At 44.9% G+C, this 72,089-nt stretch overlaps 1 protein-coding gene across 1 annotated transcript; it reads left to right on the top strand.

Moving 5' to 3' along the window:
* Nucleotides 1-18,693: 18,693 nt before the first annotated feature.
* On the top strand, nucleotides 18,694-63,412 carry LOC136612575 (hexokinase-2). Its single transcript, XM_066593018.1, has 18 exons — nucleotides 18,694-18,971; nucleotides 28,439-28,601; nucleotides 37,729-37,877; nucleotides 40,856-40,975; nucleotides 42,906-43,001; nucleotides 43,973-44,072; nucleotides 44,155-44,338; nucleotides 45,558-45,713; nucleotides 47,388-47,621; nucleotides 47,795-48,099; nucleotides 48,851-48,999; nucleotides 49,130-49,249; nucleotides 50,418-50,513; nucleotides 53,918-54,017; nucleotides 57,123-57,306; nucleotides 59,289-59,444; nucleotides 59,528-59,761; nucleotides 60,722-63,412. The coding sequence occupies exons 1-18, from the start codon at nucleotides 18,840-18,842 to the stop codon at nucleotides 60,864-60,866; spliced, it is 2,823 nt and encodes a 940-aa protein (XP_066449115.1). The 5' UTR covers nucleotides 18,694-18,839; the 3' UTR covers nucleotides 60,867-63,412.
* The last annotated feature ends 8,677 nt before the right edge of the window (nucleotides 63,413-72,089 follow it).

Below are 72,089 nucleotides of genomic sequence, written 5' to 3'. Positions count from 1 at the left end.
CAATTCTAGTTAGCCTGCATGTCCAATGTGGGGACACAATTACTACTGGAGCCACCAATATAGGGGACAATATGGGGCTTACTATTACCATGGGGGTCACTATTTCTACTAGGGCCACTACGGGGGACCATATTACTACTGGGGCCACTTTGGGGATCACTATTACTACTTAGGCCACTATTATTACTTGGGTCACTATGATGGGTCATTACTACTACTGAGGCCACTAAAGGGGTTACAATTATTAGTGGGATCACTATGGGCATTACTATTATTACTAGGGGGTAATGGGGTAGCCTATTACTACTGGGACCATTATAGTGGTCACTGTTGCTACTGGGGTCACTATGGGGGGGTCACTATTATTACTGGGATCATTATAGTGGTCACTGTTACTACTGGGGTCACTATGGAAAGGGGGTCACTATTATTACTGGTATGTCCAGCATAAACAGAGAGAAACTTGCTCCTCGCGCTCAAAGTGGGTCCGCAAATAACTTCTTTATTGTAACGGGTTTCGGCAACAAACATGCCTCTTTCAAGCAATACATTAAACATACATTCAAACATTCCTTTAAATAAATAACTTACAATTTAAGCGTCTGTCTTTCATACCGCCCGGTAATTAGTGACGTCAGTGATAGGGAGGGAAATCCCTTCTCCTGCGTGAGTAAATCATGTGACCGAGGTTGTGGAACGCTACGTGCGTTCCATCATTGAAACAAACTTTTTTAAAACCCCTCTTAGCGGGGAATACTCACACTCCTCTGCGGCTAGAATGATTTAGTTATTCTAGTTCTATAGATGCTAATTTCAATCCATAAAATACCATTTATAACCTAAAACTGCCTAATAAATATATTAACCCTTTCCAATCCACTGTCTGACGTCTGAAGACATTCTGATTGAAGGTTGTACAGCTCTAAAGTTGCAAGATGTCCGGCAGGGTATTCGTACTGTATATTACTGGCTGCTCTGTTGTTGGAGGCCTCTCCAGCGTGTCCCATACCGCAGTGCTGGCTCTAGCCAGCAGATGGTGCCATTGTATAATGGCAGAAAGAGAAAGCCCCCTAGGAAACCCTGAATCCAAAATTGGATTGCAAAGGGTTAATAGATTAATATATATATGCATAAAAAAGATAATTATCACAGTTTCAAATTAATAAACAAAACCATGAATAAGTATCTGAATGGTAAAAGATAATTCATATGTCAGATAAGATCCATAAAATAATACAAGTAATTGCATCATTTCATGTTTGTATTATTTTATTGATCTTATCGTGGTTACTAAATTATCTCTAATGTTATAATAATAGTTATAGGAATTCATTACGCACTTATCAGAATGTTATAATATACATATTAGTGTTTACAAATATGCTTATCACCTTTTTTTAGAAAAAAAAAATGTTTGATAAACTCTAGGAACAAACTGAGGAGGGGTTTAAATCAAACTCTAGGAGGGGTTTAAATAAAGGTTGTTTCAATGATGGAACATACTGTTGCTAGCTTCTGGTAACCTGGATAGCTGTCACGCTGCCTCGGATGTCTCTCTGGATCGTGGACTATTAACCCTTTCCAATCCACTGTCTGACGTCTAAAGACATTCTGACTGAAGGCTGTACAGCTGCAATGTCAGAAGATGTTCGGTAGGGTATTCTTACTGTAGGTTACTAGACGCTCTGTTGTCCGGGGACCTCTCCAGCATGTCACATACGGCAGTACTGCCTCTAGCCAGCAGATGGCACCATTATATAATGGCAGAAAGAGAAAGCCCCGTAGGAAACCCTGAATCCAAAATTGGATTGCAAAGGGTTAAGGATACTACACGCAGACCTGGACTACGGGTACTGGTGGGATTTCTCTTCCCAGAGTTAACCCACCAAATACCAAGTAAGTAAAAATTCACTCTCCAGATTTTTTTTAGTTCATATACAAGGCGCATTTCTGAATGATCTTACTATTATTACTGGGTCATTATGGTGGTCACTATTACTTTACTATAGGAGGTGAACAGCGCCTCTTGTGTCCTGAGTAATTTCAATATATAGAATAGAAAACATGACATGCTAATTCGTCAATTGATATACTCCTCCAATGATGATGTCACTTGCGGATCAACTCGCTGTCCAACGTGACAACTCAGAGTGTGTGTATTACATTTCTATAAATGTTGGTTCTGTAGAGTGAAATGTTTATGCTTGAAAAAGGCGTTATCCATACGCCCAGACACGTTGCATCTAGTACAATAAAGTATGGCTTATTAACCTACTACCCTCTGAATTTTTCCTACCTGTGGAGCGCGGAGTATACATTTTTCTTTCATTTTGAACTATTACTATACAGTCTTACCATTACAATCGGCCCTTTGAAAGCAACCATAAAGCTGGTGTGTCCCTTGGTGAAAATGAGTTTGACACCCCTGCTTCATAGAGACAGCTAGCATATATGAACACAAACGAGCAACTTGGTTACAACCTTACTTTTTCTGCCCTTGAGAATTTGTATTAATTTGTTTCAATTTTTGCATGTTTCAAGTATGTTTGCATAAAATATGACAGCGTACCAACTGTTCTGGTATGAATCATGTGCAATGCTTCCACTCCGGCTTATCTTTTATATTTTTGTCAATGTCTGTCTGTTTGTTGGAGCATCATGCACAAACGGTACGACTGATTGACATGACACTGTATAATCTGGAACCGAAGAAGGTTATAGGCGAAAAAAAAATTCAGAAATGTTGTTGTCTTGGCAACCTTATTTGCATATTTTTGCCTTTGATTGAATTTTAATGCAGCAACCCCCAAATTTGCTTTCACCAATGGATTCTCTGTACTCGGTTTAGTATTCCTGGTTAATTCCAACAAGTAATTCCCACTAGAAGAGTCAGGCTGAGGTGTGTTCAGGACTGCTTTTTAGCCCCAGTCTAACCCTGATGGCCCATTTTGTCCTTCCTTATTCCGCCTTGGATAAATGCTGTGTCCCCAGACAGGAATACATGGGGCAAATTTATGAACACCGGCCCTCATTTATCCAAACTGTCTAACAGTAAGTCAACAAACAACAAAAAACAGTTGTTGGCGCCCATAGCAGCCAATCACAGAGCAGCTTTCGTTTTAGCTCAGCACTAAGAATTAAATACTGTTGCCCATAGCAACCATTCACAGAGCAGCTTTCATTTTATCTCAGCACTGAGGATTGAAAACTGTTGCCCATAGCAATCAATGACGGTGCAGCTTTTATTTTACCTCAGCAGAATAACAAATGAAAGCTGAGCTATGATTGGTTGCTAGTGGCAGCAAAAATTGTCAAATCTTACTCAAATCGGACCAGAACTGTGGATTTGTTTATGACACAAACAAACAGATTTAGTGTTTCAGATATAAGATGCCGAGCAAGCGAAGGGCTTCTTTGGGCAGAAGGACAACAGCTGCACTTAAAGTAGCAGCCACTCCAGTAGCTGCAGCGTTGGAGCAAACTAACGCCCAACTCGGGAATCAACGCACTCAACAAGCCACCGCTCGACCAGCTGAGACGCCAGAGCAAACTAATGCCTGACTCAAGAATCAACATAGCATTAATCAGCATCGGTGTCCTTCAACATATTTATGTGTACTTCTGATATCATCTTTTCTTACATAAAATGGCCCGCTTTATGCTCCAGGCGTTCTGCATCGGGTACTCGGGCTAGTTGAAGTTTATGGGAAATCAGACATTCCTTAATATACAATTCACAAATAAACCTTCTCACAATGTTCCTCCTGGTATTGGCAGTAAAATATATTAATGCGATAAACATGCTAAAATAAGGCGCTCCGTATACAGCAGGGGGCGACGAGGAGAATACTAAACATAGATGTATGATCCTATCTATTCTACATAATAGCAGTAGATCAGGGAAGCGCTGAGAATTGTTGATAAGGTGAAGTAAGTGTCACTTTAGGCTAGACTTTAGTTACATGACAGTCCTATAGCATTATAGTCATGTCAGCAGGGCCAAACACAGAAACGGTAGAGTCACATAGCAAAACTCAGAATAGGCTCCAATTCCAAAAGGATGGTAAGAAGAAAAATGTACTTGGTGACTAAAACTGGATATAAAATATATAATGTATGTCAATGTGTGTGTGCAGAATTTTTTTTAACACTTAACTGCTAGGGGGCGCTCACTGTGTATATGGACTTATGCCAGTCACATTAACCATTTCCAATCCCATTTGTATCCTGGTTTTCCTAGGGGGCTTACTCTTTTTCTGCTGTAATACAATGGCGCTATGTGCTGGCTAAAGCCAGTACTGCATGAGGTGACACGTTGGATAGGCTCCAACAGCAGAGAGGCTGGCAATATACAGTAAAAGAACCCCAACGGATGTCTTCCAACATCGGAGCTGTGCAGCCTTCAATCATAATGTCTTCAGAGGTCAGACAGTGGATTGATAAGGGTTAAACTCATTGCAAGATGACAAGAAAAGAGGAGAGCCGTTCACTACCACCCCTATCTCACTACTGGCATCACAGCAGCAGTGTGGCGGGCCTCTATGATAGAAAAAATCGCAGCAGGGTGTCCTTGTGTTGTGCAATGCAAATCACATCCGGGAATGTCAGGCGCAATTCTGTCGCCAGTGTAAATGTACGCTAAGGCCAGCTGCACACAAACGTAATTCACTGCATACCGCCCGCACTGACACTGTGTACTTACTGTGGGCTGCCGATTACCTTGGTGTGTAGACGTGCATAATACGCGCCAAGATAGAACGTGCTGCAAACTTTATTGCGCATGTAGTTTATAGAATATGTGTGATTGGCAACATGCGAGCCTATGGCCTCCTTCCCACGAACGGATTTCCGCCGCGTAATTCGCAGCGGAAATCCGCTGCGTTGCCCGCAGCTATTAGGTTCTATTGAACCTAATAGCTCAGTGCTCACAGTGCGGAATTCCACCGCGGAATTCCGCACCGTGAATTCACCCGTCCTCACCCGCGGCATGCTCTATTTGCCGCGGGTATACGCTCGGACGGCTTCCATTGCAGTCAATGGAAGTCGTCCGTTCACGCTATCTTCCACTGTAGCACAGCGGAAAATAGCGTGATAACGCTTCCCCGCCCACTGCCGCTGCGTCATATGACGCTGCCGGACGCGTCATGTGACACGGTGGGAGTGTCACATGACGCGGTGGAGGTGGGCGGGGAAGCGTCATGCGGGAGCGAGGACGCCGGATCCGCAGGTAAGTATGGGGTCTCCTGGGGGGCACCGTGATGGGCTCCGCCGCGGAATTTCGCGGCGGAGCCCATTACGGCCGTGTGCAGCCGGCCTATGGCAGATTGGTACAGCGTATTCCGTGCAAAAAACCTGTGTGTTAAATACGCTGTAACAACACGGTCGTGTGAAGGAGCTCTGAGGCTGCATTCGTGCAACTCATGTGAACTCCATCCTTTTAAATGGAGTTAATAAGGGAGATGGAACAATACCTCTGCAGCGCCACCTACTGGAAGGCAGCTTCCTGCACGTCGATGTTAGACTCTTTATACAAGCCTTGTAACAATGACTGGGAATTGAAAGCCAAGCCAGAACCCATACACAGACAGCTGTCTTGGGGTGTTTGGCCCTCATCAGTGTGCAGTAGGTTCCTGGCTTGGCTAGGGAGAGGCATTTATATGGATGATAAAAACATGCAAGTTTTTTGCATTTGCGAGATGTACAGAGATTGCATGCTCTAATTGCCCATTATTTACAAAGGGTGTATTTTTGTGAGCGATTTTCCTCTCATAGTGATGCTGCGGTATAGAAAAATCACAGCATGTCCTATTTTTTTCTCACAAAATGCATCGCAATCGCAGGGAAAATCAAGCGTGATATTGGTCCAACTTTCTTGGACTGCTATTGCGCTCTCCCATATAAATCCAATCCAAGAGATCTTTCACATGCAGCTTAATCTGCTACTGCGGATTTCTGCCCCATAACCCACATCTGTATACATGCAAATTTTGGCGCCAAATTTTATCTTTATGTTGTATCTTGCAGACATATTCCGCACGTTCCTATAACTGCACGGCTATTATCACTGAACACCCAGTGAACACTGAATTCATTACCAAGGAGTGCAGACTTGTATCACAGTGGGGCATTCAGCCGCAGCACTGCAGCAACCAAGACAGCCTTAGCTGCAATACATGGTATATACACTCATTGTCAAAAATAATCCCTTCCCTAGAAGTTGTCAGAATGGAGTGAAACTTTCTCTGTGTGATTGTAACATTAATATAAGTGATTACAATATCAGAGTAAAAGGAGAATTTGTGAAAAACTGAACCCTTGAAGGGAGGCTCTAGTACCCTGCTGTACTGCCTCTAGCTTGGATGCAAGATGTGATACGGGTGGGCATGGAGGCTCTAGTACCTTGTTGTACTGCCTCTAGCTTGGATGCAAGATGTGATACGGGTGGGCATGGAGGCTCTAGTACCTTGTTGTACTGCCTCTAGCTTGGATGCAAGATGTGATACGGGTGGGCATAGAGGCTCTAGTACCTTGTTGTACTGCCTCTAGCTTGGATAAAAGATGTGATATGGGTAGGCATAGAGGTTCTAGTACCCTCTTGTACCGCCTCTAGCTTGGATACAAGATGTGATATGGGCGGGCATAGAGGTTCTAGTACCCTCTTCTACTGCCTCTAGCTTGAATACAAGATGTGATATGGGCAGGCATGGAGGCTCTAGTACTCTGTTTTACTGCCTCTAGCTTGGATACAAGATGTGATATGGACAGGCATGGAGGCTCTAGTACCCTGTTGTACCGCCTCTAGCTTGGATACAAGATGTGATATGGGCGGGCATGGAGGCTTTAGTACCCTATTGTACCACCTCTAGCTTGGATGCAAGATATAATACGGGCAGGCATGGAGGCTCTAGTACCCTGTTGTACTGCCTCTAGCTTGGATGCAAGATATAATACGGCCAGGCATGGAGGCTCTAGTACCCTGTTGTACTGCCTCTAGCTTGGAAACAAGATATATTACGGGCAGGCATGGAGGCTCTAGTACACTGTTGTACTGCCTCTAGCTTGGATACAAGATGTGATATGGGCAGGCATAGAGGCTCTAGTACCCTGTTATACCGCCTCTAGCTTGGATACAAGATGTGATATGGGCGGGCATGGAGACTTTAGTACCCTGTTGTACCACCTCTAGCTTGGATATAAAATGTGATACAGGTTGGCATGGAGGCTCTAGTACCCTGTTGTACTGCCTCTAGCTTGGATACAAGATGCAATATGGGCAGGCATGGAGGCTCCAGTACCCTGTTATACCACCTCTAGCTTGGATATAAGATGTGACACGGGCTGGCATGGAGGCTCTAGTACCCTGTTGTACTGCCTCTAGCTTGGATTCAAGATGTGATATGGGTGGTCATGGAGGCTCTAGTACCCTGTTGTACCACCTGTAGCTTGGATGCAAGATGTGATACGGCGGGCATGGAGGCTCTAGTACCCTGTTGTACTACCTCTAGCTTGGGTGCAAGATATGATATGGGCAAGCATTGAGGCTCGAGTAGCCTGTTGTACCACCTCTAGCTTGGATACAAGATGTGACATGGGCGGGCATGGAGGCTCTAGTACTCTGTTGTACCACCTCTAGCTTGGATGCAAGATATGATACGGGCAGGCATGGAGGCATACAGGTTGTGCATGGTATCCTGCTGTACATCACTCCACAGTTGCTGTAACTAAGCCTCTAGATCGTGCAAACTCGTAGGCTGTTGAAGTTGGCGTCCCAAATGGTTTCACATATGTTCTATTGGTAATAAATCTGGCGACCAGGAAGCCACAGAAGTGTGACAATGTTGTGGAGACATTCCTGGGACCCCCCTGTGTGTGCGGCAAAGTATTATCCTGCTGAAAAATGCCTCTTAGAAGCCGCCGTGAGAGGAACTCATGTGGCTGCAGGATGTCCTGACCATATGACTTAGCTGTCATTGTTCCTCGTACCACTACTGACCCCCCAGACCATCACACCAGCAGTGGGGCTAGGATTGAGGTGCTCACCCCTAGGTCTCCAGACACGAACACGGACGTCCTCAGTACCCAAACTAAACCTGGATTCGTCACTGAAGACAACCCGGTTCCACTCTGTAGCATTCAGTTTAGTCGTTCATGACACCACTGCAAACGGAGATGACGGTGGATGGGTATCAAAGACAGTACAAATAATGGGCGCCATGAGACCAAATGTCTTTCAGCCAAGAGCCTAGAAATGGTTCCGACAAACATAAGGCCCCCTCTCAAACTCTTGTTAACTTGGCGAAATATCTTCGATTGCGTTTTAGAGACATGTCTAGGGGTCAACAAGCTCTACAAAAGCGGAAAAAGAGGCCACTACACACAAGTAGCCTCTGAGAGCCTTTTATAGGTCAAGGGGGGAAACACTTTTAGGCTTCAGGTGACAAGACCTTTCATCTAATTAAACCACAACTCTAATGAATTGTATCTCTGCCTGAGATGGAACTGTAGGACGACAACTTCTTCTTGATGCTGGGCTGTTTTGACAATGAGTGTAGATGACACAAGTACCTAATAAGTGTCGTCAACTGAAATTATAAGCACTGATTGCATCACCTACATCCTGTATACATTCCTGGTGACATCGTAGTGACCAACCCACCGCCAAACCCCCAGCATGCTGACAATGACTCAATGCAAAGTGTGCTGGAAACTCTGTGGACTCCGGAACAAGAGAGCCGTCACCTCCCAAGTTACTTCTTACTCTCCAGTACCAACTACTGAACATTTGACTAGTTATTAGACCTATCCATTGATATAAAACATGTGACAATGAACGCGCTCCAACTTTCCACTCATCTGTCCCATTTACTGAAGTTAGTTTATAGATGTTCTCAGAGTAGAAGTGTAGATTCGTCATCAGTGAACCAGATGTAACGCCCCCCAGTGAGTGCTTCTGGATATTTCAACGCCTCCCAACTTCAATCGGTGTGCGTTTGTGTCCCGTGTGGTGTCCCACCCATTAGACAGTGCTCGGACGGAGTGTCCGTATGCTGTGTGACACTTTCAGATGCAACTCACTGTTGACTGTGTAAATACGGCCTCAGGGCGCCTACCCACTGGCGTTAGCGATTTTCGTGTGTGAAAATTGCAGCGTTTTCCGCGGCGTTTTTCAAGGCTTTTTCCGTTAATTTCCATTGACATTCATGGGTACATTAAGAGAAAAATAAGGACACATATGCAACTGACAGTTCCTATGTTAAAAATTGCAACGGACCGAAAAAAAAACGCAAGTGGACAAGAACACATTCTATCCTAATTGCTCTTCAGAAAAAACGCAAAACGCAAAGGAAAAAAAATCGCAAGTGGGTAGGCACCCTCAAGGAGCAAATGTGATTATTGCTGTATTTACCCAACATGCCGAATCTGTAACTGTGTTCGTAACAATAGGACTCATGTCAACCTCAACCACACCGCAGTCCTTCTCGGATTATTTTAAGCCTAATGTATGGGAAGAGATAAGAGTCTTGTAGTGCAGTTGAGAGAATGGCACCAGACATCTAGTCGCTGAGGAAGCCACCGACCCTTCTCATGTGTTCTGCTGGCTTCACAAGAACTGATATATTAGGAGATGATTAGCTCTGAGCTGATAGGAGGCCACAGGTGACAATCAAGTTAAACAGGTGCTCGGTATATGCGGAGCCGCAGGCCTGAGTACAACCAACGCCCATGAGAGATGTCTGCTCCGGAGAAGATACAGCTGGGGGGAGAGGAGGCTCCTACGTAAATCTTCTACTATCTTCTGTAGTATTTAAATAGTACTTACAGTGTGGAAATGGCTGGCTCTAGTCTTATTGTTACGGCACTCTGCCCCCCGAGCGCCAGTTGGGGGGCCCTGATCTCCTGCACCCCACTGTCCCTGCCTACTTGCCTCGGCCCTGGCTAACCCCAGGCGGACAACTGGGCGGCAGTCCCTGCACTGGCTAGGGACCTGGCGACTACCTGGATGGAACTACTAACAGGGGACAGAGTGCCGACAGAAGAGGCAGGTGTAACAGACCAACAAAACTACTAGGGTAAAACAAGGCTGGAGGTGTAGCTCACAGGCAACGAAAGGAAACTGACAAGCAACTAGGACAGACTAGAATAGACCTGACTAGAGGCTAGCAGAACCAATAACTGGCAGTGAGTTCAGGTCACTGCCAGCCTTTTAACTAAAAGCCTCCGCCCCGGGGCGGAGAGGGGAGGAGCCGACTCTCCCCCTGTTGCATAAGGGAGGTGGATGAGAGCGGGCGGCACCCTACGGGCGGACACGCCCACGCCGCAGCACGCTGGCTGCTCCACGCTGCTGCACGCCGGCTGCTCCACGCCGCCGGGAGATCCCTGACAGCACAGCTCCGGGACGCCGAAGCCGAGCTCGAAGCGGCGCGCGCCGGCCGCGGGACCCAGCGCCGCCCTGCATGGTAACATTACCCCCCCTCTGACGGGGGACCTCCGGGCCCCCGGAAACTCGACCAGGCTTATCTGGAAAACGACGGTGGAACCGCCGTACCAACACGGGAGCATGAACATCACATGCGGCCACCCAGGAATGATCTTCTGGTGGAAAACCCTTCCAGGCCACCAAGTATTGTAGGATTCCTCGACACCGACGAGAGTCCAGTATCTCCTGGACCTCGTATTCGACTTCATCCCGGACCAGGGTGGGCGGAGGGGGACCGGAGGTGGGTATCACCGAAGGGACAAAAGGTTTCAGCAGCGACTTATGGAATACCCTGTGAACCCTCCATGTGGTTGGCAACCCCAGCTCGTAGGCGAGTGGGTTCACCACACGTGTGATGGCAAACGGCCCCACGTAACGTGGCGCCAGCTTCAAGGACGGGACCCGCAATTTGAGATTTTTAGAAGACAGGTATACCTTCTGTCCCACCCTATAAGGTTCAGACACAGACAGACTCTTCCCACTGCGCAACTGCATACGGGCCCCCGCTGCCTCCAAGTTTCTCTGCACCTCTTTCCATACTCCCCGAAGCGTATCTGTGGCGTCATCCGCTGCCGGACAGAGCGACGGAGTAGGGATTGCTGTAAGGAAGCGAGGATGCTGACCGTATACACTAAAAAATGGAGACACCCCAGTAGAAGAACAAAGGCGGTTGTTTAGTGCAAACTCTGCCAACGGCAGGAACTCTGCCCACTGGTAAGCCTTTTCGCTGGCAAACAACCGTAAATATTGCACTAAGTCTTGGTTCTTCCGCTCAGTCTGACCATTAGTCTGCGGGTGGAACGCTGACGAGAAGGAAAGCGACGTTCCCAGGTTTCTGCAGAAGGCACGCCAAAACTGCGACACAAACTGAACCCCGCGATCAGATACAATATTTTGGGGAACCCCATGTAGGCGAATTATTTCCTTTACAAAAATCGTGGCAAATTCTTTTGCCGAGGGTAGCTTTTTTTAACGCCACAAAGTGTGCCATCTTTGAGAACCGGTCGACCACCACTAAGATAGTGGTGCATTTCTGGGATTCTGGTAGGTCAGTGATGAAATCTACTGATAAGTGAGACCAGGGACTGGAAGGAACCGGTAGTGGTCTCAGAGGACCCTCCGGAGGACGCCGCCGACTCTTATTGCGAGCACAGACCGAGCAACCCCTCACAAAGTTGCGGATCTCCTGAGACATGCCTGGCCACCAGAAGTATCGGGAGCAAAGCTCCAGGGTCCCCTGGAACCCTGGATGCCCGGCGAGAGCCGACGAGTGGGACTCATCCATGACTCTAGGGCGTAGGGTCTCTGGCACAAACCATCTGCCCTCCGGCACCCCTGACGGAGCGTCCTGCTGAGCATCCTGTAGTTGAGGGACGAAGTTAGACTCTAACACTGCCACCACCACGCCGGGGGCTAAGATATTCTCGGGAGTCATGGTCCCACTGTCTGGTACCCCGAAACTCCGTGACAGAGCATCCGCCTTCACGTTCTTCTCTCCGGGGATATATGTCACGACGAAGTTAAACCTGGCGAAGAACAACGCCCACCTGGCTTGACGAGCAGTGAGTCTTTTCGCATTGGCGAGATATACCAGATTCTTGTGATCAGTATATACGGTAATTGGGTGTCTAGCACCCTCAAGATGGTGTCGCCACTCTTCCAGAGCCCATTTGATAGCCAACAATTCCCGGTTACCCACGTCGTAATTGCGCTCTGCTGAATTGAACTTTCGCGAAAAGAACGCACATGGGCTATAGCCAGACCTCCCACTGACTTCCTGCGACAATACTGCTCCTGTCCCCACTTCCGACGCGTCTACCTCAATAAAAAAGGGTAGTAGTGCGTCCGGCTGTATTAGCACCGGGGCAGTCGTGAATGCCTTTTTTAGACGGCTAAAGGCCTCAAGGGCTGCAGGCGACCACTTACCCAAGTCAGCCCCCTTCTTAGTCAGGTCGGTCAGAGGTTGAGCAATAACTGAGTAATTTCTAATGAATTTGCGGTAGAAATTTGCAAAACCTAAGAACCGCTGGAGAGCCTTGAGGTTGTCGGGTCTGACCCATTGGGAGATTGCTGCTACTTTATCAGACTCCATCTGAATCTCTGTGGGGGAAATTACATAACCAAGGAAGGATACTTGTTTAGAGCCAAATGTACATTTCTCTAATTTGACAAAAAGTTGATACTCGCGCAAACGGGTCAGGACCAACCTCAGGTGCCGCACATGTGAATCCCAGTCAGGTGAGTACACCAGGATGTCGTCCAGATAAATGACCAAAAATACCCCCAGGAAGTCGTGGAAGACTGCGTTCATAAAACCCTGAAACACAGCGGGGGCATTACAGAGTCCAAAAGGCATGACCAGACATTCAAAATGTCCTAACGGGGTGTTGAACGCTGTCTTCCATTCATCTCCCTCTCTGATGCGAATTAAATTGTAAGCCCCCCTTAAGTCCAGTTTGGAGAACCAGTGAGCCCCTACCACCTGATTCAACAAGTCAGGAATTAGGGGCAAGGAGCACTGGTTCTTCACAGTGATTTTATTCAAGGCCCGATAATCCACACAAGGCCTTAGTGTCCCGTCCTTCTTCTCTACAAAGAAGAGACCTGCCCCGGCAGGGGACCTGGACGGCCGGATATGTCGGTTGGCCAGAGCTTCCGAGACATAGGACTTGAGGGCTTCATGCTCACGACCTGACAGATTGAAAATGGCTCCCTTAGGGATGGGACCGTCGGGAATCAGGTCGATACCACAGTCCCACTCCCTATGGGGGGGCAGAGCCTTAGACAATCGTTTGGAGAATACATCCTGAAAGTCTGACAAATACTCCGGAATGAGCACCGTATCTGCGGAGCACACAGCTATGGTAGACAGGTGATTGTGACACGATGACCCCCAATGAGTCAATTCCCGGGTGGACCAATCAAATTGGGGGTTGTGCAGTGCCAACCAGGGCATACCAAGCACCACATCAACCGACATTTTTTCCATAACCAAGAACGACAGTTCTTCCGAGTGGAGGACCCCCACCGTGAACTGTAATCTTGGGGTCCTCCATCGTACCAAACCTGTAGAGAGAGGGGTAGCATCAATGCTGGTAAAATGAATTGGCGTCTTCAACGCCACAAATTCCGCCATCAGAGAACGGACAAAACCCAGACTTATCAAGTTAGCGGCTGCTCCGGAATCAATAAACGCCCGCCCTGATCGGGAAAAATCCCTGAATCTAACATGACACGGTACCAAAAGTTTAGGAAGTACCTGAAGTCCTAGGCGATCCTCCCTGCAATCGCCTAGGACTCGGAGTTTTCCGCCGGTTCCGGCTGCGGGCGTTTGAGACCTCAGTGGGCAGGTTATCACCCGATGTCCAGCTTTCCCGCAGTAGAGGCAGAGACGATGCAACAAACGGATCCGGCGTCGCTCTTTGGGGTCCAGCGGGTCCACCTCCATCGGCTCGGGCGCAGAGACTGGTAAGGAGGAGGAGGGGCCAGGGCCACTGACCTCCCTGACTCTACGGGTCTGCCTGTCCTGCTTCCTAGACCTGAGCCTCCTATCTGCTCTCACCGCTAGCTCCATAGCCTCCCTTAAGGACCCGGGAACGGGATGGGAAATTAACAGGTCTTTAACTGCGTCCGAGAGGCTCTGCAGAAAAACGTCCTTCAGCGCGCTATCGTTCCATGTCGTATCCCCCGCATAGCGTCTGAAGTTGGAGCAATAATCCTCCACACACGACAACCCCTGCCGCAGCGCCAACAACCGTGAAACCGCCAACCCCGCTCGGTCCGGTTCGTCGAAGATACCCCCGAGTTCCTGAAAAAAGGAGTCCACGGACTGCAGGCAGGAGGAACCCTCGGGGATGGAGAAAGCCCATGTCTGTGCCGAGCCCCGCAGCAGGGACATTATCAGCCCGACCCTCTGAGCCTCCGACCCGGAAGAACGGGGACGCATGCGAAAAAACAGGCGACACGCCTGTCGGAAAACAAAAAACTTGTTCCTCTCCCCAGAAAACACCTCGGGAAGAGGGCACTTGGGTTCGGGGCTGGTTGAGGCGTCCGACCCCTGCGACACCCCCCGCTGCTCCTGGGCCACCATGCGGGCGGATAAATCCTGAATCACAGGCACCAGGGCCTGCAGCTGGTTCGTGAGGGAACTGATCGCCTCCATGACAAAAACGGTTTAAAAGGGCCAGTTATTATGTTACGGCACTCTGCCCCCCGAGCGCCAGTTGGGGGGCCCTGATCTCCTGCACCCCACTGTCCCTGCCTACTTGCCTCGGCCCTGGCTAACCCCAGGCGGACAACTGGGCGGCAGTCCCTGCACTGGCTAGGGACCTGGCGACTACCTGGATGGAACTACTAACAGGGGACAGAGTGCCGACAGAAGAGGCAGGTGTAACAGACCAACAAAACTACTAGGGTAAAACAAGGCTGGAGGTGTAGCTCACAGGCAACGAAAGGAAACTGACAAGCAACTAGGACAGACTAGAATAGACCTGACTAGAGGCTAGCAGAACCAATAACTGGCAGTGAGTTCAGGTCACTGCCAGCCTTTTAACTAAAAGCCTCCGCCCCGGGGCGGAGAGGGGAGGAGCCGACTCTCCCCCTGTTGCATAAGGGAGGTGGATGAGAGCGGGCGGCACCCTACGGGCGGACACGCCCACGCCGCAGCACGCTGGCTGCTCCACGCTGCTGCACGCCGGCTGCTCCACGCCGCCGGGAGATCCCTGACAGCACAGCTCCGGGACGCCGAAGCCGAGCTCGAAGCGGCGCGCGCCGGCCGCGGGACCCAGCGCCGCCCTGCATGGTAACACTTATCCTTCCTTGTAAGGGTAATTCTGATCCCGTTCTGTGATTAAGGACCTGATTCGGTCTGAAACGCGTTAGCCCACTGACTGTTATGATGGATTGCGCACATATATGAACAGGCCCTGCATGCGCAAAAAAGTAGAAATGTGCAGAATTGCGCATACACTCATTTGAAGGAGCCCTACTTGGCCAGCAGTACTCATGTGGACAGTACTGGCCAATCAAAGCAGCTGTAGCATCTTAGGCCGGCTTCAAACGGGCATATGCGCATTTGCACGCGCCTGAGCGCTACATATTTGCGGAATGAACTATGCTTTTTTGATGCATCTTACTGTACTTTTTGCGCCCACAAGGCACGTTCATATACATCCGGCAAACAAAGATGCACAGATTGAAATGGCTAATGAGTTCCAGATGTGTTCTTTTTCCAGTGGAATCACGCAGTGTTTCATGCATTTCCTTACGTATTGCACGCACATTTGCGCACCCCTCATTGACTTCTATGGGGATATTTGATGCACAAATACACTGAAAAATAGAGCATGCTGTATTCTTTTCTTTGTGCAACCGAAGTGCACACATAGAATACGGAAATATGAATGAACCCATTGAAATCAGTGGGTTCTATTCTTTGCGTATTGTGTTTGCAAATACGCCCATGTGAAGCCAGATAGAAGCTATTGGTGTATACTAATGCACAGTGTGCATCTGGCAGTCTGAGGAGCTGATGTGGCCATCTTTGTTTCTTCAGGTCCGGACTGCCGCTTTAATAAAGCCTGAAGTTTGTACTTGAATATGGATGCTGCAGACCTCCAGTCTGTATGAATCTAGTCGCTGTGAACTCTGGTACTTCGGTTGGATTCGCACTACCATATTTGTGCAAAATTACAGTGAAAAACACATTTACGCATGCAAATATGCAACGAATGTACTGCAAAAACCCAGTACGAATGCGCATGCGCTTGTGTGAACCCGACCTTAGGTTAAAACATTGTCCAAGGCATAGTATATTAAAGAGATTTCCTGGTAAATACCATTGATGACCTATCATCAGGATAGGTCAGTAATAGCTGATTGGCTGGGATCCACTACTCAGTATACTGACTAATCAGCTAATCAGCTGACCACTATCAGCGCCACCACACACAGGATACAGGGCAGGGATAGCTGGGCCTGCAGATACCAGCACCAGCCACTACACAGGAGTCGGAGCTAACTGCATCCACTCTGTACCCTGTGGGTTGATCTGCCTGGGTCCTGAGTGTTGGACTCCAGTCGATCAACTATCGATCCCGAGCGCCCAATAGTCATCCGGAAAAGCCCTGTAACAGCTTCAGAAAGTTGTTGGGATGTTTGCGTAACGTCTGATTTGTTGGAAGTGCATAAGTCTGTATTCAGACGATGTGGTTCTTCAGACGACAAGAAGCAAGGAAGCTTAGAAACAGGACTCCTCTTGATTCTAAGGGGTCAGAGTTGCAGGAAAGTGTGTCAAGTGACCCCCTAATAGCCTTTCTGGATGGATTCACAGAGCAAAGGTGCAAATATCACCCTGCCCCTACCATATATTTTATGGGTCCCTGGGAGAGTGATAGAAGACTGGTGTCATCTGAGAGAGTGAGCTGTGACACAGTTAGGTCGGTCTCACACAACCGGGTTTGGATTGTGGAATCCATGATCATCCCCCTGCAGACGATCTGCGGTATTCCACATCCATTAAAAAGAAAAGAGCATTTGCAGAGCGGACAGCAATTGCGATTTCTGCTTGCGGAAATAAAATCGTAGCATGCTCTATTCTTGTGCAGATTCCGCATAGATGCTTTCCACTGCAGTCAATGGAAGCCGTCTGACCCGCACCCCATCCACATTGTGGATAGGTCGCAGGTGCCGGCGTCATCGTCTAGCGGCGACACGTGAAAAAAAAAGATTTGGAAAAAAATCTCTTTTGCACATGTCGGATTGTGAGCGAATGGGTCCATCCACAATACAGATTTAAACATTTTCGTGGGAACGCTGGTTGCGGTTGGAGACAGATTCCGCTAAAGGCTCCCGCATGTGGAATCTGACCCATCTGTGTGAGACTGGCCTTACAGGAATAGGATGTACCTCTAGAGAAGAGGCGGTGTGTACCGAGTGTGTGGACCAAGACCTCGGCAAAGCCAGACAGGGATGTGTCTGGGAAACCGTCTGTGAGTAAGGGCTTCTGCGCTGAAATACCTGGACCTGAGGGGATACGTGGGACCATTAGTGAAACCTCCTCTCAGACTCTGGCAACGGGGTGAAATCTCTTCTCTGCATCATAGAGGTGTCTAGTGGTCAACAAGCTCTACACAAGCGGAAGAAGAAGCCACTACACACAAGGAACCTCCGAGAGCCTTTTTATAGGTCAAGGGGGGACCACTTTAGATACTCCTGTGACTCATATTACCTGAGATATATCTGCATCCGAATTTTGCACCAAATGACAACTTGTTCTAGGGTCTGATTCTTTTGACAATGAGTGTAGATGACGCAAGTACCTAATAAGTGTCGTCCACTGACATTATAAGCACTGATTGCATCACCTACATCCTGCATACATTCCTGGTGACATCGTAGTGACCAACCCACCGCCAAACCCCCAGCATGCTGACAATGACTCAATGCAAAGTGTGCTGGAAACTCTGTGGACTCCGGAACAAGAGAGCCGTCACCTCCCAAGTTACATCGTACTCTCCAGTACCAACTACTGAACATTTTACTAGCTGTCAGGCCGCTTTCACATCTGCATTAGAACCTCCTCCGCTCCAGCGCAGATGTGAGGCCGGCCTAACAGCCAGTAAAGAAGAACGAAAAACTTATGGCTTTTGAAAAATAGAGATGAAAATCCAAAAAAGTCATCTTTTAAGTACAAAACTGTCCTTAAAGGGTTAATGATGATAATTATATGTGTGGCACCACAATTTACGCTCGCAACTACGGATGTATTGGCCATTATACATACAAACATATATATATATATATATATATATATATATCTCCATATCTATGTTTCTATATCTATCTATATATAGATAAAATAGATAGATATATACATAAATGTAGATACAGTATATCTATATATAGATATATATAATGTATGATGACTGAGGACACTGGTGACCATTATATAACGCGGCTTCCCTTATATGACATGTAGGGGGCGGTGCCAATCACTGTCATCAGCATCTCGGCCCCACCAAGACGGACCACAGATAACCCCGCCCACATCCTCCATCCTATCCAATCCCAGTGTAGCGTCCCCACACACCCCATCCCCAGCCAATAGCCTTCCGAGCCGGCTCCTGCCGGTGTTAACCCCTACACTCCCGCTCCGGGATGCCGCGGGTGTTACTATACATTGATGCTGGAGGAGAAGCTGTCACATCCCGCTAGTATCATTACTCACTGCTGGCAGGAATCGCACGGCGCCGTACACACGTGACTCACGCGGACTGCAGGATGCGCGGGACGTGCCGTTGGCGGTGTAGGGGTTAAGGATGTGCGTGACGTCAGCGGGGGTGTGGCCGCGACACATCAGTGAATGAAGCACATTGTAGAGAAGGGAGAGCGAGGAAAAAGCCGGCAGCGCTGCGGAGAGGAGACTGCGGACATGATAGCCTCACACCTACTGGCCTACTTCTTCACCGAGCTCAACCATGACCAGGTGCAGAAGGTGAGGACCTCTCTTACTACATCGCGCTTCTTGGGTCCTTCAGGAAGTTTTTTAGGTGGCATTTTTTTGAGACTTGTAAAAAAAAAAAAAATAGAATTTTTTGGAAACATTTTTGGACTTTTTATAAAAAAAAATGCTGAAAGTGAACAACTACAAAAAAAAGTTTGTGGTTCGTTCCATAACTTTTTATATTGTCCCCCGCATCGGGGGCTAAAATGATGAAAGCGCCTTTTTGGGTCTTTTCGGGTACATTTACACAAGCAGTTTTCCGGCTCTTTTTCTATATATTGCGGGATGCACAGAAGTCGCACGAGAAAATAACCGATTGTTTGGGGCGATTCTGTTGAAGAATTGCCCATTCTTTGATATGGGAGCAGAAAAAACATCGCAGCGCTCAGATGTACAGGCGGATGTGATGCAATGCGTTTTTGCAAATCGCAAGTGCAGCGATGCATGTTTTTTTCCGCAGAATGCATCCCATTCACATAAAAACTGCGGATTTACATGCACAATGTTCTTCCGGATTTCTCAGACTGATCTAGCGCTGTGAACCCACCTGTAGGTTACATTCATACGGACGAGAAGCTCGGCCTCATACCGCGCTTGTCAACGTACGATTTTTCATAGCGACTGATTAAAAATCGCATCGCTACCGTGAGATTGCGATCTTCATGTTCGTGAAAGAATCGCAAGTGCTTCCCGTTGGCTTCAATGTGAAGCGTCGCACTCGCTTGCACATCGTACAGTATGCGAATGCCATGTGATGTCACTCAAGGTCCCATTAATCACAACGGGCGACACGTTCTGAGGGAACGTCCAAAGAGAGAGCGTGCTGCGGATTTGTTTCCTCGCAGATTTCATATCCGCGCATGAATATCACTCGGGTGAATAAGCCCCTGCATAGCGCAATTTATGGTATGAACGAGTTGTTTGCTTTGATGCTAGATCCGTTTAGTCACCGATGGCTCGTTTTGTCCATAATCAGTCAATTAGGAGGTTTGCGAATGAATGAATGATCGCCTTTTCCACATTGGCGAACGGCGATTTTTTAATTTTTTTTTTATGTCTGCATAAAGCGAATGAAAACAAACGAATTATCATTCATCATTTAATCATTGGCCGTGTTTACACTGAGCGATTCATTCATTTTCGCATGATTTAACGATATTTGAACCATAATTGTTCTGTAAAGGGCTCTTGGGCGCCGTTCACATCTGCGCTGGTGATTCCGTTTTTTTTTGACCTGCCATGAACAGGTTGGTTTCATGATGGGACCCAACAGCTCCCGTGGACTATAGGGGGTCATCCTGTCTAGCAGTTTACCGGACAGAAGTCCTACATGCAGGACTGTTTCTAGTCTAGTATTTCATTACCAGATCTGCGCCTGAAGACCCTAAACAAATGACGCCTGACAGACCGCGTGGACTAGAATGGAGTCCATCGGGATTGTGTCTGTGATTTAGCATAGAATCTATGATGGAGCCTCTGACACAAATGTGAACGGACCCCAAAAAAGGATTTGATGCCGAGGGTGGCCTGTGTGCGCGCGCGTGCGTGCGTGTGTGTGTGCGTGTGTGTGTGTGTGTGTGTGTGTGTGGGGGGGAGGTCATGTGATCTCTATGGGGACATTGGGACATGCACCCTATAAGGTGGGTACAGCTACCAGAGCGTATATAGGACGGTGGTACTCGTACATCATATTATATATTAGTGTGTTAGTACTATACTGATTCTGTGTGACCTCTAGAACAACTTCCCAGAACTTTTTGTGATGATGCCAAGGAGCGCCCCCTCCTACCTGGCATGGGGCCAGCTCCACGTGTGCGGGCATGGAGGGAGCTGTATGGCATCGTGTAAGTCATGTTGGACGTGGGCTGCTCGCAGGTTTCCAGCCTCCTCTATGTCCCACCACAATAAACTGTAGGGGTGAGGTGCCCAGGTGAGGGTGGCACGGCAGGGTGGCATAGAGCCTCTGCACTACTCGTCCCCGGTCACAGCCCTGCTACATTTTGTTTCCCCATCACTAAAGCGATTGTTACAAAGTGGAAAATAAAAGTTCCGACTTTAACAGGAAGTTTGAATAGTTAGGTGGAAACCGACGAGAAGCGTTAACCCTTTGCTTCCTTTTATACAAGAACAGATTTTACGCTACGACGTGTTCGCCAGTAAGATGCCATAGTGGGACAGAATTGTACTTGGAGTACGCTTGTTGGCCAACCACGAGTAAGGCGGGCTTCACACGGGCGTATTTTCGCACACCATACGCAGAGAATAAAACCCATTGAAATTGGGTTTGTTCAAATTTCCGTATTTTGCTCAAGCATTTAAAGAAATGGAGCGCGTTCTATTTTTCTGCGTATTTGCGCGCCAAAGGTCACCATAGAAGTCAATGGCGGTGCACAAATGCATGCGCAAGGTGCAAGGAGATATGTGGAAATACGTCAGAATTGCGCAGAAAAAAACCCATGTGGAACTCATTAAGACTAACTTGTTTGCCGTGTGCAAATTAACATGCCTTGGGGGCGCAAAAAGTGCAGTAAACTACGCCGATGTGCGCAAAAAAAGCATAGATCATTCCGCAAAAACGCTATGCTAATGTGCACACAAATATGCATACGCCCGTGTAAAGACAGCCTTATAATTGTATTATTAAAGGGGAACTCCTTGACTGGTCATGGTGCAGGTCCTCGGAGTCGGACCGTATCCTACTGAATCTTGTCCTCACTTTTGGCAAAATTCCTGGACTCGTTTGACATTTTTGGGTCTGGAAAAGCGGAAATTGGGCAAAATCAACACCTGCATAGATTAAAGGGGTTCTGTATTTTGGACAATCCCTTTTGCTGGATGGGTCCCTGACAATAAGCCAGTGTCCTACTGCTGGACCTGCGGCTGGAATTAGTGACTGGCAGCCAGTATTTGGTGGTCTTGCAGCGCCACTACAGGGGAAATGAAGCATTACATGGTGCCCTGTGCAATAAATGGGTTGTCCATCAGTTGGAGGATATGTTGGTTCCTCCTGTTTGACCGCCCGCCGCTCTAATTAACGAATGTCCAGAACAAAGGACCCTTCTGTGCTCCATCCGAACCCTTTAATAGGATATCATCTCGTCTCCATGTTGGCTGCTAATTGCTTGAATTAGGACGGGTTGATGGCTGGCAGACCAAGCAGTCCCGGCCAGTGGAATGGGGCATGGGAGGAGAAAGTACTAGAAGTTGTCTGCGATTCCATATGACATCATCAAGAATATCTTAGAAGGATGTCTGGCCACTACTTGGGTTGCCGTCAGCGGTTCTTCCTTCCCTCCCTTACCGCTCAGCCCGCCGTGTGATTGGATAAAAATGAGGTCACATTTGACAATGTAACACAAGGTTGGATCAGATCTACAGTCAATCACCTTACTGACCTCATCTTAACTGAGAAGTAACAGTTGAGCGCCCCCTGCAGGCATCTGTCATGTAAGGGCTCTTTTTTTTTTTTTTTTAAGTGCTATATTACTACTTTCTAACAATGTACGGTAGAGCGTTGGCATCCCTCCGTGTCCGCACGGTTATATGCATAATCTCCATAACGGGGGGGCATCCAGTATGTTGTAGAACAAGTTGAATCAAGTAGGCGTCAATGTAAGATGGCTAGGACTATGGATCACATATTTGCGCGGTGAAAGAGTGTTTTCTGCACAGATACTGCGCACATTTGCACACGCACCGCTCGTTGATTTAAATTAAATTGTAAAGCCAAATTAGGCGCTGGCGTTCGCAGGTATGCGCAGTGTTTTGGGCATACTTGAACATGCATATGCATGCACTTGTGCATCCCCATAGACTGCAATGGGGGCCTTCAGAGTGCAAATTCGCACAAAAATAGAACCTTTTTTTTTCTGTGTGCGCGCAAAAAAGAACAGTGGGAATGAACCAATTGAAAACAATGGGTTCTAATCTCTGATATTGTGTGAGATATTGCCCCGGGGCCTCATTCACACGAGCGTTTTTGCGCGACTATTCAGCTGCGATAAAACATTGGCTGACTTAGGCGAGTTTTCTCGTGTGAGTGAAAAAATCGCAGCGTCAAAACGTAAAATTGGCATTTTTGTTTGGTCGCCGTTTTTTCATGCTGCATCAAAAGATAGCTCCTGACGCGGTACAATCGCCTATGTAAATGCACCCTAACCTAATCACCTACAGAAGACATAACTAATACTCTCTGCTAGTCATGTGGTTGGGTCGATCCTCGCTGCGAACTAATGAGTCACCCTACAGAGAGGACGTTACTGAGGGCTACGTGTAATATGTGCAGTAGGAAAGTCCTGAGCAATCTCAGTTATCCATCATAGTAAATGGCGCAGCCAAGCGATAAAACCGCCATAGCGTGCCGCTTGTAATACATTACTATAGACCCCAGAACACTATATATTCTGTCGTAGTAGTGTATGAAGTTTTGTTTGTTCCTCCTATCTGACACACCTCCCTTATTCCGGGAAGCCCTGAAGTTCTTAAATTCTCGCCCCCCCTCCTCTTCTTGCTCACACACGTCGGACTGGAACCAGACACCCTCGCTGGGGGGAAGCTGACTCATTTCTTCATACATTGCTAACGCCACGCTGCCCAAGACATGATGAAAGCCGAGCATGTGATGGTGCAAGCAGTGGAGGCAACGCTCCAACATAATCTATTGACAGAGCCGACCGGTTTCTGGAAGGTGCGGCGGGCGACTTGTACAATTAATTGTCTAGTATGTTGCTACAAAGGAGTCTCATCTGCGTGTCGTAATAAAGGACTCGTGATTGTCACCACACAAAGACCTAGGTTTTAGCGAGAGACGGACGTCCTCTTCCTTCTCCGTCAGAGACTTGTGGAAAGTTGAGATGTCCCTTCAGCCTTTACTGTACGAGTGGTTTATGCCCCTTGTACACGGCCGAGAATCTCACGAGTGGATGAGTTGGTAACGTTATCACCAGCCTCTCCGCGCTCGAATGGCGACTGCACATTGCTCGTTGACTAATCGTTCACATTCCTATGTGAAATACCGAGCAATCGGCGTATAAACTGCCCGAGAAGTCAACAAGCCGGGGTTGGTTTTTATGCCAGGTGTAACTTAGAACCGCGCAGTTCTTGTTGGTCGTTCATTCGTTGACTGCATTTAGACTGAGCGATTTCCGTTCCGTTTCTCGGATTTGAATGATTTTCTGAACGATAATCGTTCATGTAAATGTGTCATAAGACTCCTGGCGGCTCCAGTACGTGCCATACCGTAGTATACGTCCCCTATATGCCACCGTTGTAAAGAGTGGATCCTGTATAGTATATTTTTGTTTTCTTGCTATCCCGGACTCTACGAGGTGCGTTCAGGTTCTAAGGTCTTCTCATCTTCTCAAAAAAAAACTACTTACCCCGGAATGCTGAAATATTGTCATTTCTCCACATAATCGCCCTCTTGACGCACACCTTTTTCACAACGTAGACCTAATGATTGCATGGCCGGTGCTAGTGCTTCTTTAGGGGTCCGTTTTGCCCACTGGGGAATCAGATGAGATGGCACGAGTGGAAATCGTGCAACTACAGAGAGTGTTCTTCATCCACGTCTCATTCATTGTGACAGAATGACGGTACCGTTCATTACATCATCATGCGTCAAGATGGCCTGACATGTGATCATCCATCAACATTTGGACCCACCTAGAGGAAACTTTCCACATCTTCAGATATTCATGCAGAATGGTGTGCACTGATTAGATTGAAATGATGACTTTGCAGACAATCTCTTCCACAGTCAACCGGTGGTCCTCCACTCGCATTCATGTTGTTGGACTGGCTGGTCCGTGGCTGAGGCTCTTTTAGTTTGCCACCATGAACGCACATATTTCACATCCATGACACCTTCACCTTCATGTCTCCCTCAACTGATGATGAATGTCGATGGGTGTCATTCCAAGAGAAGAAAACTGATGACTACACGCTGTTCTTGAACGTGGACATCGCTATTTTAAGTACTGAAAACGCTTCTATCTCCATCCGCTGTCACTGTGGGGCTGTGCACCGGACGGTGCTGCCAACTGTCTCACTCTTCATCAAAATGTTTCTATCTGCTCCTATTCCTGAGAAAACAGTTGGGAGTTTAGACTTTCCTTTACAGTGAAACAATAAACAGATATACTGCTGAATGCTATTGGCGCGCTCCTTTGGCATTCTTTGGGTCCTTAAAGATGTACCCTATAAACATCTGTTTCCTGGTCCATACGCATCGTGTACACTGCAAAGCCTGTGTAGATATAGCTCTGGGCTCTGTTGGGGTGGTTTCACACCGGCACTCAGGGTTCCACTTTCCTGCCCCGTTCGGAGAGCAGAAAAGGGGAATCTCTGCAGCCAAGTGTCTCAGTCTCAGGGTGGATCCGAAAAGTGCAGAACGTACCCCATTGACTATAGAGGGTTCCGTTCAATTTCTGCTCACCTGCCTGGCTTTTCTCCTGGTATTTTGTGCCGGATCTGCGACTAAACCTCCGATTGGAAGTTCCAACACAGATGTGAAACCGGCACATAGACCATGTGACAACATGATGTCACAGGTCAAAAAAGAGGCGGCTGCACTCGCCCAAGCACTGTGGCCTCTTCAAACTGACGACTGGCCGGTGTGTCAATAGTGGGACCCCACTGATCTGATATTTATGACTAGAGATGAGCGAGTATACTCGCTAAGGCACATTACTCGAGCGAGTAGTGCCTTAGCCGAGTATCTCCCCGCTCGTCTCTAAAGATTCGGGGGCCGGTGGGGGGCGGGGAGGAACGGAGGGGAGATCTCTCTCTCCCTCTCTCTTCCCTGCTCCCCGCTGAAACTCACCTGTCACCCGCGCCGCCCCCGATAGTTGTTTTAATTTTTTGTCATTTTGCTCGATCGATCGATCGTTGGTCCTTCGGGGAGCGTTTACACTGATTGATTTCAGAGCAAAAATCCTGCCCGCCAAACAATCCCCCCCCCCCCCCACCTCCGGGTCTGCGAATAACTTTACAATCCCTTTTTACACGAAACGACGGGCAAACGACAAATGATGATTTTTTTCTATGCATAAAATGAACATCAAACTAATTATTGCTCACCCTTCAATTGTTGGCCGTGTTTGCAATTAGGCAATTATTTATCATTTAGTCTGCACGATCCAATGATTAATTGAACTATAATCGTTCCATGTAAAAAGGTCCTGGTATTTTATTCTTGCTCTGGAGATGATGCCGTATTATCAGACGTTCTTGATTATCAGATGCTGTTATATGAAGAGCAGGTGTGCTTTTACAAATTCCTGTAGTTAAAGGGGTTCCCAAGGTTACAAAAAAGTCATTTTTTTTGTTTTCTTTTCAAAAACAGTGCCACTCTTGTCCACAGGCTGCACTTGGTTTTGCAGCTTAGCCCTACAAAAAGAGCTTAGCTGTCATATCCTATGCAGCCCAAAAACAGGACTGGCCCTTTAAGGAGCTAGTCTGAGCACTCCAGGAGCCAGTAAGAGCTTTCATAGGCATCAATAGAAAACAACCCCAAAACATTGTGAATTTGGGGGCTATATAGGCATTTCTATAGCCCTGGGAGTATGGATATGTCATAGAGTTCTGATGGGGTTGGATTAAACGTCTGTAGGCGGTCTTAAATTGATAAGTGTTACTGAGGCGACAGTGGTCCAAGAAACTCAATCCTGTGACTTTTCAGCAAGTGTGATATTTTTTGAGAAAATGCATCGCATCACTTTTCATGCGATTTTATTTTTTTTTCTACAAGTGGAAAAAAAAATTGCATGTCTTTCCTATAGCTAAAATAGAAAAATGCATAACACTCGCATTGCATAACCTGTGAGTGCAAATATATATATATATTTTTTAAAGATCCTGTAGAAAAGAATGGGCGATTATGAGGAATCGCCCCAAAATAGGGCATGCAGCAATCTTCCTATCTCAGACCGTCGCTCATGTTCATAAACGGCAATCAGTGGGTTCTTTTTACGTGCGTTTTTTTTCCACCCCAAATGGAACGTTCGCGTGAAAATCGCCCGTGTGAATCCAGCCTGACTTCTATGATAAGTGAGACATCTTGCAGTCCACTTGGATGGAGATCTGGTCCTTCTATTCCCTATGAAGAAGTGATGATGGCTCCTCACACAAGCTCATCTCTTGGTATAATCATTAGTCGGTCGGACGTATCACTTCTTGAGGCCGTAGAACAGTAGAGTCTCCAACAGGCCATAGTCTAGTACAGACACGGTGATCTCAGGATCTTACAAGGCACCTAGACTTGCTGAGGAACCTTTTTATTAGTCTTGAGTTTGTCTTGTGCTTAGGTTACATCTTCATTAGTTGAGGATTAAGCAGATCCATGAGTTTGGGCTCTTCAACATCCTGGAGAAGCCGGAAATTGTGATTTGGTATTGTAGGGAGTATTCTGGCAGTACATCATGTAATTACCGGGATAATTACCGAGTTCTTAACTCCTTCTTCTTCATCTGTAAAGCCAAGGACATCTTGGACTTCTTTTTGTTTCAACTTGCCAATTATCAGTTACTTTTCATAGGGGATATATTACCGTGTTTCCCCGAAGATAAGACCCTGTCTTATACATTTTTGCCCCAATAAGGCACTAGGTCTTATTTTGGGGATGTCTTATTATACTTACCTAGCAGGCTCGGTCCACGTCCCTCCTCCTGCTCTCCGTTGTGGAGGCGGGATTTATAAATTGGCTGAGGCGTGACATGGATTGGCCAATTCATAAATCTCACCTCCACAATGCGATGGCTGTGATTGTTTGAGCTGCGTTTGAGAACCAATCAATGCAGCGCTGGATGAACCAATCACAGCCATCGCATTGTTTCTTTGAGCGCTGCATTGACTGGCTGAGCAGCGCTCGAGAACCAATCAGAGCTAATCAGTGCAGTGGGAGGGACGTGAACTGAACCTGCTAGATAATGTATTGCTTTTTTATGTAATGTAACTAGGGCTTATTTTCAGGGTAGGGCTTATATTTCAAGCATCCCCAAAATCCCGAAAAAATCAGAGTATGGCTTATTTTGGGGGGCAGTCTTATTTTCAGGGAAACGGTTGTAGAAGTCAGAGGTGTAACTTGGAAGTTGCTGGGCCCCAATGCAAAACCTGTAATAAGGTCCCCACCTATAATGCTTTATTCACATTACTGGGCCCTCTATATGGAAAAGAGAGGCCTTATGGGCCCACTAAGGCTCCTGGGCCTGGTTGTAACCGCATTCCCTATAGTTATGCCCATGAAGTAATGGCACCCAGGCTTCTATTCCTAGAGTGACTCTACGCCTACTTTTACCATCCAGGCAGCCCCTTGTGCCAGTCGTGATGGGCCCAGCTAAGGATGACACAATTTTTTGTGATCTTTTTGTCCAATTTTTTTGTCCTATGTAATCTAGAAAAAAAGGAATAAGCAATAGGAACTCGCCAATGTTGGTCACTGCTGTTGTTTTTCTTTACAGGTGGACAAGTACCTCTATCACATGCGCCTCTCTGATGAGACTCTCTTGGAGGTATCAAATAGATTTAACAAGGAGATGGAAAGAGGACTCGGGGCAGAGACCAACCCCACTGCCTGTGTGAAGATGCTACCCACGTTTGTACGGTCTACACCGGATGGGACAGGTAGGGACAACATTGTGAAACTGATTCTACAGTACTGTGCAAAAGTTGTAGGCAGGTGTGGAAAACATACTGCAAGTAAGAATGCTTTAAAAAATAGAAGCACCAGCTTCTCTGACTGCCTGAAGCACACGACCTTAGTAGAATTAATATCATGCATCATTCGTATAAGACAATACACCGCGTTTCCCCGAAAATAAGACAGTGTCTTATATTAATTTTTGTTCAAAAAGGTTTAACTTTTTACATGTATAGCTGCCTGGACACTATTTAAATTGACTTTTTTAAATTAACTGTTAGCAGGGCTTAATTTTGGAGTAGGGCTTATATTTCAAGCATCCTCAAAAAGCCTGAAAAATCATTTTGCATCCTCAAAAATTCTGGAAAATCATGCTATGTCTTATTTTCCGGGTATGTCTTATTTTCAGGGAAACGGGGTGTCTGCTTTGATTAACCAGTGTTGTCCACATGAGCTGTGCCGGCCAGTCAGAGCAACATGTAATGTCTTGTACACTGTGTATTAGTATGCATCGATAGTCAGAGAACCGCTCTCGTTTGCGCTTTCACAAACCCGCCCCATTAAAAAATCCTCTTTAGCAACATTCTGCGGCCATGTGGGTCATCTCAAAGAATGGACTTCCATGTGATATATGGTAAAAAAGGTCCTAAAGAGCGAGAGCCACTCTGCAGGCAACTCCTTTCCTGTGTCATCTCTGGTATCCATGTGCAGAAGTCATAATAGATAGACTCAATGAAGCAAATATTATATATCAAGGTGAACTCATTAAATAACTTGGAGACTTACTAAGAGACGAGCAGCAGGCGTGCCACAGCCTGGCATTTTGGCAGCTGTCTAAATTATGCGAGCACAAGAATGTCTTTGGGCAGTGAAACGCTCCCTTCTAAAAACATGTCTTTGTGCTGAAACACTGCAAGGACTGTAGTAAGCAAAACCCAACCACGCCGGCATAGCGCGTGGCTGCCACGTTGATAACATATCCTGCTATCACTGCACTATTACTTTATTGCCCTTGTAAAGGACAGTGGAGCGTTTGTTAACGCCACCCAAGTCTGCCAGTCCTGCCTGGCAATATTGTTATCAGATGTGGACTGAAGGCTGTAAGAAGAGGGGGAGCGATACATTTCCATCACTCCCTCTAGTTGTGCAAACAACAGAATGGATACATGTATCACAGTAGTGGCGCCATTGGTCTCCTATTTATACTGGCTGACTAAGTAGATTATGTAGCGAAGCCTTACTTGGTATGTTACATATTTTTATGTCCTTTCACTCAGCTTGTTCCTGTGAATATTTCACTTAAGCACCATTGCCCAGATTATGTGCCATTCCAGGCAATTCTCCATTCTCGGTAGTAAACTCAAAAATGCAGTAAACCTGGCATGCGAGGGGAAATGTGGACCCATGTAGGGGTTGTCAAGTTTCCGTTGATGGTGTGAACCTTTGAAGGACTGTGCAACAACTTGGCAAACTGTATCTCCTGCACATGATGGGAAGAATGGCGTGGCACAGTACCTTCCTGTCTTGGCATGGATTACTTTTGGTAACATTGTATATTACACAATCGGGCTTACAGGTTCCTTCCCCACCCGGGAAATAAGCCCCTAAGAGTCATCATAGAATGGTAGAGTTGGAAGGGACCTCAAGGGTCATCGGGTCCTTGGAGTCATTGGGGTCTTAACTTAGTTGTCGGAGCAAAAGCAAGGGGCTCTGCTCTGTGAAGACCTAGGTCCTGTAGGTGCGAGGTGGGCAGAAACTTCTTATGTTTGGCTCAGGCTATGGCGGCCAGAAACTGACGCCAGTTCCACATATTCCTTTGCCAGGAAACTGTGCTTATTAAATGAAAGCATAATATTTCAAGTCGTTTGGTCTCTTTGGTAGCTTCAAGAGCTGGGTATATGTTGGGTTGGAATACTAGCGGTACAGGAGGCAGGGATAATTTAGCAAAAACTAGTTGTGTTCCACAGTACAACTCTGTAAGGCAGCACGAGCGTCACAAAACTCACAACCTTTCAGGAGCACCAAGGCCGGACGTGCCCCCCCAAAAAACCCGCAACCAACTGCACCATTCAACATGGTGCCTTCACATTTCTGTCGCCAGCATCCCTCTTCTTCTTAAAGGTATAGCTCACACAAGCTATATATATATATACACACAACTGTATAGACTGGTTAGAACTCATTACAAACAGGGGTACATCCTGTTCCAGGGAGCTCTCCTTTATGTAAGCCCCTAGTCCTCATATTTACCATTAGGACACATAACTTGTATGGAGGTCCTACTGAGTTTTGCATTCCAGAAGATGACTTGGAGATGATACTATTGTGTAACTGGCATCTAATTGCTACGTACGGGTATTGTATCGTGAGAGCAGCCATGTAGTCTCTCTACAGCTGTGCAAATAAAGGAATCCATGAGGTTCTTGGCTTCTATTGTGTTGACACAGGTTGGGCTCCCATTGTTCAAACATTTCAGGCTGCTGTAATGCAGTAGAGCCTGAAGAAAGAGGCGACAACCTACCATGACCTTGATTACATCCGTGTAAAGCCTATGCTTGCTATGTGGCTGGGTGTAGACTATAGCATGTGATACATATAATGTGACTTTGTAGAGTTAAGGCCCATTTACACGGAACAATTGTCACGCAAAATTCGTTCAAAGGAAGGAAAATGCGCGATAATCGTTATATTGAAATGCAAAGCCATCATTTATTATTTGTTTTCGTTTTTCGCTCAATTTCAACCAGTATAAAAATCATCGCCGATTCGCTGACTTCTCGCTATGCCTAAACAGTTCACATAGAATGTGAAGCACTGAGCGAGAATTTAGCGAGAAGTGAGTGATTTGCAGCGGTGATCTGCCTGTCTAACTTTTCTACACAAATGCGAACAACTAGTGACGCCATCCGCTCCTGCAGATCGTTTAGCGACAGCCGTCCCATGTAAATGGGGCATTAGGCTTCTCTTACATGGAGCAATAAATCGTTTGCGCAAACGAATGCTGAAGTTCGCTTGGGCAAGTAAATCATTTGCAGTTTGTTCGAACTTACGTTCATGTATCGCTCAGTCCTTCACATTCACTCTACCAGTGAATGTGAACAACTAAACAACTTGTGAATGAACGAATTATTATTTTTATGCCTGCATAATATGAATGACGAAAAAAAGGTAACCAATAAGACAAAACGATTATCGTTCAAATTCGGATGATTCAACAATTATTTTTTTTTAGCATGATCGTTCTTTGCAGAAGGGCCCTCACTCTACATTGTCGGCTACTGCTGAGCGCTATTATGTTTCTTGGCAATATCTGCTTAGAGGAAAATCTTCTATTGACTCCCACAGGGACACCAGATGTATATATGGAGCTCATTAAGATGTTATCTTTCACCTGCTAATGAGTCGCTGAGCCTTATGTGTGAACACCTAGGGCTGGTAAATAGTGGCTGTAGCCCCCGGGGCAACCAATCAGGTCTTGCCTGTGACTCGGATGGTTGAACAGAATATTAGAAGATGTTACAAGAGCAAGTTATTCAGGAGCAACCCGGATATTTTGGGATACTAGGTGAAACCTAATTAGGAGCGACAAATAATTATTAGTATTTTTGAAGAGCTGATCCCTGGGTAGTGCACTTTGTCATTAGGATGATGATCCGGTTTGTCTAATATTAAAGAGAATGTATTACTTGTATGTTTTTATTAATTAAAATCAAAGGGTGAAACCAATTCCATTTTATTCTCTGATTAAAATGAGAGAGTGTTGTGGACTTGTACTGTGGCCTCCATAGAGATCATTGTGCAGGGAAGGGGAGGAGGTGAGCTGGGATATCACCTTTTAAGAATGATGGATCCTGTATTATTGTAGGTATCACCTTTCAGTGTAATCCTGCCTAGAATGAGTTTTACTGAGCAGGAAGTGTCAGACTATTATTAGGCTTAGCGGTTGGTGTGAAAACTGCAGGATGGACTTTTTTAAATACAAAAATATAGATTGTGAAACTAAAATAAAAAACACCAACATCTTTAAAAATATATGCTTAAAGGAGTTTCCAAGACATTATTACTGATGACATCCTGCCTCCAGTAGGCTGGGCTCACATGGCCGTATGCAGAATCCACTTGTGAGGGCCCGCAGCGGATCCCAGCTGTGGGCCCGACCGTCACCCTGTGTACGCCCGCATAATGTACTGCGTATGACCGTGTACTCGCACAGACGGTCATGCACAGTACACCATTTTTTTTCCTTTAGTTTATATCTCTCTTGCCGTCACTTAGCGATGACGCGGACACCCACAGCCCGCACACAATGTAATTGCTCATCGGCTACGGGTATATCTGCAACCATAGAGCACAATGGGCTGTATGTCACTGATATGCGCAGTAAAATAGAACCCGCTGTGTTCTGTTTTCCATCAGCAGATTATGCAATTCTGATACGCTAATGTGAGCAGAATTGTGTAATGCAATGCATTTGATTGATCCGCCTGTTACCGCAAAATCCGCAACTCCTATCTGGTCGCGTGAGACCGTCCTTATGCCTCTCATTTCTGCAGAAGTCCATATTATGTCTTTTTTTTTTGTAAGGCATCAATTACTTTTTTTGTCCCTTTTTGACAAGAAGGCAGCTACAGATGAGTGAGCACGCTCGATAAAGGCAAAACCTCGAGCGAGCATCGCTCTTCTCGAGTAACTGCATACTCGTCCGAGCAAATGCGGGGAGCGGCGGGGGGAGAGGGGAGTGAGAGAGATCTCTCCCACCCGCTCACCCCCGCCGCACAGCCGCATTTGCTCGGACGAGTATGCAGTTACTTGAGTTTCTGCCTTTACCGAGCGTGCTCGCTCATCCCTAAAGGCAGCCCTAGTCAGTCAGGATAGCTCATCAATAGTAAATTCCTAGAAAACTCCTTTAAAATATAACTGGATTTACACAATAGGTTACTCTCTGATGACGCATTCCCTTTAAGAATCTAACAATTTGTGTGTTACTTAAGGCCCCCCTAGACAGATCCTGCGGTTGAGTAAAAACACCTGCTATGAGAAGAAGGCCTACGGGCCGGATTGTGCAAGCAAGGTTTCTATCCCTGTAATACAGGAGCCAATGGTGACGTATACTTGATTGGCAAGTAATTCTAGTTGCATCTACCAAGCAGTGATATCAACTTTACCCGCTACTAAATAGAATGGTTTCAGAAGAGGATTCATATTAGTGACTTCCAGGACTCCAAACTTTTTGGGAATTTTTTATTAAGGTCTTTTAAAGTTCTTATTTCGGCTCGTCACTATAGAAAAAAACAACTTTGTCCTCCGGGGTGACCCAACTGATATCTTAAGTTATCTATAACTTTGTTCCTCTTTGACATGTGCTAAGAATTTGTTAGCAAGTTATATCCAAGATGTGTTCTGCAATGTTATATAATGGAAGGTCATGTGCTGAGTATAAAGAACTCCAGTGCATGCCAGAAAGAACCGCAGCTGAAATTTGAGAATATTTCTAGAAAACAGCTGTTTCCCATCATTTTGTCGTGGGCGGAGATCAGCACCTCAGGGAGAAACCGTATATATTACACACATACATAAAAAAATGAAGAATAAAACCTATATCTGTAAAACCTATTTATTATTGTGTATGTATATGTGTGCGCGCGTGTGTGTGTATATATGTATATATATAGTGTGTGTGTATATATGTGTATATATATAGTGTGTGTGTATATATGTATATATATAGTGTGTGTGTATATATGTGTATATATATAGTGTGTGTGGCTGTGTTTAAAAAAAACACATATATTAAGTTTTTTTTAGACTTATTTATTTTTTTGCCGATGCCAAAGCTTTGAAATGGATCTTTCCGGTGCCATCAACAATGTGGTTTCCACACAGCAACCTGGCCTTAGGGGGGTTAAATCCGCTCGCACTCTTTGGTTTGCATGGTGGTCTCATTGTATGAGCACAATGGTTGTGAGCAGTGTAATCCTTCCCATTGCCGCCAGCACAGCAGAATCATTGCCTGCAATAGAGTGCTGAGGAAGGGTCATTCCAGGTCTCTGACACTCATCCTAGGCAGTAGCAAGCAAATGCATCAGACTCATACTATGAGAGACGTTGCTCTACTTTTATACCAGCAGGTTGGCACGCAGGCCGCTCGTTTCATTACAGTTGGGGATTGATTAGTAAATTTCCATGGGGGCTTCAGTATAGAACACGTTCTACACGTCTCTGGACTGGGATGATTGGACAAAGTTGAGACGTTCTATACAAAGTAGGGAGGGGGCGGGCTGGCCTTCTATTATAGGGTGCATTAGGGTGTCTTCACATATAGAGTCATTGCTGAAATTTCTGTTACTGCAAAAGCCACTGCATACATGATGACTGGGTGGTCTCTGCCGCTTGTGATTGGATTTCTGCTGACACCATTCAGAGGAACAAGATGAATCTGTTTTGTGTGAATATACCTGAAGACTGTGACCATATGAATGGGTTAAGTAGTCATGCAATTGGGCGCTGAACCTCGGCAGCTTGGCAGTCTTGGGCTCTATTGACCCTCCTCATTAAGTGACAAAGCAACAATTAAAAAAAAATAAATAAACAGACCACCTTGAGACTTGAGGCCCATTTACACGCACCGATTATTGCTCAAAATTCGTTTAAACGATGTGTCTTGAGTGATAACTGTTGCATGTAAATGCTACCATCATTTGCTTTTCTGCCGAACAATGATTTTTAATTCAACTTAAAAAACATCATTCAGCCGGCCAACTGATAGCAGGGATCGCACACTGTGTTTTCCACAGTGATAGCATTGTATTCAGCTGTAGTCCCGCGGCAGAACAAATGGGCTGTATCCAGATAACAGACCACCTGCTGTTATCTGCATACAGCGAAGGGAGGCTCATTTACATGCAAATGAAACTAATAAGCTGCTAATGGGCATTATTGCCCATTAGTACTTTATGCAAAATGATCGCTCAAACTGTAATTCAAGCTATCTTTTAAACAAATTTTGAGTGATCATCTTTGCGTGTAAATGCGGCTTAAGTCTTGGAGGTAAATATTGCAATGGAACAAATAGGAATCCACCGGGTGTTCAGGTGATAACCCTACTTAGTGTTCAGTGAACTGAACTTTGCTAAAAGTTCAGTTCAGCATGAACTTGAACTGAGTATTTGGCAAAGTTCTACCTTAAACCGGGCCGTACTGGGTCAGTTCGCTCAACAATTGTTACCGTGCGGCAGCTGTGGGTCCTCCCGGAAGGGAGGGGGGGACAAGCTGGGTCCTGCGGTCGGGGCGCGTCCTCCCAGCTGGTTGTCCAGCTGCCGGGGGCGCGGGTGGCTGATCGGCATGGTGCTGCTGGTGCGCGGTTGCGGGTCCGGGAGGCGCCGTGCGTGCGCGCACCTGTAGTCAGCCCGCCGTGGATTAGCACCTTTTAAATTGGTGCTGTGGGAGTGCCTCCCTCTCTCCGCCCCTGGGCGGAGGCTTGTGTTTTTAAGGCTGGCAGTGGCCTGCATTCACTGCCAGTTATTTGGTTTCCTTCAGGGTGCTAGCATCCTGCCTCTGTTGGTCTCCAGCGTTGTCAGCTTGTTCTCTCATATCTGCCAGGTTCTCCCATCTGCCTTGGTCTGCTTGTATTTTTCTGTTGGTTGTATCATCTGCCCATTCTGTCGGTATTCTACCTTGTTACATCTTGGTTTGCCAGTCCCCCCTCTCGGTCCCTAGTGAGCGTAGGGACCGCCGCCCAGTTGCCCGCCTGGGGTTAGCCAGAAGTGGAGGCAAGTAGGCAAGGACAGGGGGTTGCGGGTAAGTTCTAGGGCAACCTGGCCTGGCGTACCAGTGGGTAGGATACCGTAACAACACTAGTCCTAAACACTGGTGTATAACATTGACTAAGAGCCATAATAGCCCTGTATAATGCTGTCAGTGTTATGCACCAGTTTTAGGGGTTTTCTGTGAACTTCTAGTTTGGTTCGAACTAATTTGGACTGAACTGAACTTTTTGCAGAAGTTCAGCAATCTGGTCAAACCAAACTTTTCAAAAGTTCACTAATTCCTATATGAAAGGGCGGTCGCCATTACACCAGGGATCCATAAAACTCTTTGTAGGTAATTATTGGTCAGTCTCCTGCCCAATTGGGATATCCATCCGGACCAGAAGGGCGATAGCTCAACCCATATGACTTATCCAGTATTCCGAAAAAGACAAACAGCCGGCTCTCAGGAGATCACCATCAGCAAATACAAAAAGTGGATATACTGCCAGGACTCAGCAGGGTACAGTGCAAACAATGTTGGAGGAGATATTGTACCTCTGAAATGCGTTGCATTGTACCCCTTTGTCTTCTACTTATAAGCCCACTTGTTGCATTTACTGGTGGTGGTTGAAGATCACGGAGTGTAGAACCACTACTGAACGTTTGGGAATCTGAAGGGTTGACCTAGAAGGGGGGAGTCTTGGTGTGTCTCTAACCCCCTACCCCTCCCAAAGTAAGTTCCTTTTGAGGTGTTGTTACATTTTATGACTATATGGTCCCAGATTCTTCAGCACTGACTTTTTCTATATTTTTTGCAACATTGTCTCCCCAATTAAGTGACCTTGCCATCCCTATCACTAATCCCAGCCTGGGGCTCAGAGACTTAGAAGTCCCTTTCTGAGGTTTTGCTTCAGTAGTTGTCGTGTAACACCACATCTTGTAGGACACCAAATAACCAGTTTTATAGCTATTTTTCATGATATCTTAGCAGGATCTCGGCCAAAAACCAGTTATCAAGGTCACAACGGGTCATTTATAAAGTAACTTCTAACGTATCTGAGATGGTAGAATATATTTCCACAGTCCCTCCCCCCCCCAATGACCTGATGTCCGCTCCATGGACCCGATTCTTACTGTTCTTGCATCCTCATACTAATTCCTTAGGACTTGTATGATTAATTCCTCAAATATCCTCCGGATAAGCCAAGAATTGTATACCATTCTTTACCCTTTAGTCACTTTCCTACAGCAAGCGTGACCTCACTTTCATTATCTGTTATAGACCATGTCAATACAGTGACTACTAAGAAACTTCCTTTGGTAACACACAAATGTGTTTTTGTTTTTTCATCCTTTTGTGTAGAAAATGGAGATTTTCTGGCTCTGGACTTGGGAGGAACCAATTTTCGAGTTCTCAGGGTGAAACTTTATGATAATGGGATGAAGAAGGTGGAAATGGAAAACCAGATTTATGCCATCCCGGAAGACCTGATGAGGGGCAGCGGAGCGCAGGTAAGAGTGTAGACTGGACAGACTGAAGAAGAACCTTGCAGAAAAGTTAGAAAACGTCACTGCCCATCGCGGAGGCCCCCATACATATAAGGGAGAAGTCTACCAGTGCAGTCAGGATCAGGCAGCTATTGCATGCATAGGAGGATCTCCCAACTTACCCTCCGACATATTGATGTTGGGGGGGGGGGGAGGGGGAAGGATTGAGCTCTTTGAATTTCAACACCCAATTCTTTATTTCACCTGGAACCTAGCTGCCTCCAGAAATGTCGCTTCCATCAGCCCATGGAAAACGCATGAATCATCAGCCGAACCGAGCATTGATGTGTTTGGGAGGCAGGACAAGTTGGAGGTTAATGGGCACCTTTAGTCTCTTATATACAAAGGGAGGGAGACTTTTTTTTTTCATGGACCCCTATTTAATGGCATTTTCAAGCATGTGAAAGTATGTGACCTCGCATATAAGTTGTATATATTTACACTCTCCTTATATAGTCTTCGTATCACATGACAAGTTTGGCTCGGTCGTCTAGAAGTCACGCAGAATGCAGCCAGTTTTAGAATTTGCTCCCCTCAGCATTCCCGCTTGCTCCTGGGCGCTGCACGCGGCTTCTCTTTACACACAAGTGTAATTTTTCTGCCAGCCAGAGATTTCAGGAATAAAAACACAACCGCACGACTACAATAACTTGCGCCATCCCGGCTCCACTCTGCCCGCCTCCTGCCATCTTTAATGTTGTCAGTCACTCTGACGGGTTTTGTCAGCGGCTTTGCAAAGAAAACAGTGAATTAAAAAAAAAGAGTTGCCTGGCTTGATATGACTGAGCAAGCTTATCAATATTACTGTCCTGCCCGACCGGACTGAGAACCCCGTACAGTCAGGGGGCATTTTAGTAGGTACAACTGTATGTCCGCCCATTGGATGCCAGTTATCTCATCAGCCAGTCGTACGACCAGCAATGTGGCACTTCATTGAATTTATGCCATTAAGTTTTTTTGGATGCTCTTAGAGAGTTATGCTTAATTCTAAATAGGGGTGCTGTATTAAAAGTAGCCCCAAACTAAACATATATGTTTGTTCTTAATGGAGACCCGTACCGTACATTACTCAGGTCATAAATACTATAGAATATACTTTTAGAAGGAATATACTTTTCCTTTTTGACTATGGTAAATGCATTTATTTACATGGACAATCCCTTGAATTGGGAAATTCTAACTATTTGCAAGATATATGCTTGCTGTCAGTGAATGGACAAAGTCTGGTTTATGTTTGGAGCCTTAAAACCTGTCCTAAGTACTACTAAGGTTCATTAAAACAGAGCGATCTGATACGCTGTAATGAGCCATGGACCTGTGTGACAAGTACATGTGTTTAAACTCTGATGTAAATAAAGTAGTTTTAGTCACTGACAGCAAGCAGTGATTTGTGAATGGACAGGAATTAAAAGTATAAAAAGTTAACAACGTTTTCAATATACAGTCCTAAGCATTATTTACTTAAGACTATATAAGTCCTGTGTAGTCTGATCCTGCTTCCTTTCCATCTGTTTTCTACATCAACCTGGCGTACATTAGTATGTATAATGCTGCGAAGTTGGAAGCTAATGGAAGACGGTCTATATGAGACCGAATGGTGGGCTGGTGAAGACAGGCCTGTTTGGATGGACTGTACCCCCACCTATGAGTTTCTTATTCTTTACTACAGATAGAATGAAGCGTGTCGAGAGGATCAGACCACACAGGGTTTGTTTGTAGTCTGTTACCAAGGAGATGGAAAGGTCTGCACTGGAGCTGTAGGCACTAAACTCTCTTACCTTGATTAAGAATTTCCTTTTTGCAAAGTTGCCTCATTTTTCATTTCGAATCAATTGGTACAATGCATATATTGGTTGTGAAGGATGACATAGCCTTTAAAGGGTAACTAAACTTTTTAGAAACTTTTGACGTGTTACAGTGATATGTCAGAAGTTTTTCTAAGTGGCGACTGGGTGCTGAGACCAATTGCTAAAATAAATGGGTGGAAGCAATCATCCGAGCCTTGTACCCATTAGGCTGTTTCCATCGCTGCTCAGAGCATTATATGGGTTCCATGGAAAGCCTATGGAGTTTGTACGTCGCTCACAGTGACAGCCGAACAGGTACGGCACTCAGCTGTGTGCTTCTGTCCCTTTGTTTTAGCGATGAGTAGGTGTTTCGGTACCCGGCCTCCACTTATCAAATCTTCTCACATGTCACTATGACACTTTTAAAAGTTTTTAAAAAGTTTAGCAATGTTTTAAATGGTTCCGAAGATTCACAAATCAAACATTTAAGGGTAAATCACATGGGGTGGAAGCAAGCAAATCGTCCTGGGCCTTTCACTTCCTCCCTGAGGGTAGTGCCATAGGTTTAGTACTAACATGCAACGTTACATTAGGAGGCTTCTTGAACTTTTCTGTGAGAGTGACCAGCCCTAAATCCCTATATGGCAACTTGGTGTATTTGGAAAGTCATATGTATAACTAGGCGAATACACCATTAAGGACTCTTGTGAAGCAAGGTGAAAGTAAAAGATGGCCGTATTAATATCACTCAGCTTTTCAGAAATCTGTGTAAGAAATGACCAGTCAGAATTTTACCGGAAACTACGATTCTCGGCCCTATATCAAACAATGATTGTCTGAGTGTAGAAGGATAATACTTAGCATTGTGCTGCCTTCTCATCCTGAACCTGGAGTGGATAATAAAGGAGGGCCATATAACTAACGGCTTAATGTATATCCTCTTTCTTCTGGATCCAGTCCTAATGAGAGCAGTGCAGGGTAATGGGGCTTCCCACCACAATGGCGTCATTCTGCGCATGGTTGCTGCAGCCGGCAGTGGTTTGTTCTAGCTGTGGGCATAAATAGATGTTTAGCAAGGATCTTGTGTAGAAACTATACATTATGGGAGGTCATGGAAGTTTCTGCTACTTTATTACATCATCTTCTTTCTTGCAGCTCTTTGACCACATTGCTGAATGTCTGGCCAACTTCATGGACAAGCTGCACATCAAAGACAAAACGTTGCCCTTAGGCTTCACTTTCTCCTTCCCCTGCCAGCAGAATGAACTGGATGAGGTGAGTGGAGGACAATCCAGTAGGATGGACAACTCTACATCGGAGGGTCATTCAGTCGCATCTCCTAACATGTCAATTTTAGTAAATACATTCACTATGAAGTAACAATGCTAGCGCACGCTTTTTCTGCACCATGCTATCCTCTGTTGCTCCTCTTGGAAATATATGAATAAAATTGACCCTACTGCTCTGTCTTATCAGTAGCCGTGTTAATATAATATGATCCAGGAAACCCAAGATAAACAATAGCGCAGTCACTGGAGGTATATGAGTCAATGCACTGGAGCCGTCGCCCCATAGATTAGACATCTCTCCCAATTAAATATACCGCTTATTCTTACAGGGGCCTGTGGTATTGTTTGTTCTGGGTTTCCTGGATCACAACTCGGATGCCAGAGCTATTATATTAATGGGGCAACATAATAGCTGTCATTAGCGGTTTAATAAAGTGGATTTTCTACTTTGCATATTTCTTTTTGTGTTGAATGTAGTCCTACTCATGACCAATGCTGCGAGGAAAAAAAATTGCTGCATGTTCTATTTTTTCTCATTCCTCGGAGCGCATCACCCATTGATTTCAATGGGACCTTAAATACATTGCATGCTGTGCGATGGGCATGCAAGGTTTCCCGTTGAAAGCAATGGGAAACACTTGCGATCCTCTATCGTGTGTGAAACTCGTGCAAAAGGATCAGAAATTCACAGAAGTGATGCCAGGCGTCTTTGCCTGAAAATCGCCTTGTATCTGCCAGAAAAATGTAGTTTCTCGCCCGGATATCGTGTGCGCCAGTTAGCCTTAGAAGGATCCCACAAGGGAGGTCCTGCTGCTATGCGCAATTGATGACCTGTAAGCTGTAGGGAAGCTGAGAGCCATAGAGGAAATTAAACATTCTGTGCCACCATTGAAGTCAATGGGAAGTCCGTGCAATGCACTGGCCGGCTGGGTTTTTGTAGCAACAGTCTGCTCTGGCTGATTTATTAGGGGCCTCCTTTATTAACACTTTCCAATCCACTGTCTGACGTCTTTATGATTTAAGGCTGTACAGCTCCGATGTTGGGAGACGTCCGTCGGGGTTCTCTTACTGTATATTGCCAGCCTCTGTGCTGTCGGAGCCTATCCAACGTGTCACCTCATGCAGTACTGGCTTTAGCCAGAAGATAGCGCCATTGTATAACGGCAGAAAAAGAGCAAGCCCCCTAGGAAAACCTGGATACAAGTTGGATTGAAAAGGGTTAATAAGATATTTGAACATGTTTTTTCCCCTAACTAGATACCTCATGGATTTATAGTTCCATGAAAATGTTCCGTCTCTGAAATCTCTGTCCCCCGAGGATCATATCATCACTTTACTTAACGTCACTCAGGCAGGAACATGTTTTTGTGTAATGGCATGTTCTATGAAGGGCATGGAAGGGCGGGTTATATAATATGCTGGCAGCCTGCAGTAACCCGCAGTATCGCTGTAATCAGCTTGCAAAAGGCTGATGACAGATAAAACGAACAACGATCTCCGCTTTGCTGCTGGACTGTTCCTATTACTTGGCGCGCTTGTCCTGAGATCCATCCCAAGTTTCCAGAAGTCCTGTCCTATTACTAGAAGACCCCCATTATATAACATACGGACGCAGCAAACTTTAAATTGACATCCTGTGCCAATAAACTAAATGGTACATCATTCTTCAAATGTCAATTTTAACTTGCTAAATTGGTTTACATGGGTCCTTCGATAAGCATAGCCTGATTCGACCTCCATACAAATATAATAGAGCCTGAGCCGTACATTGCCCTTCAACAAGGATAGCTTGGGCACCAAATAATTGGGCTTCTTGCAGTCACTAGGGTTCTTGTTATTCCATGCCACCGTTTTCACCTGTTCTTCCGCCATCATATGCTATAGTATGTACTCACAATCACAATGCCTGTCCACAGAGTATCTTGGTGAGCTGGACTAAAGGATTCAAGGCCTCTGGCGTGGAAGGAAAAGATGTGGTTGCTCTACTAAGAAAAGCAATCAAGAACCGTGGGGTAAGTTGGAGCTTCTTTGTTCCCAGCCTCTTTTAATGACTGGACTTTTGGCCCAGCTGCCCTTCACCTTCTCTGCTGCCCATCCAATGCCAGCCATGCCAGACTAGATAACCATGTTGGCTGTTTCTATGAGGTTGTCAGGCAATCCGTGTTCTATAGACTAAATTGGCGCCATCAGAGAGGCAAGGAGAGTTAACAATATTTAAAAGCTTTCCTATGATAGTAAGTGGCGGCACATTGCTGGGGTGTGCTGCTACTTGCTGATTGGTGTGGGGCAACTACTGAGACCCCGGACAATCCTCAAAATAAAGGAGCAGCGGTTAAAAATTTTCAGTTTTCACACTGACCGCTAAGCCGAAAGCCTAATAATTTGATACTTCCTGTTCTGTTGAGATCTTTTCGGCAGTCCTCTCATTATCATCATAGGCAGGATTATCCCTATAGACAGGTAACCCCTGTATATAGATAGCATTGGATCAACCATTCACCTTTTAGGAGATGATCACAGCTCCCCTCCTCCCCTCCCTGTACAATGATCTATGTACAGGTTTCAGAACATGCCTAAAACAGTCTCGCAGAGAAATCAATGGGTCACTTCCCGTCCATTGCGGGAGAAGCCCATGAGGCTTCTGTAAAGCATATTGCTAAAAGCTGTTGTAAAGCCTATCTTTGCAAAAAAAAAAGGCAAGATGGCCACTGTAATGTACAGACAATTTAAAAAATCTACAATTAGAGAGAAATGTAATGGTTCTATCTGGTTTTAATTAGTTAAAAAAAGAGGTGATGCATTCTCTCTAAGGGGGTTTTACCTGTACTTGAGCGCTTCAACTGCGCTATCTCCATCAGCCCCATAGAGATGAATGGCAGTGTGCATGCTCAGCCGCCACTCAGTTAAAGGGCAAATGTGTCAGTTCTTGTGATCAGCGGGGTTCCCAGCGATCAGACACTTACATTCTCTCTCCTCGTTCTAGGATTTTGATATTGATATAGTTGCAGTAGTAAATGACACGGTGGGCACAATGATGACCTGCGGATATGATGATCACAACTGTGAGATTGGACTGATCGTCGGTAAGCCCATTACTAACAGTATATACTGGGGGTTCAGCTGTACGTATTTGTTGTGTATGACTTCATTGGTGTGTCCTTACAGGTACCGGTACCAATGCCTGCTACATGGAAGACATGAGGCATATAGACCTCGTAGAAGGCGACGAGGGGCGCATGTGTGTCAACATGGAGTGGGGAGCTTTTGGGGATGACGGATCGCTGGACGACATCCGAACCGAGTTTGACCGAGAAATCGACAGGGGATCCTTAAACCCCGGGAAACAAATGTAAGTATCCAAGAGTTTACCAAAGTTTCCATTTAAACTTCTTTTGTGTCACACGACTCTATAGAACGACCCAGCAAACACTCAGCTGAGAGAAGCGTTGGGCTTGTACAGGTTTTCAGCTCCCCTCCACAAAAAGTTTCCATTCATTGACAGCAAGCAGATCTTGAAAATGATAAGGAACTTAAACACAAAGAATATTAACAAGTTGCCACATATACTAGGATGCAGTCAGAAAACTTCTTACAATGGAGTCTTGTGACTGTTGATCGCACGCTTGCCTCGCGCATGGATACCTGGGGCGACCTGTTCAGCAAGATGTCACTCTGCTCCTCCCTTTCCAGTACTTTTTATTCTTCATCGCACAAGTTAATTGTTCTCCTTTACAATACGGCTCTCTTCCAGCCATATGATATACAACTTAGATGTGTAGATATGGGGCGGCTTACGGTCCACGCCCAACATATCTGCTCCATGTACAGATTAGATGTAATCATTGCATTGTTCGTTAGGGTGTATTCACACCGGCGGGTGCCATGCAGGTCTGTGAAAAACTGACCGTTTCACGTGGCATTTCACAGCAGTTTTCCTGCATGTATGATGCATTTTGGAGAAAAAAACGCGCAATTTGTATCAGCATTACATCTGGTTTTATTGTGCGTTCCAATAGTAAAATCCTTAAAACACGCATCACACTCACATGCGAATTGCATGGCAGGCAAGCGTGATTTTTTATTTTTTTCACAATCCCATAGTAAATCGCCCCAAAATTGGAGTGGCCATGTGCTGTCTGATGTGCGTTTTGCCCGAGGCGCAACTCTCTCTCGGAGCGTGCATACGGCCTTACTCGGACTATCGCTCATGTGAATTAAACTCAAATGGGTTATTTTCCTGAGCGAGTTCTGTCCATCTTGGAATCGGGTAGAACTTGGGAAATCGCTCTGAATGTTCAGCACAGAAATGCCATGACGGTAATGATTAGAATGGTATTACATAAGGGCAAAAGCGGCATCCTTCTATCCTATTGAAGAAGAGTTTTAACATTGCAACATCGCCACCTGCTGCTTATATTGGGTACTGACACATATGGACTGATGCACAGTAAATGACTATGTGTCTTATGGAGAGGATATTGTGCCAGCTGCGTTTTCTTTGATACAGTAAGATAAGTTATTGAAATGCAGTTGATCTCGGTTCATGTCTTGGCAACTTTCTCTCTCAGGTTTGAGAAGATGATCAGCGGGATGTATATGGGCGAGCTCGTTCGGCTCATCCTAGTCAAGATGGGGAAGGAGGATCTGTTATTTGAAGGGAGGATCACAGCTGATCTTTTGACCACCGGACATTTCGAAACCCGCTATGTCTCAGAGATTGAAAAGTAAGCTTCTTAAAGTAATGAACGGTGATAAGTTATTTAGTAAGAAATTAAAGTAGTTAAGATTTATCTGTTCAGATCCATCTTCTTCTCCATAGGGGGCAGTATTATAATAATTTGGGCTGGTTTATTCAATATGTTCTTCAAAAGACTGTGGTTTTGGGACAAAGAGTCGGTAGGTGTTATATTACCTGCACTTGTCTTCTCTGACATCTGTCCGATCTGCAAGATTTGGGTCCCATTTTCAGCTGCCCAAGATGACCGACCCAATCTTCAGACTAATCTTTGTAGTGCATTGGTAGTGATAGACCATCGAGCACTAGACCTGCTTTCTGACTGGCCAATCAGGAAGCAGTGCACAGTGTAAAATAGGCCCCTGGGTGAAGACCAGACCCTTAAGTTTGAGAAGTTTGAGGAGATGATCTTCAACCTGCGACCCCAGAGGTGAAGAGGAACTCCTCTCCACCCAGGGTATGGGTTCTTGAATGGCGATGTGGGCGTCACCCGCTGGTCCATATCTGGAGAAATAAGCCTTGTCGCAGGCATGTACCAACATACTCAATGGCTTACAGCCAGAGGCGTAACTTGAAGCTCCTGGGCCCCAATGCAAAACCTGGAATGGGGCCCCCAACTATAATGCTTTATTCATAGTACTGAGCCTTTTGGGCCCCTCAAGGCTGCTGGGCCCGGGTGCAACCGCATCCCCTGCATCCTCTATAGTTACGCCCCTGCTTACAGCAAACAATAAACTGATGGGATGCCATCTTGCTGCAAAACTAACAACTCGGATAGAAGAGTGAGATCTTATAGATTTTTTTTGAACAGTCCATAACAACCACCGTCCTTAGCGGGCATTCGCTCATGGGTTGATTTTCGAGCAAGAAAAAAGTTGCTTTGCATGTCAGGAAGACAATATGCCATACACGCAACTTACAGGTGAATGTACAAGTGTGGAATTAGGATAACGAGCAAAATTAGAGCAAGTGGGCCTCACCGATGGCGCACCACAATCCACTCCAGAACGGAACCTCCACTTCCTCTACGCAACGTAGTCGCTTGGGGACAACCACTTTCCTGGTTCTGAGTTTCAGTGCCTACTGCTCCCCTGATATCAGTTGGCGGAGGGGTCCAGAGACTAAAGGCTCTGGCTCATGCTGCTATCACTACACTCTGCCGGCGTTCTCTAATGATGAGCATCAGCACCTGCGTCTTTTTAATGTATGCCAGTGCGCCCATGCTCCCCACTGCCCATATCTTTGAAATAAAGCAGCATCCTGGCACTCGACAGTGTGGCAATTTGAATCCCAACCACTAGAGGTCAGACATTATCCACAGTTAATCACATTGCAACCAACATTGCTAATGGCAAAGCAGAAAGAACTGTTAGGCATGTTGCTTCATGAACCCAGCTTTCTAACTAACCCCCTTACACATACATTGTTGTATGTAATGTCACTTTACCCCATATATAATATGTATATTATGATGCCTAAGCTACTGAAGCGTAGTATACAGTAGAGTATTTATTAGAGACCTCTTTCTATGATACAATGTATATACAGTAATGTGCAATGTAAAGGGTTAATCCCATGTGTCGTCTGATTAATTGCTTGTCTGTAAGTATCATTAATGTCATATTCTGTAATACTAACTCAGCTGATCCTTCTGCACTTACAGAGATAAAGAAGGGATCAAAACGGCACATCGGATCCTGACCAAGCTGGGACTGGAGCCCTCACATGAGGACTGTGTGGCCACACACCGGATCTGCCAGATAGTCTCCACTCGATCTGCCAGTCTGTGTGCTGCCACACTTGCTGCCGTTCTACGACGTATCCGAGAGAACAAAGGTATCGAGCGGTTAAGGTCAACGGTTGGAGTGGATGGATCTGTCTACAAGAATCACCCACAGTAAGTTGATTCGCTCTTTGCAAGGACTAATTTGTATTAAAGAGTGAGAATAAACCCCCTTGTTATCTGGATAGGTGATGGAAGTGACCAGACCTTTTCCCAGTAGCACTCTGCACTTGGCACCCCAAGATCTCTACCAATTATATAGTGATCTCCGGTTTTCTTTTCCTTAGTTTTGCGCGGCTCCTTCAGAAGACTGTTCGTAGACTTGTGCCTGACTGTGACATCCGATTCATCCGATCAGAGGACGGCAGCGGTAAAGGAGCTGCCATGGTGACAGCTGTAGCCTACCGACTCGCTGACCAACGTCATGAACGGGAGAAGACGCTTGAAGCCCTCAACCTTAGCACCAAGCAACTTCTAGAGATTAAGAGGCTCATGACAGTTGAGATGGATAGAGGTCTGAAGACAACAAGCCATGATGAAGCCACAGTGAAGATGCTGCCAACATATGTTAGATCCACCCCTGATGGCACAGGTGAGAGCAGACCTTCAAGCACAATACCCATCATCTGTAGGATAGGTTCAGTATATGGTTTTTACTAACACTGAGCATATACAAGAAGCTGTGGCGCTCAGTGAAGTACCTGACAAAGCACCGTCCTTGTCTGTGTGGCCATGTCTGGTACTGCAGCTCCGTCCCATTTAAAGGGATCCTTCAGTCAGAAGTTCAGAATTGATATGCAAGTCAGTATTAATGCGGGGTGATGATGTTGCTCCTTAGCTGCTTTTAAGCTCAGCTGTATTGGGATAGATCTGTCTTCTATGACTATACTTTGCCTAATCTGAAGCAGTCTGGGACACACCCCCTTTCATTAATGCATCTTCCTATGTAGCCAGAACCAATGATGATACAGGGTGTGTCCTAGATTACCTCAACTAGGCACTATGGGATACACTATAGTCACAAGTCACAGCTCCGCCCTAAGAGAGCTGAGCAAAAAAGTAGCCCCTGTAGGTTGACTTTCATATCAATTTTGAGCTTCTTAGTGGAAGGTCGCTTTAAGTGAATGGAACTGAGCTGCAATTCCAAACGTAGCCACATTGATAAGAGTGGTGCTGTGTTGGGTATTGCAGTGAAGGGGCCATGATCCACCAATCATTGGCTGATGGTCTATCTGATAGCGACATCATCAATGTATCCTGAAAAACTAGTTTAGTTTTTGAATGGAGTTCTGGTCATCAGACATATACAATACCTGATAAGATATCTGAATGTAATCTTTCAGAGAGAGGCGACTTCCTGGCACTGGATCTCGGGGGCACAAATTTCCGTGTTCTTCTGGTGCGTGTTCGGAATGGTATGAGACGTGGGGTGGAAATGCACAACAAGATCTACACCATTCCTCAAGATATCATGCAAGGAACCGGAGAGGAGGTGAGTTCGGCTAGACGTTAGTCTGCCATATGGCAATAAATGAAAACATGGGTTCCGAATCTGGAGAATCTCATGTACTTTTATGGAGTTCTAAGTAATTCACTGTGTTTTTTTCTGTTCCTCGTTATAGCTGTTTGACCACATAGTTCACTGCATTGCTGATTTCCTGGAATACATGGGCATGAAAGGAGTATCTCTGCCCCTTGGATTCACCTTTTCTTTCCCGTGCCACCAGAACAGCCTGGATGTGGTAACTAGAGGCAATAGCAGACAATTCTGTGGCAGTTCTACTAGGGGTGGACAAAAATATGGAAACACCATATAAAATGCACGGGATTTTAACCATTAGCACTGAGCTGTCCTTTTGAACCTGCTTGGCTAAAAGATTTCCTGCCAAATTTGTGTTTATTTTACCTCTTGCCCTGCTCGGGGTGGTTTTGGGAGCCAGCTGGTAATAACAGCTGAGTGGGTCAAACCACTGACCAATGGAACCTTACTGCTTGGGCAGATGTTCACTTCTGTGTCATATTACCTCCACTTAAATTACAAGGGATTATAAATCATAATTCAATAAGACATGTGGAGACCGATTTTTTTAAGGCATGCATTTCGTATGGTGTTTCCATATTTTTGTCCACGCCCTGTAAATTTTCCAGACTGAGTTTGTGGTTTGTGAATAATATCATAGTGGTTTTATAATGGCCTGCAGCATTATCAGTGTTACAAGCCATACATAATTTAGCTCCAATATGTGAAAGGGGCTTTCTACGACTGAACTAGTGATTGATAGGACCGGTGTTTCAATGCACAGATTTGATGTGTGCCGGAAACACTCTGCTCCATATATACTGCACTGGCCTGGGATGATGATGATGATGCAGGCACTGTACCCAGTTACTTCAATGTGAACGGTGCCTGCAATACCATACCTGGCCATTAGAGTATGTATGGAGCTGCCAACTCATCAGCGTTTCATATACAGCCAGCAGTTCTATAAAGCCCTTTTATATGATCAATTCCATTCTGCTACATCATATATATTTATGTTTGACGTCCCCTTTGTGCTCACATCCTTTATGACCTATTTCCTGGTAAATTTATCCTACTTATTGCAAAATGAATATGATTATTGGAGCTTTCCCCACTAAGCCTAAATTCTCTAATTTTTAGTAGCGACATATAGTGATCACTGAAGGTTAATGCGCTTCTAAGCAATCAACATTTTCCTTAACAGCAGAGTTTAGCTGAACCCAGAAAGTGAGAGGGACTATAGGCGCATGGCATATAGGCCATAGATACTATGGAGGAGCTTCCTGAATGGTCACCTTGATAATGCCTCGGTTACCCTGCGACGCGCTAGCACCCTTTAGTGACTAATACATGGGCCATATAACAATGGGCTGTATATTTTCCCATAGGGTATTCTCCTGAAATGGACCAAAGGTTTCAATGCATCAGGCTGTGAAGGAGAAGATGTTGTAAACCTCTTGAAAGAAGCCATCCACCGGCGTGAGGTGGGTATCTGCACCATGCACAGAGGAGATGCATTGCATGCTTATGTGTTAGTAACATACATAGTAACATAGGCTGACAAAAGAGAAATGTCTATACAGTTCAGCCTGATTCCACCCCCCCTTGTTGATCCAGAGGAAGGCAAAAAAAAACAATGAGACAGAAGCCAATTTACCCCATCTGGTGCAAACCTAAACCTTCCCACCCCATAACAGCAGTCAGAATACTCCATTTGTGGGGCTGGAGTGCTGTATGTACCACGGAAGACTAGAGCCTATGGTATGAGTGTTGTAGATGGTACTACGGGTCATATCTTCTATTTGAGGTAAATAAGGATACATTTAGACATAATGGTTATCGTTCAAGTAACGGTGAACAATAATTGTTCGGTCTAAACGCGAGCCAACGACTGAACGGTATAATTGTTCCCTTTTCATTGGTCGTTCAAACACGCTTATGTGCAGAAGCCCTTAGTCTGAGGAGCTGGGCATCCAGCCAAGGCTGACTGTGTGAGCTGTACCCCCACAGCATACAAGCATCTGTACCCTGCTGCCAGCTCTAGGAGAGCAGCAGGGGGATTTTGACTGCCTTTTTGCTGTTCCCTACTACCTATACTGCTTCCACTTGCAAGGAAACAGTTTGGTTAAAACTAGAGATGAGCGAACGTACTCGGATAAGCACTACTCGTCCGAGTAATGTGCTTTATCCAAGTACCTCTCCGCTCGTCCTGAAAGATTCGGGGAGCGCCGCGGAGCGGGGAGCTGCAGGGGAGAGCGGGGAGGAACGGAGGAAAGATCTCTCTCTCCCTCTCTCCCGCCCGCTCTCCCCTGCTCCCCGACGCAACTCACCTGTCAGCAGCGGCGCTCCCCGAATCTTTCAGGACGAGCACAGCGATACTCGGATAAAGCACATTACTCAAGCGAGTAGTGCTTTTCCGAGTACGCTCGCTCATCTCTAGTTAAAACGTATAATAGAAATACTACTAACACCTATCAATATATAAAGCCAATCCGTATGTGATAAGTAGGTGTCCGACTCCTGGGACGGTCACCCATCAGCAGAATGAAGGGACTCCACCTCTTCTTGCACCAGATAGAACTGTACATCTGTAAATGTAGCCGTGCTTTGCACTGCAACCTGTGACTTACCAGAGCTCAGACCCATTTACACACAGCCCCACTGATCACGGATTTGTGGATTTGCCTAATATGGGCCATCGGTGGAAATCTCTGGAAAATCCCTTTAACACCTTCCCGCTCCAGGGCGTAAGTTTACGTCCTGGCAGCAGGGTACTTCCCGCAACAGGGCATAAACTTACATCCTGGGGATAGCACGAGATCACTTATGATCCCGCGCTATCCCGCAGCAGGAGCTGGCTGTCAGTCATAGTTGGCCCTCCGCTGCAACAGCGGGGGGGCATCGGAGATGTGCCCCACCGCTGTTAACCCCTTCTTTGCCGCGATCTATGTAGATCGCGGCATGGGAAGGGTTCACAGAGGGAGCGCGCTCCCTCTGTGAAGTTGCTGGGCTCTCGCGATATAATCCCAGAGAGCCCGGCCTGTTGCCATGGCAACAGGACGCCAGACATTGGCATCCTGTAGTGCCATAGCCTATGATCGCTGTATAAGCGATAAAGCATGGCAGGGCAGTAGCCTTGCCATGCCTTATCACAGCGATCATCAGCACTCTACTGCAAGTCCCTCAAAGGGACTCAAATTGTGTAAAAAAAAAAAAAAGATTAATAAAAAAGAAAAATGTAAAAAAAAAGTTAAAAGACCCCTTTTTTATGCTTTTCGTCCTATTAGCATAAAAAAGAAAGTTAAAACCCCACATATTTGGTATTGTCGCATCCGTAACGACGTGTACAATAAGTTACATATGCTTTTTTTGACTGTGCATTGAAAAAGGCGTTAAAAAAACGCTAAAAAATCGAGTCCAAAACTAAAACCGCAATAAAAGTGATCAAAAAAGCCGTATGTACTCCAAAATGGTACCAATTAAAACTACAGCTCATCTTGCAAAAAACAAGCCCTCATAGAGCTCCGTACATAGAAAAATAAAAAAGTTACAGGACTTTGAATGCAGCGATTTAGAAATTTTTTTTTCCAAAAAAGGGTTTTTATTGCAGAAAAGTGGGAAAACCTAAAAAGTAAGAATTTTGATATCTTTGTAACCGTACCAACCCGTAGAAAAAAATGGATTGTGTCATTTATTCTGCATGATTAACGCTGTAAAAAAAAAAAATCCATGGCAGAATTGATGCGTTTTCGCTCCCTGCTATCATAGAAAAAATAATAAAAGTTTTACAATATAGTCTCTGTACCCAAAAGTGGCATCGATAAAAACTACAGTTCGCCACGCAAAAAACAAGCCCTCATACGGCCGCATCGACCGAAAAATAAAAAAGTTATGACGTTTAAAAAATGGAGAAGAAAATCCGACAAGAATCGTTGCGTCCTTAAGCCCAAAATAGGCCATGTCATTAAGGGGTTAAAGCCAAAACTCAGTTCTAGCTAGATGTTTATACTGCTATATTATGAAATTGTTATCCTCATACAGATCTTCAATCCACTGCATAGCCATAAAGTTTTAGGCATTGTCCATGTTAAGGCCCATTTACACGTAACGATTGTCGCTCAAATATAGTTCAAACGACCAAAAATGAGCGATAGTTGTTGCATGTAAACACGGGCATTGTGCACTTTTCACTTGAACAATGCTTTTAAGGGGAATTAAAATCCATCGTTCAGCTAGGAAGAGCTAAAGTATCTCTCAACAGACCGCACACTGTTATCTTCACGGGAGTCTGCAGATTACATTGTAATCTGCCTTCAGCTGCGAGCAGAACAATGCAGCTGTGTGCCTAGCTGGGCATGTGATTCACCACAATCTGTGCTCTGCAAACAGCTCCTGGAGACCCTTTTACATGCGAAGGAAGTTTATAAAGTGTCAATGGCCACTAACACTTTATGCAAATAGATCGTAAGTCTTTCAATCTTTTAGTCGTTTGAAAGATTATCTTTACGTGTAAATGGGCCTTCAGGAAGCCCACTTTAATATATTCTATTCGGAAATATTGAGTTAATAGTGGGTGGACCTCTGTTTTAGGATGCTCGTCTCTTGGGCACAGCGGAGAGCAATTACATAGAGCGTTTTTCTCGCTTTTGTCTTGTATTATACAGACAACTGTTGAGCTCCCATTGATTATGGCTCCTCTGCTTTCACGCACGGACTCTATTCACTTGCTCGGTTTCAGCAGAGGGCATGTTGCAATCGCCTTATCGCTAGGAGACCTTTCTAACAAGTAGTGTTTGTCAAAAGTGGACAACCCTTTTAAGATGTGAGATTCTGGTCTCGACATTTTGCTTAGGTTCTAGTATTCACTGATCTGTCTTGCTGTCTCCAGGAGTTTGACTTGGACGTCGTAGCTGTTGTGAATGATACCGTGGGGACTATGATGACGTGTGGCTATGAAGACCCCCACTGTGAAATGGGACTGATTGTCGGTAAGATGGAGCATAAGGAGAGACGTAACCCTAAAGTTGTCATTATGGAGACCCTCAGCTGTCTGCTCTTGTAGAGGGTAATGGAGGCGCTGTGCTGATATGTAATCCTCTTATCCCAGGCCGTTCACCTAGTTACTGCTCAAGGGAATTCCACACTCTTATGAATATGTCACTCTTATATTCAACATGACAGAGAAAATCTCTCAAGAAGCCAAGGAAGACTTAACTCACTTGTATCTTATTAAAAGATCCCAAAATATGTTTATACCTATATCGGAAATCAAATAGGTGTTCAATCTATGGAACGACTGATAGAAGAGCCGGTAGAAAGAATACATCGCATTGCATCTGTTGTATCGCACAAAACAATGCGATACAACAGATGCAATGCGGGAAGAAAATGCAGCGGAGTTGGACAGCGCTTCTAAGGTGATGTATTTTTTTAAATATTTTCCTGCAGCTAGGGCTTATTTTCGGGGTAGGGCTTATATTTCAAGGCCCCCCCCCCCAAAAAAAATCCACGCAAGTGGTGCTACAAAGTCGCCCGGCTTTGGTAGCACCACTTGCGACTTTATAGCGCCATGGAAAAACGCAGTGATATAGCACGGACCACCGATGCATTATCGCTGTGTCATTTTCTCGCAATGATGTCATGTTGCCCGTGTGAAGAAGGCTTTAAATAGAAAAATGTAGCTGTATGAATCTGAAAACCAAATACTGTTCAAAACAATATGGGCCTAAAAGATGCTCCAGAAAAAAATATCCCAGGAAAACTGAGTCCAGCGCATTTCGCTCATTTGTCAGTGGGTTCATCAGTGGAATGCAGAAGGGGCAATATACCCCTAAGAGCAAGGCTAAGAAGGTCAACAGTTATGCACAGACGACACTTCAGATATGTCCTGTCCTCTTCCTTCTAGGAAAATACACATACAGAATGGTTAAGCTTAGTATCATATATAATGTAGAGGAGTACACCTCAAATACAATAACCCTTTTGGGTGACCTATAAAAGGGAAACTAAGATAGAGTCATAAGGCTAAGCTCAGACAGATAGATGTACCAATACTACATGAAAATGATAGATGAATGAGGGCAGTTGTGTCCCATTCTTACCCTCTCTTCTTATTATCCAGAGGTTTGAGATTGGGGGTTGCCCTTTCCGGTGCGAGTGACCTGTTTAGGTGGATATTCACTAGGGGCCTTTTAGGCCTGTGATCTTTAACTGGTTTAGTAAAGGTTACATTTTATCTATACTACTAGGGTTATTTGTAAATTTCTCAAAAAGATCATCCTAAACAAAAAAAACCACCAAATTTATAATCCAATGAATCAGCCAAAAAAGTTCAGCTAGGCGACCAGAGTCCGCTATTGGATATGATTTAATATCACTTAAAGCAGACAAGTATCAAGTCTGATGATTTCATGGTATGCAATTGACACTGATAGATTAAAAACGTCTATATATCACTGAATTCATCACACTCTTCCTTCAGTGTACTCCCTGGAGCCAACGGAGGTAATCATAAGCTGAATTCATGATCCTGTTAAAGAGTGGTCATGAGTGGAGTTGATGAGGTGGGAGAGATGAGTCCCCTTCTACGATGATGTGATAATAATGAATTATACGATCACCTCTATTGGCATATCAGGTGCAACAAGGCACGTGATTGATGAGTTGAGCTTGGTCTGCACTCATATATTGACCTTTCTATCTAGCGATTAGAGATGAGCGAACGTACTCGTAATGAGTACTTACGCACCCAAGTACTGCCATTTTCGAGTACTTCAGTACTCGCGCGTAAAGATTCGGGGGGCGCCGGGGGGCGGGGAGAGGCGCGGCGGTGCAGGGGGTAGCAGCGGGGAACAGGGGGGAGCCCTCTCTCTCCCTCTCCCCCCCCACTCCCCGCTGCAACCCCTCGCGCCGCCACGGCGCCCCCCGAATTTTTTCGCCCGAGTACGGAAGTACTCGAAAATCGCGGTACTCGGGCGAAAAAGGGGCGGGGCCGAGCACGTTCGCTCATCTCTACTAGCGATCAATATCAATTGCATACCTTGAAATCATTATTTAATATAATTGAAACTTGTCCAGTTTCAATTATATTAAATCCTGTTTAATATTGGACTCTAATAGCCTAACAAAACATTTTTTGGTTGATTAATTAGATTGTTCATTTGGATTTTGGTTTTGTGTTTACATTTATTTTGAGCCCCATGGGCTGTGACTAATTATGAATTGATGACACTGGCTTCTTATGCTTTGACGCAGTTGTAAATTTGCCTATTCACCCGTTCTTTTTAAATAGACACTTTTTGAGGCTCTCGGCCTTTTTTCTTGATTGGCCAGGATTATATACAGATGAAATGTGTCGGTTTAATTTGATCAGATATTCTTATACAGTTTACGTTTCTTAATGCATTACATTATCTGGGCGAATTCAGTCTTTTTTGTCGTCTAGTCCTTATTAATTTGGTCCTATTAGATGTGTATGTGTGTATATTATAATATAACAAGCCTTTAATATTTTTGTTTTTTTCCCTTACTTTGGGGTGTATATACTGGGATAGGTTCGAGGTTGTGGTTGCCCTTTTCAGGGCGAGTGCTCCATCTGATATGGGTCACATTAAGTTGTAGGGTATGTTAGTTTTTCTACATTTATAATTTAATTTGTTTATTTGACTTATGGTATGTTGATAAAAGTCAAGTTTAATTTATTTAAAGAGGTTGTACCCCCCCACAGTGAAGAAGAAATTGAATAGAGCAGCGGTCACACATGCGTGATGCGGCTCCAGGAATTTTCAATGGGACTGCCAAATATAGACAAGCGCTTGCATGCTCGGCTACCGCTCTATTCAGTCTGATGTCACTGCAGGGGGTTGCAGTGAACCATCAGTGATGAGAAGTTGGTGACATAGGACCCCTGTTTTGGGGATTGTGGGGGTCTCAGCGGTGAGACCCCCACCAATAAGTCTTTTATCACCTATCCGATGCTACAGCAAACTCTTGCATTGCAGACTTCATTTTCACTGACCTTTTTTAGGTTGTATATAGCTGCGATCCATAAGATTACTTCAGGTCATCACACTATTTTCGTTTATAAACCTCAGGTACCGGCAGCAATGCTTGTTACATGGAGGAAATGAGAAACGTGGAGCTCGTAGAGGGGGAAGAAGGCAGAATGTGCATCAACATGGAGTGGGGGGCGTTTGGTGATAATGACTGTCTGGAAGATTTCCGAACGGAGTTTGACAGAGCAGTGGATGAACTGTCGCTGAATGCTGGCAAGCAGAGGTACGTTACCTTGTACAACAAATACCCCAAATCCTACAATAACACGTCTGTTCGCAAGCATAACGAGCTGTCATAGTCTCGCTCCAAGCTTGTAGGATCTGAAATCTGCTATTTCAGCTGTGGGGTTGTCTTGGCACAGCATTACATCATTTGTGCATACAGCTGGTTATACTGTGCATGAAGACAGGTGCAAAGATTAAAGGACCCACCTTTACCTGGGAGATGTTGGCGTTAGTACTGCCCCTTGTATGTTCTCTCATAAAATCAGGAATATTGCCACTTCTATTAATGCAGCATTTTCTAGTCTAATATCTGGAACTATAATAATATCGTTTATACTGTAGGAGTGTCTAGTTAGACAGCAAAAGTGGGTGCCAACGGGTTGTTATAGCAGTCTGGGGAATAACGAAAGACCCCTAGTCTGCCATCTTTGTATTTGTGTCTAATAGGATTTGTGTCAAATCACCCACTCGGAGTGAAAAAAAACACAATGCATACACACATTATAATATTATATATATATATAATATTATAATGTGTGTATGCATTGTGTTTTTTTTCACTCCGAGTGGGTGATTTGACACAAATCCTATTAGACACAAATACAAAGATGGCAGACTAGGGGTCTTTCGTTATTCCCCAGACTGCTATAACAACCCGTTGGCACCCCCTTTTGCTGTCTAACTAGATGCCCTAATCGGAATCACTTGCTGCAAAGTGTCATCTGTGTAACAGATTTTGGTGCGGATGCACACCAAACTCCCCACACCATTTAACATGGTTTTTGCCCCTGATCTGTACAAGATTTCAGCTTTTCATTTGAAAGGATGAGTTGTGCTGTGGATCTGCATTTACCCTCTCCAACCCACTGTCTGATGTCTGAAGACATTATGATTTAAGGCTGTACAGCTCTGATGTTGGAAGACGTCCGTTGAGGTTCTCTTACTGTATATTGCCAGCCTCTCTGCTGTCAGAGCCTATCCAACGTGTCACCTCATGCAGTACTGGCTTTAGCCAGCATATAGCGCCATTGTATAACAGCAAAAAGAGTAAGCCCCCTAGGAAAACCAGAATACAAATTGGATTGGAAAGGGTTAAAATCTGAACCGATGGCGATTTTGGTGTGCATTTTCATCTGTGGAAAATCTGCACCATTTTTGCTACCTGTGTGAACATACCCCAAGTCAGATTTTTCTAGTAGGATATTGGAAAATGAGTTTTTTTTTTCCAAACGAGATGCCCCTTCTATGCTGCTCTTGTGCCTGTAGAACTAATATGGATGGAGGCAGAGTAGTCTTTTCTGCTTGTTAGTCCTATAGCGTAATCCCTTTATTAGTCGATGGAAGAAATTCACAGGTGATTTATGCTTTTTACCATCCTGTCACATGCACAGGAGCACTTAAATCAGTCCTGTAGTGCAAGGACCCTACATACAACCTTTTGGACTTCTGCCAACTACACTACCTTGAGTGTCGCTCCATTTATACTTTAAAGGGGTTGACCAGGAATGCCACAGAATAGTTGCCATCCATGCAAACCCTAGAAACCCATCTTAGCACAGGAAAATGCATGTGTGGACTAGAGGGAGCAGGTGGGACCACAAATTGAACCGTGTAGCTTTAGGCTCTGCATCCTGCTTCCTTCTTCCATGCAGTCCCTCATCCTAAGACTGTTTTCTAGTTGCTGCACTGATGCAAGCCATTTTGTGGGATTCCAGGTCAACCCCTTTTAAAGTGTACCTTTTAAGATGTTCTGGTGTTTGCAGCTTTCCATGCAGAAGAGGCTTCTGAAGTTGTACAGTTGCCTCACATCTAAATTTCTGGTAAGAAATGCAGCCAGGAGCAACACAGGAGGTTCACTTTAGTTTTTTTTTTTGGTGGAGGATGACGGGCTGCTGTAAACATAATGAGCTCCTTCCTAGACAAACGGCAGCGTATAATTCCTTACCTTCATAATAACTTAAAATCTCTTTCCGCATACAGGTTTGAGAAGATGATTAGCGGCATGTACCTGGGGGAGATTGTAAGGAACATCTTGATAGACTTTACTAAACGGGGGCTCCTGTTCCGTGGAAAGATATCGGAGAGGCTGAAGACAAGGGGCATTTTTGAAACAAAGTTCCTGTCCCAGATCGAGAGGTTAGTAAACTTCTTGACTCATGTGAAACATATCTCATGAGTCAAAGTCCTTACTCAATACAATTCTCATCCTATTTCTGCAGTGATCGCCTAGCATTGCTCCAGGTTCGCTCCATCCTTCAACATCTCGGCTTGGACAGTACATGTGATGACAGTATTATTGTAAAGGAAGTGTGTACGGTGGTGGCAAGAAGAGCTGCTCAACTGTGTGGCGCTGGAGTGGCTGCAGTGGTCGACAAGATCAGAGAAAACCGAGGGTTGGATTTCCTAAAGGTCACCGTGGGTGTGGATGGGACCCTTTATAAACTTCACCCACAGTAAGTTATGGTGGGACTCTGGGCATAGACTTTATTTGCAAAACTATAAACCAGTTATTCTGGTGCATATTTGGGCTTACGATGCTTAGATAACAATTAAATTTTTACCCAATTCTGTGACTGTTGGTATTTACACACAATGATTAGATGGAAAATATTGGTGCACATGATTGCCTATTACCATACGGACCATCAGTGTGAAAAATTGTCTGTAAGAATAGCCTTATTGACAATCATGGGTCTGTGTGCTGTTGAATACAGGAACTGCACACTGCTGAAAATATGGCCCTCTGCATAAGCGTTGAGCATTCACATTCAGGTCAAGACATGCTGTTTCCGGGTTCTGTCGTAGGAACAGAAAACTGGAATGCCATCTGGGGACGCATACATCACATGATGGGCATGAATGAAATCTAATGGACTCCACTGACTATAACAAGGTCCATTGGGTTTCCATAACGTCTGGCACTTTAACAGTCAAAATAGTGCGGCATTCTGAGTTACTGATGATTAACTACTTACATACCTACCACACACTGAGGGAGTTAGGGTCTATGGCTGCATAGTATTATATTTGCATATAGAAAAGGCATAAAACGGTACCAGTCCCACCGATACATGTAGTGCACCATTGAAGCTTACAGTCTATTAATGATGCCACGTGCGAGTCAGACAGGCGGGCTATCCTGCACCTCACAAGTGAACCACACTTGCACTGTCACTCTGGGTTCCCCCAGCATTTAAAACCTTCAAAAATAGTGCTAAATACCAACAAATACGAGGTATTCATATTTTGTCCAAAATATGTAAGCTTGCAACCCACGTCAAGGGTCCTCCTTATCTTGCAAGTCCCTCTGTAGCCTCTGACACGGATGTGAACAAAGCCTAACACTAATAAATATGGTTTTAAATACCTTAAATATTGAAAACTTTTCTTTTTTTATTATAATTTACTTACAGTTTCTCTAACATCATGTACGAGACCGTGAAAGAGCTTTCTCCAAAGTGTCAGGTGACATTTCTCCAGTCTGAAGATGGCAGTGGAAAGGGAGCCGCCCTCATCACCGCCGTAGCGTGCAGAATCCGGGAAGCAGGACAGCGTTAAGGGAAAGAAGCCAAAGGATTTTTATAAGCACATTCCTGCATAGAGACTCTACCGGCTCCTTACATCCTCATCATGTATTCTCTAGAATTCTTGGGTCTGGTGGCTTAATGGAATTCCTCTTACACACGTCTGGGTAACCAGGAATTGATATGTTTGCCCATACCAGGGAAATGTAAATAGGTTAATTAATTTTATTTTTATAGAATAAATATATGGAAAAAGACTGAGCACAAAGATTATACACATGGAGCTAAGCCTGACCCGTCTCACCGTCATCCAAGACTGTTCCTTCAAGTCCTGAATATCTAGCCAAGTCTCTTCTCACAAGTTCCCACACTCTTTAGGCTTAGTTCACGGCTCATTTTTGATCCGGTTAGGAGTATTCCCAATAAATGCCGCTGTATACTTGCACAGTGGCATATGACAGTCATTGACTTATTGTAAGAAAATGTATACCGCACGGTATAGGTTGTTTTTACTGTGTCCTTTCTGAGGAGTCTTGAAAACCCATTTGTTAGCCATTAAAAAGGTATCAGAACTGCAAGACTATTATTTTGTTTCTCTCATTGAGATTATTAAAGTTACCTGCTGGGTTCGGGACAAAATTCTGTCCGTGGACTAAAGGAGTGGGAGAGTATAACATCTGCCGTTGTTCCCTGCTGATGTCCCTACGATCTGCTCTTTTGGGATGCTGTTCTTGGCTTTCCAAGATTGTTGCTACAATTTTCTAGCTACCTAACGCACACTGGGCACTGCTCTCTGATTGGCCAGCACCAGTCAAATGAGCAGTGCTTGCCAATCGGAAAGTAGGTGTAATTTATTGGTAGTCTAACACTACCAATGCACTGTGGGGATTGCGTCGTCTGTAGATTTGGTTGATCACCTTGGACAGCTGAAAATGGTACCCAAACTGGCGGATCAGAGGGCACCAGCACAAAAGACCAACAGTAGGTGAAGATTTAACTCTCCCATCCGTTCCCAGGCCAAAATTTTGTCCCAAAAGCAGAAGGTTGTTTAAGATCTTCATCTGTATAGCAAAGTGTATGCTTGAAGATGTTTTTCTCCGCTTCCAATCCATCAGTTCCAGGCTGTCCAAGATGGCAACAGCAATTTTTGCTGATTGGCCAGTGCTGATCACATGAGCAACTCTGGACAATCAAAGATTTAGTGCATCGGTAATGGAAGTGGGGATTAAGATTGCATCGGCCTTATTGGATGGCTAAAAATGGGACCTAGAAACTGTGGATCAAAGAGACGGAAGAGAATAATGACTGCAGCTAATATACCATTAGAGATGAGCGAACGTACTCGGATAAGCACTACTCGTCCGAGTAATGTGCCTTATCCGAGTACCTCCCCGCTCGTCCTGAAAGATTCGGGGCGCTCCGCTGCTGACAGGTGAGTCGGAGCGGGGCAGAGCGGGCGGGAGAGAAGGAGAGAAAGATCTCCCCTCTGTTCCTCCCCGCTCTCCCCTGCAGCTCCCCGTTCCGCAGCGCGTCCCGAATCTTTCAGCACGAGTACAGCGGTACTCGGATAAGGCACATTACTCGGACGAGTAGTGCCTATCCGAGTACGTTCGCTCATCTCTATATACCATCCTTTTGTACATGACAAGAAGGCTCACTGTGAAATTGTGTAGGTAATTGGAGATGGAATATGACACTTTGCCTTTCTATAACTTAAATATTGGTTAAATGACCATTTGAGCAGAATATTAGGCCACACCACGTGGGAGTAAAATGCCTTAATCCCACTTCTTATGTAGAATTTTCCCCTATAAAGCAGATTAAAACCGGTTTGTACTTTCAGAATAGTCTTCTACTGTGTTATTAAATGTGTAAGTGGATGTATACGAGTAGTCATTATATCCTGCAAGACTTGAAAACTTCATCCAAACTTGAGGACTGTATGTGGCTATAGGAATAAAGCTTCTGGGATTTGTCCTTTTTAGGTTAGCGCATTTAAGCAATAAACGATCTCCGTAGGGTGAGCGGTCTCCTGACGGACCCAGAATACAAGTAGATTATTATATTATTATCGTAATATTAATTTATGTTAAGCCTACATAGGATGCTAGAGGTACGTTACTGGTGTGGAATGCCTTGTTACCCTTCGAATGCTGCTCTTGATAATTTGCCTTTCCCGGAGAGTAACCATATAGAAACCGCCAGACTGATGTTACATATAGGGAGTGTCATGTGCTTACTGGACACTCGTACTTCTACAGGCAGGCTGCATATCTATGCAACATCTGTTATGCACGTAGTTTAATTTTGCTACATACAGACTTAACTATATTTTGTAGTCCTTGTACAAATCTGCATGTATGACTGATCCTTCTCTAATGTTCTCATAGGTTCACGTGTAACATGCTTGGGTTGTGTCTTCTCCACATGTTTGGCTCTGTTAATGCACTGTATCATTATCGCTCTGTGTCGGCTTTATGTACATGGGTTTTAGCTGTATTTTATTTATATTTACTATTTTATTGGCTTTCTGTACCGGTACCTTGATAAAGTTGCTGAATGCTTTATAGAAAGATGAAATCTGACTGCATGTCCGTCTTTATTTCATATCTGGCTTAATCTCTGTATCTGGAGTGCCATATGATGGTGCTGTTGATATTCCTGTCCCACATACGGTAATTTGTGTAGGCAATTTTAATGTCCTTCCATGAATGCAGTTTATATATATATATATATATATATATATATATATATATATATATATATATATATGGCGAAAGCCCTCACCGACTGACTGGCCACGAATTCTCTAACTTCTCGGTGTAAAGGGGTCGCAACTCGATTATTCAATGCTAATTGCAAAAGGAAGTGGACCCCTATGTAATATACCTAATCTAATTCTCTAACTTCCCGGTGTTGTTCAAACTTGAAATTCAGCACAACCACTCTTTAGGACCTAAATACGAAAAGTAAAAGGGGCCACAACTGGATTATTCAATGCTAATTGCAAAAATAAGTGCACCCCTATGTAATGTAACTTCCCGGTGTCCTACAAACTTGAAATTTGCATGACCATTCTTTACATCCTAATAGGAAAAGTAAAAGAGTTGCAACTTTTAATATTCAATTCTAACGTGAAAAACTGTGAAAATCCACGATACTCAAAGGGGTTGTCCCGCGCCGAAACGGTTTTTTTTTTTTTTTTAACCCCCCCCCCCCCCCCCCCGTTCGGCGCGAGACAACCCCGATGCAGGGGTTAAAAAAACAAACCGCTCAGCGCTTACCTGAATCCCGGCGGTCCGGCGTCTTCATACTTACCTGCTGAAGATGGCCGCCGGGGTCTGCTCCCTCCGTGGACCGCAGCTCTTCTGTGCGGTCCATTGCCGATTCCAGCCTCCTGATTGGCTGGAATCGGCACGTGACGGGGCGGAGCTACACGGAGCCGACATTCTGCACGAGCGGCTCCATTGAAGAGAGCAGAAGACCCGGACTGCGCAAGCGCGGCTAATTTGGCCATCGGAGGGCGAAAATTAGTCGGCTCCATGGGAACGAGGACGCTAGCAACGGAGCAGGTAAGTAAAAAACTTCTTATAACTTCTGTATGGCTCATAATTAATGCACAATGTACATTACAAAGTGCATTAATATGGCCATACAGAAGTGTATAGACCCACTTGCTGCCGCGGGACAACCCCTTTAATATAGTTATTTTCTCAGAAACCATAAAGTCTAGGGAAATGATTTGTATACTGAGGAGAATCTAACGCTCCTCTATGTGTATATACTGAGGAAAATCTACATCACCTCTATGTGTATATACTGAGGAGAATCTAATGCTCCTCTATGTGTATATACTGAGGAGAATCTACTTCACCGGTATGTGTATATATGGAGGACAATCTACCTCAACTTTATGTGTATATACTGAGGAGAATCTATCTGACCTCTGTGTATATACTGAGGAGAATCTATCTGACCTCTGTGTATATACTGAAAGGCTATAAAGGAAGCAATGGACTGCAGGAATGGATCATGCATTTAAAGCTAAGAAGGGGCTGCAACCTCCAGTCTAGGATTAAATTTGAATAAAAAGGGGTGTTACCTTTAAGGTTAAAAAGTGAGGCGAGTGAGAGGGGTGGCACATTCTGCGGAGGGACATCGGTACATGCAGTCTGAGAAGAATCTAACGCTCCTCTATGTCTATACATATTTTATTCCTCTGAAGTAACCATGACTCCATAAAACTTTCCCTGCGAACAATCGGTAAAAACCTGTACCAAATGAACTTGGATGAAGCTGGGTATATCAGCTAGTTCTACATAAAGTGTTGAGCAGCTTTGTAAATACACTGCAATACTTTTACTTATCTTGTACTGATCTAGTGTTACAATCAGTCGAATTATAATTCTGAGCTGCATTTACAATTCTGTTGGGTGTTGTTGCAAAAAAATGGACAAGCTAGTCAACGGACACAGCTAAAAGATCGTTAACATCAGCATCGGAGGTTCCGACCTCCATCGCTGATTTCTGCTAGAAAGCAAGACAAAAGCAGCACTATTTTGTCTTGTAAATTCCAGCAAAATGCCGGGGTGCTGGTTGGAAATCAAACGGAGCCCATTATAGTTAATGGGGGTTTGTTTGGTTCCGTCATAAGACATAACCGTTCCGCCAGGGGGTGCTGTTTTCCTGCTACCCGAATGGAGCAGGAAAATGGTACTCCCTACTGCTGATGTGGCCATACACACCAGATAGTTGTCTGCCCAAAGAGTATTTGGTTGACAGCTGTTTCTTTCGACCCCCTCATACACATGCATGCTGATCTCAGCTACGGATCATGTTCTCAATGAGGAGGGGGATAAGAGCCCCTATACACCGAGCAACTGCGAGCGGCAGACATCCCAGCTTTTACACAGGAGTGATTGAATCAAGGTGGAGTGTGCCAGAATTGTTCCGGCCCACCAATCTGGGGGCGGCCATCTTGCCTGAGCTGCGGTTAGCAATATTTAGAGATGTGCTTTCCAGTAGGCTCGAGTGCCATAGACACAATAGACAGGAGAAACTCATTGACTTCTATGGCATAGTGTTGTGGGCATACTCCATCATCATTGTGCAGGGAGGATATGCGCCATGATCATCACCTGTTGTGAATGCTGGAACTGCTGAAAAGTTTTCTCTATGGAAAAGAAAGTGTCAGACTATTAGGCTGATTTGATCAGTGTGAAAACTACCGAATTTTAGGATTTCTTCTTTTTTAATTGTTTACTACCGACTGGGTTAAATTATATGGGGGATAAACAATATGAATGATCTAACCTTTATGAAGACCATATAAATAACCGCCAATCTCGTTGAGCAGCGCTCATCTTCTGGTTCAGATCGAGCTGAGTAAAAGCGCCCTTAATGACTGCATAGTGCAAAATGAAAACCTTTCATAAGATGCAAATATTGCTTGTTAAACAAGCCCACTTTCTGTTGTAAGCTGCTAATGAATTGCTAATGAAATATAATTTGATTTCTTGCATGTTTGTACTTTACCGTGAATTGCTGCTGGATAATTACCAACTAGTGTCCGGCTGAAGAGGATAATTATCATTAATCTGTAAGCGCTTCACTGGAGGGGAGCTCTGCCTACCTATAGTTGAGTTTACTAACTAAACCATTACATGGCTCTCCTGAGAAAGGAAGCTGAGCAAGATCTGTATGCTGTTTGATAACATGTATTTAAAGGGGATGTGCCTTCAGAAAATGACCTATTGTATAAATCAAGTTTTTATACAAAAAACATAGAAATTGGTGACAAATGCAAGAAGTAAGGTGGGTGAACTTGAAGCGAGAATGTCTGAAGAAAACTACAATATAGTAGGAATAACTGAAGCATGGCTTGATGTAAAATATGACTGGGTGGTGAATTTACAGGGTTACAAGCTCTTCAGAAGAGACTGTGGGAACCAGAAAGGGGAGTGAGTTGGCTGTGTATGTTTGTATGTTAAATATTACTTAATGCTGAGACTACGAGAAGATATAGGTGTAGGAGATGAACATTTGGAATCTCTGTGGGTAAAAAAAACGGGGAGGGAAAACTAATAAAACCTTGATAGGAGTTTTCTATAGGCCACCAAAAATAACAGAAAAGTCAAATAGAAGAGATGTCAAACCGCAATGAAGTAATTATTATGGGAGACTTTAATTATCCAGATATAATATGGAAAGATGAAACTTGCGATTCTTGAGAACAATTAAAAATAACTACCTTACCCAACTTGTACCGGAGCCAACTAGAGGGAGGGCGAACTAGGGATTTCTTCTGACTGCCGGACTTGGAGTCAGGAAGGAACCTTCTCTGAAGAGTGTTGATCTAGGGATTATTCTGACTGCCATTATAGAGTCAGAAGGGAATTTTGTTCCCAAGGGTACGGTAAATTGGCTTGTGCTTCATTGGTGTTTTTATGCCTTCCTCTGGATCAACATGCAGGGGCGAAAACAGGCTGAACTAGACGGACATTTGTTTTTCAGCCTAGCATATTATTTTACTATGTAAATTTTTTTGTTTTAATTTTCAATGTCACAATCTATCTAATGTCAAAAAACATTTTGAACATTGTTATCATAATGAGGTATTGGAGAGCAGAATGATGGGGAAAACCTTTTTGTTTTACTTTGTACAAGGCCACAAAATATGAAAATGTAAAAAAGTGAAAGGGTGTGAAGACTTTCCAAATGCATTGCAGATAATAGGTATTCCCCATTGACTATAGGTGATGGTCACTGCTGCCCTCCCCCTCCCTGCACAATGACCTCTGCACAGGTCACAGGGCATTCTCACAACACTCCCACTGAAGTCAATGGGTCAGGTTCTGACCATTGAATGATTCATGATTTCTGCTGTAAGCATACAGACCGAGCACAATGGCACACTACAAGAAACATGCTAACACCAAATAAATTATTGAATTGCATTACTGCTATATTTATAAATCTGAGGCTTTTTGCACACATTGATCAATTTGTGAGTCTATCTGTCCTGACAAGGTGACCTCATCAGATGGAACCCCACTCTAAAGAACAAACATACCTCTCCAGGGCCACAGGCCTACAGAGTGACCTCGGAGCAGGTACGGTCCAGCTATACATATAATTAAAATCAGCCTTGGGCAAATCGGAAGGGACGCAACAATGTGGAGTTGTATGAAAAGATGATTATTATTAAAAGATGTACTTACTTGAACAGACATGTCAGGAGGGGTAAAAGGTTCTCATTAATAAGAGTTCAAGGCAAGAAGCCAGCCAGCTCTTTTGCTGGTCAAGATAACACTGCCAATGCACCTCCACTGCCTATCCCTGGCAGAGCATTCTTCCATCTGTTTGCTGAACAGTACCACAGCTCATTGTTTCATAATGAAAGCCAGGTAGGTTCTTTGCCTTCCTTTTTTTAAATTCCACCCCAGTTCACTCTCAGACATTAACTTCTGTGCCACTGTAACTTTTTGTAAAGGTGGTCTTTGCATCCACACTGTTTGCAGCTGTCTAAAGAAAAATTGCCACACTTTAAGAGGGGGTGCTGATAAGTCCTTAGCTTCAACCACAAAAATTGACATAAAACAATGAAATTTCACTTATTCTACATGGTCCCCTTGGATAGCAGTTCACGTCTGACTGTGCAGTTGCAGCTTCTTCACCCCATCCTGAAAGAATTCCCTTGGTTAGGTGGCAAACTAGGCATTGGCTGCTGCAACTAAGTTACATTTGGAGGCAAATTTGGTTCCCTTGAGGTGTTTCTTCAAATTAGAAAACAGATGATAGTCCAAGAGTGCTAATTCAGGAAAATAAGGAAGATGATCCAGTACCTTAAAGTCCAGCTCAGCCAGTTTGCTCTGGGTGATGGCCACTATGTGGGATGAGGCATTGAGGCGCAAGACTGTGACAACTTTCCATACCTTCAATGCCTTCTTCCATTTTTTGCTGAAGTGTTGTGTAACACACCATCGTGATCGTAGAGCACTTTGGAAGATAGTCCAGAAGCAGTATCCCATTTTATACCTGAAGACAGACGTCGCCACCTTGAATGATGACATTTTTGGATGCGATCTACGGAATGCTCTTTTGATCATGATCATAAATAAAAATCCACGTTCTATCCATCGTCACCAGTCAAGACATCCTGCAAAACACTGCAAATTTCTCCCAAAGGGTTGCATTGGGCATGCTTTCCATCTGCTGAAAAACATTTTGGGACCCACTTTGCAGACACCTTCCTCCTGTCCAGATGATCATGAATTATGAACCCAACTCTTTCTCTGGCAATGTTCAGAGCCTCGGCTATTGTCTTACCATCTATTTGCTGGTCTGCCAGAATCATGTCATGGTTGGCGTCTACGCCTTCTGGAATGGTCTTCATCGTTGGTGTTGAAGTTGCCAATTTTTCACCGTGGAGCACGAAGAGTAATTGTTGCCTAATGTTTGCACCACTGTGAATGTCTTTGGCCGACATCCCTTTCAGAAGCAGGAACTTCATCACTGCTTTGCTCTTCTTTGCAGTGAAATCTGCTGCAGACTCCGCCATGTTGTCTTCAAACCTACATAACATAAAAATGGCACATGAGAGCATGTCATGGAGCTAACATATATAGTAGATATACTAGGTTGCGCAGTTTAACTTGAGAAATAAACTGTGGCACAGAACTTGTTGTTAATGTATTATTTGCCACCAAATAGCTTATCAATGGCTTTTGTTGTACAGTAATAAAACAATTACTTTTCAATGCCCCTCCTAAACTAAATAACCCCAATTTTGATCATCTCTCTGATCATTCCATGTATTACTGTCAGAACCAGCAATTCTCGGGGCCGCCGTGCCCGCACAACCGGTCCTGCCACCCGGGTTACAGGAGTGCGGCGTAGGGGAGCCCCGGTTCTAGTGATCTTCCCTGGCCGCTGTAAAACTGGTCACCGCCGGGTTGCTAGGGAGGCAGCAGGTGCTTCTCTAGTCACTTGACTACCTAGCTGGCTTCCCTGGTAACTGTCTGTTCAGCAAGGCTGGGGGCGTGTCCCCAGCACCTCCTTGATTGCCCTGCTGCTGTCAGGCTCCCCGCCCCAATCAGCTTCTGGGGCGGGAGCTCTGACAGCAGTTAAAAGTGTGTGTTTTCCTCCCAGCCCTAGCCAGTGTTAGTTTGGTTCTCCAGCTGCACCCGCGTTTATTCTGACTGCTCTTTGTGACCCCGGCTTTTCTGACTCTGCTTTTGGACCTTGACTACGTTTTTGCCTTCCCCTCTGTACTGCGTACCCTCCTGCTGCCGCCCCGGATTGTCTGACCACTCTACCGTTTGTTTGTCTTCAGTGTCTGTTTGTCTTCCCGTGTCCCGCTTCCCTAGTCAGGGTAGGGACCGCCGCCCAGTTGTCGCCCTGGGGGTTAGCCCAGGGGGGCAAGTAGGCAGGGACAGGGGTTGCGGGATATCTCAGGGACCCCCATATCCCGGACACTGTCCTGACAATTACTTAAGTTGCCCGCCCTTGAAATGAATGGGAACTGCAATACCAAGCTTCGCCACTGCAATTGGAATGGAGCTGTCCTGTGTAAATAAGCTTAGTACACAAATGCTGCATCTAAAAGAACACATGATTGGCAGAAGTTCCTGGCAATGGACCTCTGCTGATCTATTGATTATCTGCCCTGAGGATAGACCATGAATAGTTTACAACTGGACAACTCCTTTAACTTATTTTGAGGTCCTTGACTATAGTGGTAAAAGCCCTGGTGTTTTTGAAGTTACCAGAACTGTTTTATAATTTTGCAATCTATAGTGGGATGCGCCATCTTATTTTTAAAAGAGGGTTGAATAATTTCTGCCAGATAACTAAGGAAATATAAAGCCATCAAAAATCCACACTTAATCCAAAAGAGTGTCAATAGAAACTGCAGGTTGTCCGCCCAAAATATAAGCCTTCACGTAGCCCCATCGATGGAAAAATAAGAAGTTATGGAAGTCCAAAGATGGCGACAGAAAGCAATTTCCTTTTTTTTCTGTTTTTTAAACATTCAATATTTATTGAGAAAGATTTTTCATTGTAGTTACAAAAGTAATAATAAAGAGATAACGTTACTGCATGGAGTTGGTCATCACACAGTTTCGTACACAGTGGTTGAAATGTATAACTTAAACATAATAGAACTAGAAACTTTTGGATCAAGTCATCAACTTAGTACATAAAAAAGAAGAAAAAAGAGTAGTCCAAACAAATTACTTTTTTTTATAAAAAGTTTTCTTTTTTTAAAGTAGTACAACAAAAAAAACTACATACATTTGGTATTTTTGTAATTTAATTATACTGACTCTCAGAATGAAGATCAAGGGGTTTTCCGGCAAAACACTATTATGTTTGATGGCAATGGTCTGCCGGCACCCCTGAAGTGATTTTCAGGGAAGAGTTTTAAACATGAGCTCTTCCCTGAAAATTATCCCTTTTAGTGTTAAAAAAAAAAAAATAGATGACAGCTGCAGTAGAGGATCCAGCTGCTGGCAGCCCTTAATTGTTTTTCAGGGAAGGGCTTTAAATATAAACCCTTCCCTGAAAAATAACCCAAACTGGTGTAAAAAAAAAAATCATACTCACCTTTCTTCAGCTGCCGGGGCTCAGCCGCATCCTGTCTCTGTTGTCCCCAGCTCTGCATTGAGGTTCTTTCAGCAGGTGGGGAATTAAAATCCCCGCCTGCTGAAAGAGCTGCTTCTAATTGGCTGAGGCGCTCCTCAGATGGCAGCTGGAACTTCTACCGCAGCTGTCATCTGTGACAGCTGCGGTAGGGAATTCTTTATTCTCCGCGGGGATTAAGAGAACATCTGCTGCATGTGGCAGATAGGTTCTTCATCCCCGCATGGAACACGGCACCTGCGGACAGGTAAGTGTATATATATATATATATACATATATATATATATATATTTTTTTTTTTACACTAAGACGGATGATTTTCAGGGAAGAGCTTATATTTAAAGTTCTTCCCTGAAAATCACTTCAGAGGTGCTGGCAGACCATTGCCTTCAATTGAGCTGCCGGCAGCAGACACAGCTCCATTGAAGGCAATACACAGACCTTCATACACACGTGTTTTTGCACGAACATGGGTGCGCACCTATGTACGCACACGCTCGTGTGAAGGCTCCCTAAGACTGTAAATGTTAAACAACTGAACATGAAACATATCATATAGGTCTGCTCCTCTCATTATTGTATCTGTAAGAAAAAATTCTCATTTGTATATAGG

Source organism: Eleutherodactylus coqui, chromosome 2 (genome assembly GCF_035609145.1).
Source record: "Eleutherodactylus coqui strain aEleCoq1 chromosome 2, aEleCoq1.hap1, whole genome shotgun sequence".
NCBI classification, from domain to species: Eukaryota; Metazoa; Chordata; class Amphibia; order Anura; family Eleutherodactylidae; genus Eleutherodactylus; species Eleutherodactylus coqui.
Note: the sequence above shows the minus strand (reverse complement) of the source record. Positions and strands in the feature narration are given on the sequence as shown.

Excerpts from the sequence above, each read along its gene's own strand:
- LOC136612575 (XM_066593018.1), top strand. The coding sequence starts at position 18,840 with ATGAAGCACATTGTAGAGAAGGGAGAGCGAGGAAAAAGCCGGCAGCGC. Across the intron at positions 28,602-37,728 it reads GTCTACACCGGATGGGACAG|AAAATGGAGATTTTCTGGCT; the intron begins GTAGGGACAACA and ends CCTTTTGTGTAG. Across the intron at positions 50,514-53,917 it reads AAGCCATCCACCGGCGTGAG|GAGTTTGACTTGGACGTCGT; the intron begins GTGGGTATCTGC and ends TGCTGTCTCCAG.